Source organism: Nelumbo nucifera, chromosome 6 (genome assembly GCF_055504915.1).
Source record: "Nelumbo nucifera cultivar China Antique chromosome 6, China Antique-T2T, whole genome shotgun sequence".
NCBI lineage: Eukaryota > Viridiplantae > Streptophyta > Magnoliopsida > Proteales > Nelumbonaceae > Nelumbo > Nelumbo nucifera.
The window spans coordinates 38,876,335-38,948,423 of record NC_142654.1 but is presented as its reverse complement, the minus strand read 5'-3'; the positions used below and the strand labels follow the sequence as shown (position 1 = coordinate 38,948,423).

At 34.1% G+C, this 72,089-nt stretch overlaps 2 protein-coding genes and 1 long non-coding RNA gene across 7 annotated transcripts; 2 read left to right on the top strand and 1 right to left on the bottom strand.

The window, feature by feature from the left end:
* The first annotated feature begins 41,369 nt into the window (after positions 1–41,369).
* Positions 41,370–43,584, top strand: LOC104586386 (large ribosomal subunit protein eL36x-like). The gene is made up of 5 exons (XM_010243602.2): positions 41,370–41,475; positions 41,579–41,627; positions 42,386–42,496; positions 42,900–43,099; positions 43,292–43,584. Exons 3-5 carry the CDS (start codon positions 42,395–42,397, stop codon positions 43,320–43,322), a joined length of 333 nt encoding a protein of 110 aa, XP_010241904.1. The 5' UTR covers positions 41,370–41,475; positions 41,579–41,627; positions 42,386–42,394; the 3' UTR covers positions 43,323–43,584.
* Positions 43,585–46,951: 3,367 nt separating this feature from the next.
* LOC148790784 (uncharacterized) lies at positions 46,952–47,507 on the top strand. The gene is made up of 3 exons (XR_016077283.1): positions 46,952–47,084; positions 47,199–47,257; positions 47,368–47,507. It is a non-coding gene; the product is annotated as an uncharacterized LOC148790784 (long non-coding RNA).
* Positions 47,508–50,459: 2,952 nt separating this feature from the next.
* On the bottom strand, positions 50,460–69,759 carry LOC104586387 (uncharacterized). 5 transcript variants are annotated; one of them, XM_010243604.3, is made up of 11 exons: positions 69,131–69,750; positions 64,399–64,485; positions 63,133–63,291; positions 62,222–62,943; positions 60,115–60,203; positions 59,850–59,953; positions 59,658–59,757; positions 59,163–59,238; positions 58,950–59,064; positions 58,328–58,859; positions 50,460–51,222 (listed from the first exon to the last, which is right to left on the bottom strand). In XM_010243604.3, exons 1-11 carry the CDS (start codon positions 69,405–69,407, stop codon positions 50,730–50,732), a joined length of 2,754 nt encoding a protein of 917 aa, XP_010241906.1. In that variant the 5' UTR covers positions 69,408–69,750; the 3' UTR covers positions 50,460–50,729. The 5 variants fall into 5 exon arrangements, with proteins under 5 accessions (XP_010241906.1, XP_010241909.1, XP_010241905.1 ...); XM_010243607.3 differs by having other exon boundaries at positions 62,222–62,310; XM_010243603.3 differs by having other exon boundaries at positions 62,222–63,291; positions 69,131–69,759.
* Between the last annotated feature and the right edge of the window lie 2,330 nt (positions 69,760–72,089).

Below are 72,089 nucleotides of genomic sequence, written 5' to 3'. Positions count from 1 at the left end.
AAATTTTGCAAGAAACAAGTTTGAATCGTTATTTTTTTTAAGATTTTTCAAATTTTGAAAAAATATGGTAAAAAATAGGTAATTTTTTTCAATTTTTTATAATATCTTATGATTTCTTTTTTCTTGAATGTATAAATATATGTTAATCTACATTTCTTACATCCAAAATCACATTTTTTTTGTGTTATTTGTATATTTATGGAAATTTTATGAGATATTTGGGAAAATATAAATTAACAAAAAATTTGAAAATATAATTTTTTCTCTGTGTATAAAGACTAAATATGTTTTAGATCTATAGATTTATCTATCATATCCATAGAGCAATTGAAATTTCTTCTTTAATATTTTTTTTGATTTTTTATATTTTTAGAATAAAAATAAATAATAATTAATTATATTTTATCGTTTGATCACACCAATTGAAATTTCTTCTTTAATATTTTTTTTATATGTATAGAATTAAAAAATAAATAATGAACTAATTATATTTTATCATTTGATCACAATGATTGAATATATTATGATTCTATGGATCATCTATCATATATTCCACAAGGCAATTGAAATTTCTTCTTTAATAAGTATTTTTTGAATATATTATGTAATGTTTATTTATTTTTTTATATTTTTGAAAATAAATAATAAATAATTATTAAGTATATTTTCACTTAGAAGTTGTGTTAATGCATATTTTATGGTTGGATAAAAGAGTTGGTTTTTTCCCATCCCATTAAATATTAAAACTTAAGAATTATAATTTATAAATTATACTTAAGCATAGGATTTTTAATAAAATTATAATTAACTACAATATATTTCTTCATAAAACCATTAAAATATATTAATTTAATGTATATACACCTCATTTAGGTCTTATATTTAGTGTTGTTATGTATTTTTATGATTTATTAAAGTATTTATAGTGTTTCAAAGCGTATCTATGCGTATCTTAGTTTTTCTCCGATACACATGCATATCCAAGGCGTATCTCGATACATCTCTTAAAATTGCCTTTCCGATACTTTAAACCTTGGTAGTGGGGCTTGGATCTTCCAATTGAAAGCTATTCCCATATCCATACCCACTGGGCATTGCAGCTGTATATTGGGAATATCTCTCTTGTCATTCATAGGGAGATGTAGGTGGTTTGTGGATGGGGACATGGGAACAATTTGTGGGTAGCAGATGTTAAGTGATAGGAGTGGTTATAATTAACTTTCTAGAAAGCCAATCAGGCTTGGTTTTGGGTATGATAATACATAGTATGTCTATGCTTTATAAAGTTAAATCTAAATACCATATATTATATATGATTAATACTTACTACTCTTATATTTGTGTACATGTACAAATAAATATTAATCATACTTGATCTATGGTATTTGAATTTAACTTTTGTGACCTGCAATAAAATCGAAAAAAGAAATTAGCTGATTTTGATAATTGTATGATGGACTGGAACCAATCATTGTATCCAATGCGAATAAAAATTGAGAGGAGAGAGAGACATTTAGTGGTTGTGAGCCATATGCACTTTATGATTGGTATGGAGTGCATTGATTGTTTTCATAACCCAGTCACACAGCTATCAAGTGCACCTAGTCTGCTCTCATATATTATATATTATATGATATGAAATATTAATACATATACCATATTTTGTATTCAAAGACACAGGCCATGATCACGATTCAGTCTCGTTGAAAATTCAACAAATTCTTGCATCTCTTCCATCTAACATTTTGCTAAGGAGGTAATGTGCCATAACTAACATTGTGCTAAAGGCTGAAAACTATATTTCAACATCATCCTATCACTATGGCAGAATCTCGTTCTATTAATTGGCCAGTTAATTGTGGCTCACTTGGTAAGGTTTGATTTGGGATCAAATCTATTGCTATGATTGAGGTTTATGGGTATAGGGGACGAGTTAAGTCTTGTCGTTATGCAGCTTTGTGAACAAAGAAAAAAAGAAAATTGACCGCCGTATAGTTGATAAATTCTATGGTCATCAGTTGTGATGATGGAGACTTGGGATCAAATTCTACTTTTTTTTTTTTTTTTGTACATGGGGTAATTGGCATGGGAGACATCCCATCGTATAATCCCATTTATTTATTTATTTATTTTCATGTGCATGCACTTCAGGGCCAAATTATTCATATGCATATGAGACCACAATTGTGAAGATATACTTGTCGCTGAAAATAGAGATAAAGAATAAGTCATTACGGATTATTTGATAATGGCTGAAGTGACTGAACTGAATGACTTATAACTTTGTCTTTTAGTGGATTATATAAATAAATAATAAATAAATTAAAACGTATTTTAGGTTATAGTAAGTAATCAAACCAACTTCAGATTCAATGGTTGAGGAGTTCAAAATCCTCTTAAAAACTTATTCACTAAAAAACAAACAAAAATTTCATTCCCTTCATCAGTTAGCAAACGGCATTAAAAAATAATAAAAATCATCCCGGTTGGCTTCTCTATTACAAAATGAGAAGAAAATGAAAAGAGGACCCAACCGCTGCATATGAGAGAGTATGAGACTGAGGAGCGACCGAGCGAGACATCCAACGTTGGAAACGGGATTCCCTTTTTGTCATGTCGGGTAAATGATTAGTGTAGGCGTAGGGATTCCCTTTTTGTCTGTTGTCGTTTCATTGAAATGACAAAATGAACCCTTAGCTTCAGTTCATTTTGCGAGAGTGCCCTGCATGCAAGCTTGCAGAAGGAGGATTGGAAGGTGGTGGTTGGTTGGAACGGTAGGTTAACGGACACCGAACCTAACCTAACCGTCGTCAACCCTTTGGTAGCAAATGGCAAGTGGGGGAAGCCGGGAGGAAAGTGAGCAACAAAAGGAGACATGCATTCTACATTTCAGTTTATTCAACGCGGTTTGCAAAAATTGTTTACCTTTGATGACGAGTTTCTATTTCAAAGCTACTTGTGAGTTTTCCCTTCGAGGTCCATTGGTCAATAAAGATTCAAACATTTAGAGATTATTGATGCTGTCCGATTTGATAAAATAGAATATTAAATGAATGAAGCCAAGGTGAAAAGACGAAGGCATATATTGAATGAATATATATAGAGAGGATCAGAAGTCCAAGGAGTTGTTTTCCGAATAGGCACTATGATGCTCAGCTTATTACTCTTCAAATAATTTGTGGAACAAAACACTTTTTCTTTACTCCTTTTGTAAAATTTAAGGCCATTGAAAGGTGGAATAGTGTTTCTATAAATACATGACTCGTCCCACATCAATTAGCTAGGTCCGGCTTTCATATTACCCTTTACTTACATATAACATTTATCTATCTATTTATCTATCTACACACACACACATATATATATATATATATATACTACCATTAAAAGTGTGAATTAGGGTTATAATCGGATTGGATTCTGATCGGATTCAGCAAAATCCTACTCCAACTCTATTACTGAAAACTTACATTTGAATCCAATCCAAAATCTGAGCGGATTTGAAGACTTCGGATTTGAATTTGAATTCTAATGAACTCTTAGATTCAGATTAAATTCGATTCCACTTTAATTTTTTAAAATACCAAAAAATTAAAAATTTAATTACTTTTCAACTTTTATATATAATAAATTAATATAAAATGACATACTAAATTTATAATATATGTAAATTCATATATAATATAATATACAAACTATATTTGTACAATTATATCAAATTTAATATTATAATATAATTGGATTCAAATTTCAATCAAATCAAATGGGGTCAAATCCAAATCCGATTTGATAAATACATCATCCAAACATGAGATAATCGGATTGGATGTCGAATCAGACCTTAGATTTTTGGGTATCATTGATATGCCTAGTGTGAATAAGAGTGTGAAACTTTTTGTTTGACTAAAATACCCTAATTTTTTAAATTGGTTCCTCTCTGATTGTAAGGATAGAAACGTGATTTGAATAACCATTTTTCTCCTCATTCAAGTCTCTTTCATTAGTCTTGTATTTAAGTATTAACTCCCATTAACATTCATTGAATCCTATTATTAACTAGAATACCCCTATTTTTGAATTTGGTCATTCTATAATTGTAAGGCACAAAATGTAATTTAAACTAGTACATTTATCCTCATTCAATACACTATCATCAAAGTCTTATAGTTAGAGTACCAACTTCATTCTCTCATTAAAGCCTATATTAGTTAACCATATTAGATGAAAATAAGTGTGACAAAGAATAATTGTTTTTATTGATGAAATATATAAAATATAAATTTAAAACCAACTAAAAAAATGGAGTTATTTTCTTGTCTAGTTGCAAGTAAAAAATTAAACCTTTTGGGTTAAATGTGTTGACCTTTGATGTCATAATTAAATAATAATAATAATAATAATAATAATAATAATAATAATAATAATAATTAGAAAATATGAGAACACACAAAAATACAAAATATACAAAAAAAAAGAAATGTAGAAAACATTTTGGGAACAACTCTAATAATGTATATTCATCATATTAAAAAAGTGTGACAAATAAGAATAATTTTTATAGACATAGAAATATTAAAAAATTGTAGAAAACTTTGGAAACACATTATTTAATATCATCATCATCATAGAAAATTGCCGCATGCATAGCACATGTGCAATTACTAGTACTCTTTAAATGAGACAATAATCTTCAAATGAGCTCATTTCATATGATTTACTTTCTAATGAATAAATAAATAAATATTATTTCCATACTGATACATCTTTGAAGGGGACTTTTTTTTATTTGTTCACGAGGCTACACAAAAAGGGTAGCCAATCCCCCATATCCAACCCCCAACCTTGGTGGTAGTGGGATTTAATCCCATATCTACACAAAGGGGGTAGTCTCTCTCTCTCTCTCAATCTTTCTCAATCTTTTTCATTCTTCTCCCTCACTCTCCCTCTCGGTCAATGTCTCATTTTCCCTCAATTTCTATCGTTCTCCAGTTGGTTTAAATTTCATAGCCAAGAGTTTCTTGTGAATCTTTATCAAATTGGTGTAATAATTTTTTAACCATACTTAGTTGGCTTTATGTTCTTTTATACAGTCTGATTAATACCATATAAGTGTATAAGAAAATAAAACAAAAGAGAGAGGGAGCGGGCGAGAAACTGAAGGAAAACAATAGAAATTGAGGAAGAAGGAAAGACCGACCAAGAAAGAGAATGAGAGAAATTAAGGGAGAACAATAGGTAGAGAGAGAGAGAGAGAATGAGAAAAATTTATATAGAGAATGTAAATGCAGAAACCAAAAACCATTTTTATTTATTTTCAAATCACATAGTCATTGAGTAGATAATGACTGTGAATGAAATGGTGAGAGAGAGAGAGACTAAAAACCTTTTTTTTTTTATTTTCCAATCACCCAACATTAAATGGTAATTTCAATATAAGTTTTTTGTTGTGTGCAATGTGGATTAAGAGTCCCATATTGGCAACGGCCACATAAGCCTCCGATGACATGGTGGGCATTTTTATAATTTGAAATGTGGAGCTTGTTGTCAGAGTTATGTTGGTTTATGGACCAACTTGTTGCCTAATTTTAAATGTATAGCCAGTTCTGACTATAATTTTTACTAATTTAAAACTAATCCAAAAGCAATGCTATTTTCTTATCTAGATGGTGGGTCAATGATCCAACTTTTCCAAGAAACCCATGATGTCACAATTGAATAACAAATATTTAAATTCATTTTTCATCATATTGTTACTTTTGTTAATTTTCAATTTCTATCTTAACTTATGATATATCTAAAATTCAATTAATTAATATAAAGAAAATTTTCTCACACGGAACGCATGTACTTAAAGGGATTATTCTCACATACTATCCCAAGCATGCAAGCCATATAGCTTGCTAATGTAAAATCTGTTACTATAGATTCAATAGGGATCAATTAAAGATATCGGCCAAATCATTCAAGACTTTTCCTTGCCAACACACTATTAACAAACAAATGGTTCAAATCTTCAATATTAGCTCGATTACAGCAAATGCATTTGGACACCATATATATGAACACCAATCAGCTGTTTGATGTTACTATCAAGGAGGAGTTTGTTTTTCAATGCTCTCCACACCCCAAACGCAATTTTGGGAGGAATATGGTTATTCCATAGCCATCTGAACCCCACAACCTGGTGCTTTTTTGTTCTAATCTCCTCCCAAACAATGTTTACTTTAATGCTCCCATCATAACTACTCGTCCAAACCGAGTCCAAATCTCCTGACCACACAAACAACTCAGCCCACATCTATCCACATAATATTGCAGCCACACATGGATCGAGAACATCTCATCCTCCTACATAGCATTATGCAGGGGGAGATGTTCTCAATTCACAGAGGTAGTGTATTGTGGGTAGACGTGGACAGAGTTTGTGTGGGCAGGAGATCTGGAGTCGTCCAAACCACCTTATCAAGAGAATTAAAAATGCACAAAGGGAGGTTTTGGATATGCATACATACCTTATTAGGCAGGAGATCACGAATAGAAGAAAGGTCCCAATGAACTTGCATGTTGATCAAGGATGTCTTTCACCAAGAGAGATGGATTAGGGATCTCAGCTTCCCAACACCTGTCTTTGAGTAGCCCCAACTCGCTCCAAGAGTCATACCAGAAAGAGACATTACCAATATAACTTATAACCCATCTATACTTTGCTAATAATATTTTGAGCAAAGCTAAGTTTTTCCTCCAAGTATAGGACCCAGCTGGCGTGGTTTGAATCATCGGTACGTTGCTGCCCATAGGTTGTGTTTGGTTTGAAGGAAAAAGTAGAGAAAGGAAAAGAAAGGTGGGGAAATCTTTACAAACCTTGTATAGGTTTCTCCACCTTTCCCTTCCTTTTCCTATCCTTTCCTTTAAACCAAACATAGTTTTAATAAAATTTTCCTGGAAAATATTTTGTCCAAAGGGTGCTCCCAAAGCATGCATTCCGTAGACCTTTTGATCTAAAACATGCATCAACATCCTCTAGCTTTCTCAAATTCAGCCAGCCCTCCTTCCAAGAGACTTATAGATGTTTTATATTCCCATCACAATCAGCCCAAAGAAACTGCACAAACAAATGCTCAACCTTTATTATAACCACTTTAGGAGTGCTAACAGTAGCTAGAACATGAATCATCATACTGGATAACACATGGTGAACCAGCGTAGTTTCCCACCAAAAGTGAGAAGCTTCCCTTTCCATCCTGCAACGCTTCAAGAAATCTTGTTCACAATCTCCTCAAAGAAAATACATTTAGGTGGCGTTCTTTTTTCAGATTTTGAAAGGGGGGAAAGTTGGTAATGGGATTTTGGTTCCCATTGACCAAGAACCCCATATTCTTTTTTCAGATTTATGTGGGGACCATGGAAAGTTTATTTTCTTGGGTATCACTTACCCGAGACAAAAATGTCCTTTTTAATAATAGATTTTTATTACTAAAATGATCATTGCTTTATTTACATGAAAAGTAAAAGATCATGGGTAAATGCAACTACCCAGGTAATAAGTATTTCCCAAAAAAAAACTTACCTAGGTAATGACATTTATCCAGGTAAATAACTTACCGAAAAGTGAATGGGGCTACATCTACCTTTTACAATTGGAATAAAGCAGCTCTTGGTTTTATTAACTAGCTGACCTGAGACTTTCATACATTACAATGATTTTTTGTTTCCCCTAGAAAATATGATAACATCATCTGCATATATAGAGAGTGGGAAACTGGAGAGACACCACCTAGAAGCAAATATGGATCTCTTCTACCCTGATCCATAAGATCTGCTTAGGACCTCTTCAACCAGTAGAATTTCCATTAATAATTATGGAGAACCAACAATTTGATATCATCTTCCTAGTCAGCTCCACCCATCTTTCCAAGAAACAAAATTTAAGAAGAACCTGAAATAGGAAATTCCATTCAAGCCTATTGTAGGCTTTGGCCATATCCAATTTCAATAAAACATTACCATCCACTTGTTAATTTCTTGAGTCATCTCTTGTACAAGAGAGATAAAGTCAAAAGCCCCCTTGCTCCTCTGAAATCAGTTTAGGCATTAGAGCACTCAATCTACTATTAGTAATGATTTTCGCTAGAATTTTGTAAATGTAGTTGCCAACGCTTATAGGCTAGAATTCACCAAAAGACCGGGGATTCTCAACTTTAGCTATCAAAGTAACAATAGAACAAGTATATCCTCTTGGGATGTCACAACCAATGAAAATGTACTGAATAGCATCACAAATATCTTTAACTATCATATCCCAGCAGAAGGTAAAGAATTTACGAGAAAAACTATCAGGTCCAGGAGTAGCTTCTTGATTTAAACAAAAACTGCATTTCTGATTCTCCTCTGTGATAAGACATGGAATTATTAAAAGCGTACTATCATTAGCAAGTGTAACCTCTGTGGTTATTAGAGTAAAACTTATTCAAGGACCTCACTTAACAATTTAAGTTTTTAGATTCAATGGTTCTTTGAGATAGTATTAGAGCCACTTTGACCAAATGGTTTAGAGTTTGATTCCCGCCACTCCATTATAATTAATTAAGTTTCAACACAAGGTATGGATGGGCCTGTGATGTCAATGTTTCAAGCCCAATGGACTTTTGTGTAAGAGGGCTTATTAGAGAATAAAATTTATTCAAAGACCTCACTTAACAATTCAAGCTTTTAGGTTGAATGGTTCTTTGAAAGTGGTCAAGAAAGAAGAGAAAAAAACAACCATTTGATTCTTGCTTTATATCTCCAAAATATTCCCTCCATTTTTAATTTGTGATGGAGGTCAGCTTTAGCTTCCCACAGTTTAGCAGTTCCTTCATTAGAAAACGAAATTTCTAAATCATTCTCTAGTTGTAACACATTATCTTCGGCATTCCGAACTAATTGGTGTACATCTCCAAAACTCTCCCAGTTCCAAGTTTTTAGATCTCTACGAAGCTTTCTCAACTTAATTAGTATAGGTTTGGCCGGATCTCCTTGAATATCACAAGTCCAAATTTGGTTAGCAACATCCTTAAATTTTTCATGAAGCATCCACGTTTCTTCGAATTTGAAGGGTTTCGGACCTACTCATTCCTCCCCAAATTTCAACAATAACAGGGAACGATCAGAATAAAGATGATTAAGATGTTTGATGTGAGTCATAGACCACATATTCAAGCAATCAACATTCACAAAACATCTTTCAAGTCGGGCCCAAGAACAGTTTCAACCATCACGCCCATTACACCATGTAAAACGACTCCTCTCAAAATCATATTCCACTAGATGAAGGGAATCCACAAATTCTTGAAAACCATTCATGGATCCCACATCAAGGGATCTACCAATTCTCTCAGAGGGTCTTAATACTGTGCTGAAATCCCCAATTAGCAACCATGGGCCAAAAACCGAAAACCAGTCTTCAAAGTTGCAACGTTTATGAAGTGGGGAAATTTATGATGCAGAAAAGATATGGTATGGAAAAAGTTTTGACCAATCAAAACCCACCCATGAATTTTGATAAATAACACCATATTCACTATCATGTTTATGATTCTGATTTATTGGTCAGTTGTTTTCCAGATATCATATATTTTCCATATCATAGTCAAACCCGAATGAAATTTGCACTCTACACTTTCTTTGAAATGTCTATCATATCAGGCTGAGGACTTCAAGCCCTCAACCAATGCACTCTCTCCTTACAAAAGAGTCATTCATCAAATAGTTTCTAAAGGTATCTTGAAAAAGAAAGGTTGTTTTGATCATGTGTCAAATATGGAGCTACTTCTCATATTTTGTTTACTCACAGGAATCCAAGTAAACCTCCCTGCTTATATTCTCCTATGTCACATGCAAGACTGTGCCAATGTAAATGTTTCTTAACTGCCATTTATTAGAATGGCCTTAACCAAAATCTTCTAGGCATTAGAAATTAATTTGGAAAATGAGGAAAGAGTCCCTATGAAAAATGGCAATACTCAAGACTTTAGGACTTTCTCACTTATGGGGTTGAGGAAATGAAACTAATGCATCGCTTAACCCAAAAATTATTGCCGTAGTACAGAAAATGAAGGTTGAAAGTGAGATCTCATCCCAAAGCCCAAAGTGCATTTGTTCCTCCTGGTGTAGTCCTAGCCACCATTATGCGTTAACTTGGAGACATTTAAAAAGGAATAGGGCAAGTTGCAAAAAATGGGTAGAGTCAATTGATATAAAAGTGGAAATTTTGGAGGAAAGGGTTCATGGCATCTGTATGAGGCAGGACCTTCTTATGAAGCAAACAGAAATACCATAGAGAAGATACTTAAACAAGCTCTTATAACGGGGAATGAGATTGCAAAAGCAAGAATGGAAATGAAAAGAGTCAATGATCAATTCATTGAGTTATATGACAAATTCAGAGATTGTGGTGAATAGTTTTAGGTTTTCCCCATTGATCTAATTGGAGATTGAATGAGATTCGAGCTCAGGTTTATAGGCACCAACATGGATAACGATTTCTTCATTTCCTTTGTTTTCTTATCTCTAAGTTTCATGGGCATGTATTCTTTAAAAACATCTAGATTGTCATATTTTCTTCTCTGTGATTTTGTTTAACTCTATTAAATGGATGCAACCCTTGATGGTGCTATTTCTCTTTGTATTGAACCTATGCTATATTTATTGTTGCTTCTAGATCTTTACAAGGTCTAATTGCACCAGTTTATGCATGACGACTTTCATCATGAGATTTGATTGGCTAGCTAGCTTTCTTGATGACTTGTGTTATATGTTCATGAATGATAGAATTTGCTCCTAATAAGAACGACTGTGGCTCTCTCAATGTATACATTGAATGCTTTGATTTAACTTAAATACTAGCGGGGATCTGTGCTTTGTTAAGCTTAAGTGAAACAATCGAAACATATGAGTAGGCAATTTTTTATATTTACTTTTAAATAATTAATAATTATTTATGTTTTATATACTATTTTTAATAATATTTTACAATACAATAATAACAATAATTAATTCCAACTAAACTAATAGTCTAATCTCTAATAAATAACAATATTTTAATATCCATTAATTATTGAAAATACAATAAATACTAAAAATATATTAAATTAATCATTAAATTATAAAAAAAGACTGTAAATATAAAAAATCTATATCTATATATTAAAACGGAATGATTCAATGTGGCAACTATCTTTTTTCTCAAATTTTCTCCTTTTTTTTATTCAAAAAAATGACAAAGAGCACTTAATGATATTGACATTTGGCTTTCCCATACTTAATTATTGCAATTTCCCATCAACCCAAAACCTAAACCTACCTTACTGTATAAATATAAGTTTAAAAATAACTGCAACATTGAACATAATTGTATTTGCACTCTTACCAAAACCCAACCCAGTCCAGACCAGGTAGGGTTGAAGTAAGTACTTAGTATAACAGTCCCTTAAACTACCCAACCTATCCATAAAAAGATGCCAGTGCATTTTTTACAATGAGATGTTGGAGGAATTTATATGGGTGCATCCCATATGCACCCCACTAAAGGCACATCTAGAGGTGTAACGTGGGTGGCCCATGCAAAGTGCAGGTCGGGCTGGCCCGTGGGCTAAGCCTTGGGCCAAGTCGGGCAGTGCATCAGATCAAAGCTATTTATTTTTAAAAAATTGACAAAAAATTTAAAATCTTAATTTTATATGAATTTTGTGTATAAAATTGCTTATATTATATATATGCAATAATTAAATAAATTAGTATATACAATTAAAAAATATTTATTTTATTAATATATTATATACTATATATTATTATATAACTATATATAAAATATATATATAATATATATGGGCCGTGTCAGCCCGCAGGCAGCACAGCCCGCTCGGTCGTGCCGTGTCATGCAGCCCCATGGACCTAAAACCCCAGGCCCAGCACGACCCGCATGGTCATGCTAGGCCTGCATGGCCCACTGACTGTTGTGTCAAGCCGTGTCGAGTCGGTCCAAGTTTGTGTCAGGCCGTGCCGGGCCACAGGCAGCACGACCCGATTTACACTTCTAGGTACATCCCCATGTATTTGCAACATCTTCCCTAAAAAATATGGGAGATGTTCCAAATGCACGGGCGGATCGATGTGCTTATAGAGCATGTGTGGAGAGTGCTCTACAGGGGAGCCCATCTGAAGTTTTAGTGGAGACATTTTGATTTTTGTTTGGATTTCAAAAATTTCTCAACCCATTGCAATATTGATTTCTTCATTTCATTTTGCTACTTACACATTCAAAAAAAATAAAAATCATTTTGATGCTTCTCAACATTTGTTTTTTCTTGAGAAAGCATTGTTCAAAACCATCTCAAGTGTATATGGCATTATAGTTACAAGAAAGGAGAACCCAACTTAAACTTTATTTGTGTTGTTGATATTGTTTTCATAATCAAAACACATATAAAGTTAGTTGTGTAAGTGATTGGAATCAAAAAATGCAAATGAAAATTATAAAAAAGCATGTAAAAATGAAAAGAATTAAATTGTATCACAGTAGAACCTATTTTACTCATCGAGTAAAGAAGATTGAAAACGTTGGTCAGGGACTCAAGGCCACCACCTAAGATTATATGCCATCTAAGATTAAAACTATGTGACAAACATGATTGGTTTATTAATTGTGTAAAAGTAATTTAACATTTACAAATAATTATTTTAATGATTATTTAATAATTACTAATCCTATAATCATTAATCATTATTAAATATTGCTACTAATAAATATTATAATTTATAATCTATTTAAAAGATAGTAACATTTAATAATGTTGATTTTACTAATAAAATAAAATAAATAATTGTTAATCTTAAATTTAATTTCCACTCATTTAAAATAATGTTTTAAAAATCGATTCAGAGGTTGAACTGTTTTTGCCTTTAGGTAGTGGGCCATTGGTTTGACCGTATGTATGTATGTATGTATGTATGTATGTATGTATGTATGTATGTATGTATGTATGTATGTATGTATGTATGTATGTATGTATGTATGTATGTATGTATGTATGTATGTATGTATGTATGTATGTATGTATGTATGTATGTATGTATGTATGTATGTATGTATGTATGTATGTATGTATGTATGTATGTATGTATGTATGTATGTATGTATGTGTGTATGTGTGTATGTATGTATGTATGTATGTATGTATGTATGTATGTATGTATGTATGTATGTATGTATGTATGACCATGTATTATATGAATAAAAATAATATATATTATATTCCACATAAATTATATGTTATATGTATTAATTTATGTTTAAATTATATATTTTTTTATTTCATGTTTTAATTTTTCTTTATAAAAAATGTCAAAATTTGGGATTTGAGGCCCAAAAGGTGGTTTTTTGGCAAAAATAGAAAAGCAAGGCACCTTTGGCCCCTGGAACGCAAAGGTCTTGAAAAGTTACTCTAAATCAATATAAAGATCACCCTAACCAAACAATTGAATGCAAAGTTATGGCCTCTAGAAGTTTGCATATACATTTCATGTGCAAACCGCGACTCAATGACTAGGCTGAATGGATCAACAGTCCAACTACCTAGATTGAACAGTTTTTTACCAAACCCTAGGTTTTAGGAAAACTGAACCCAAAATCATGGCCAGGTGGTGGTTTGAACAATTTGACCATCCAATAGTGGCAGGTTAAAAACACGTGTAGGTATATAGTGCTCGCTTAGTCCCTCAGAGCATAGAAAACACTAGATTGATGCCACATGGACACTTGCGATCAACCCGCAACTCATCTTTCCTCTGCGTTGAACTTACAGTACATCATAGGTCTGCAATGAACCTGCAGTTCACCACACGCTTGCGATGAACCTACGCTTAGCGCAAGCCCAAAACAAACTCAAGTTGAACTTGCGATGAGGTTTTACATGCATTTGGCCCGCGATGAACCCTGGATCGCTATGGGATCTCAGTTCGTTAAGAACCGGGCTCGGATATTAGCTGCACGTGTAATTTTAAAGTGATGAACGTGACAAGGTGCCACGTAAGTCTAATAAGACGTTGTCCGCTAAGCAGTGACGTCACTAGCGCCACATCAGTTAAGTAAGGCGCAAAAGGTAGTAGCACACGTGGGTTATGAGGATCTTCGAGTGAAAGGAAAGTCAATCCTCGAAGAGATCCCCATAGGAACAAGTGGCAAAACCCTAGCAATGCTCCTTAATGACCGACAATGAAACATTTGGGTTAAAAAGGTATGTGCTGTTGTGCATCACACAAGTCCCGACTAATTAAATTTCATAAGTGTTAAATAGCAATAGTTTAATCTCCAATAATTATTGAAAATTTACAATTAAATACCAAAATGAAAATTTATATATACATAATCATTTAAAATATATTTATCACAAAAGTACAAAAATATTAATTGATATAAATGAAATAAGGTTTATCTTATTAGTATAATAATAATTCTAATTATTATTATAATTTTTAATATCTATTAAAAAATACTTTTTTGAAAGTTATTACATATTTTTGTTATTTGGAAGATTCAATACCTCTAAATCATGTAATCTATATTTCATTATTTCAATAATATTTAAATTTTTAAATTAATTATAATTTATATTCTTATTATTAAATTTTATTAAATCTATTATAGTTATTTTTCCCTTTTTAATAATTTTTTATTTAAATAATATTTAAAATACAATTTAATTATTAATTTTTTTATATTTAAAGAATTTAAAATATTATTTAGTTATTTAAATAGTTTTATTATTTAATTTTCAAAATATTAATTATTTATTAAATTTAATAATCTACAAAATTATAATTTATACTACTATTACAAGATTTTGTTTTTTTTTTGAAAAATATAAAATTATTATTAGTCTGAATGTTATGAAATCTATTATAATTATTTTTAGTTATTTAAATTTTAATTATTTTAAATTTATTACATAATATTAATATTTTTTATATAATTATTTAGCAACTTTAGTATTTTTGTTATTTAAAATATTTAGTTGATGAAATATTTAAATACTATTTTTTAGCTTTCTATATTTTTATTATTTAAATGGAATTTAAATAATTATGTTATTTAAAGTTTTAAAATATTATTTAGTTATTAAATTGAATAATCCATAAAGTTATAATTTATATTGCTATTACATAATTCCGTTATGAATTTTGTAAAAATATAAAATGATTATTAATCTAAATATTATTAAACATATTATAATTACTTTTGTGTTTTAATAAATATTTTTGATTTATTACACAATTTCATTATAATATTTAAATAATTGTTAAATTTTTTAATTCAAACTTTATTTAGATTGATATAGATGATGAAGTTGGGGAGAGGATAAATAGGAATTAGAGATAATTTAGGAGAGAATAAAGGTTGTAATGTTTTGGAGATACGGTTTCTTAAAACAATTTCTTTCTTTTTTTTTGGAAAAGTAGAAGAGAGAATAAAGGGGAGTTGGAGTGGGACTCTAGTAAAGGGAATGATGGTGCCACATGGCTTGACAACAAAAAAGTAATTCCCTCTTTATTTATCTTTTGGTTGTTTGTAAAACTAACATGGAATAAAATAAAATCAAAAAGGAGAAAAAAGGAGAAAAGAGATAGACTTTCTTGTATTTTGACGATTATTTACATCATTAATTATATGGCACATTTGGGTATTAGTTTAGAGACATGGAGAGTGAAATAAGGCCAAATCTCATGAATTGCCCACTATGGATTATGCTTATTAATTACCTTAACCTTTTCTTAATGATGTCAAAAGGGGGATAAAAGGTGAAACAAAATATGGTTTGGCAAAAAGGGGAGAAAAAGAAGGAATGGTGGAGCAAAACAATGGCCAAATCACTAAGAGAAAAGGTGGAGCAAAATGACAAATTCATGAAGAAATATTTAAAAGGAAATGAAAAAGTGAAACAGAATATTAAATTGGAATATTTGAAAAATATGGAATTATAAAGGTATATATGGAGCAAATTTGAAGTAAATCACTCCTACTAAGCTTTGATGAGTGATAAAAGAGAAAAAGCATTTATCTTATGAATAGGATATGGATTAATTATGATGTTTTTTATGACTTAATGTAAAAAATGATGCAAATGGTTTATGATAATTGAATTGATTGAATAAATATATTTTATGTTTAAATGGTTAAATGTGTTAGGACTTGAAATGATGATGAATTATTATTTTTTAAAGAAATAAATATCAACATTTTAGGAGAGCTATTTTCTATTTGATTGGATTTAAGTTGTTATCATATTACATTTAATAGATTTTGCTCCAATGGTTTGTCATAATCAAAATGTGAGAATGTTGGAATGTGTTTTGTGATATCAAACCCACTGAAGCTATGAATGCTTTATCCCCTTGATTTAAGTCATATAGTTACTTTTCATAGGTTAAATAACCTTTGCAAGAAAAGGAAACTTGGACTTTGCTTAAAACGATCAATTTGAAAGATTCAAAGTGGAGCAAGTCAATCTTGCTTAGATCGAGAAAATTTTAGGGGCGTTCTTTTTTCGGATTTTGAGAGGGGGAAAGTTGGTCAATGGGATTTTTGTTAGAGAGTGTATGCCCTTAGCTCTAATCACCATGATGTACATTATGACATTTATTGTAAATGAATAAATTACATATTTGATTCATGTTATTATGGTATGTTTCTGTGTAATACCCTTAAACTGGACACATATGAGACTCGTGTTAGTTTAGAATCTTCACAGTCGGATAGTTCTGGGGAGATTTATCACGCCAAGGTTGACACTAATGTACCGCCAAGTTTGTTGGGGTGGCTTGTCTCAGCCGCCAGGGTGAGACATGGGGTACATGCAGTGTGGATTTTCTTGAAACCCTGAACCGGACCAAAATTCCAGTATTGCTTTGGACCTTGGAGATAGATGGGCAAAACTAGAATGTTACACCTGACCCCTAGACTCGATTATGATACTGCACTAGGTGTCAGATTGGGTTGTCTTTGATGTGCCAAGTAGTGAGATTCTTGGAGGGGGTCAAAACCTAGAAATGTTGGGACAGTCCGAGAATTCATCTAAGTAGGTGATCAAAGTGACAGAATCAGCCCCTTTGTCAGATAAAGTGAATGATTGGAAAAATGCACTCTCTCTGATGGAAACTTAAACTGCTGGCAGTGGATTTCAAATGTGTTTGAAATTTAGTTTTGCAAAATATATTTATATAGAGATATACTTATATATACTATGGTTTCAAAATGTCTGCAAAAGGTTTTAATTCACAGGATTCATGTGAGTAGAGAGTGCAGCATTGTACCTTGCAACCAAGGGAGATGTCATCTATTGTCGGGCAATGTTTGACCATTAAGGGTTGAGATGTCAAGTGTAAGACCATTGAGGGTTATACTTGATGGGCTAATCTTGCATCTGCCCATAGCCCTTGGGCCTTCATAAGATGGCTGGACCCAAGGACCATTTAGGTTGGGCCCATTAAGAACCCATGGTGATGGACTCAGGGGTTCACTATATTCAGCAGTGAATTCAGCCAGGCCGTGTAACAAAGGCTAGGCTGAACCCATGTGGCTGATGTGTAGATCAATGTTAGGGTCACACGCCATACAAAGAGAGTCAAACTAACCAGCATTAAAAGGAAGTAAGCCCGAAAGCTTAATGGGCCTAAAATCCCATTTCGAATTGGGTTAATTGGATTAATTAAATAGGGGCAGATCTGGGTTTGGATCAATAGATAAGGGTAAGAGGATAACTCTTGTCCACTTAAAAAGTCCAGATCCAAATAAAGATTTGGATCAGGAAACTCCTAATTTGATTAGGAATAAGTTGATTTTGAACTACAGATAAGATAAGGGATTATCCTTATCACTTAAAGAGTACAGATCCAAATAAAGATTTGGATCAGGAAACTCCTAATCAGATTAAGAGGTTGTCTCTTTAAGGTTATAAATAGAGAGTAGGGCGGACCTGAAAAATACACACAAAACAGAGAGAAAACAACTCAGTTAGACTGATCTTGCCTTCAGTTATTTTTCTTCCTACTCTTGCCGCCCTACCCTATTCGATCATCAATTCTTGGATCTGATCAAGATTTGATCTTGATATTGCTTTTTGCTAGAAGAAACAATTTTGAAGTTGTGTTCACTACCCCATTCGATTCTTGCTAAAGAATCACAAGTTCTTGGTAAAGAACTACTTGTTGATCCTGTCTCATCCTAAACTGTGTCATATTCAGTGGAGGGAGGATTTGGTACACTCTTTGGGCGTGAACACCTACGTTGGGAGGAGTTTTTTGCGTGGACTCCGTATTAGGTATATTCCTCCATAATCTTGGTTTCAGATTTGGTCCGGTTTGGTTACAAGAGTTAACCTTGAAAATGCAGTTTTCTAAATTGGGAATAGGATTCTCGGATGGGAGTAAAGAAATTTTTTAAATTTTGCCCAACCTTCCTACGGGGTTCAGCCATCCATATGATGGATCTCCCATCCCTTCAATTTTGGTTCCCATTAACCAAGAATCTCATGTTCTTTTTTCATATTTATGTGGGGACCAGGGAAAGTTTATCTTCCTAGGTATCACTTACCTGGTAAATAACCTTCCCACCTAAGGGGAAATTTGCCAAAACTTGAATGGGACAAAAGTGTCCTTTTTAATAATGGATTTTTGTGGCTAAAATGGCTATTGCCTTTTTTACATGAGACATAAAAGAACATGGGTAAATGCACTTACTCAGTAGGAAACACTTACCCAGATAATTGCATTTATCCGGGTAAGTAACTTACCAAAAAGTGAACGAGGCCTTAAGGTGAAAAAGTTGAGCTTCTAGGAAAAAATGCAATCTTCTCTTATGGATGAAATTTGCTTTCTAAAAGCATTAGATGAAATCCTAGATAGACTCACATGAACATTGAGAGCTTTATAATAGTTTGGATAAGCTTCAATATGATCTAGCATAGTTTTAAATCATTTTAAAAGCTTTTATTTGGAGAAACCTTTGAAAATACAAAAGAAAAACCTCAAAGTATGCACTATAAGGCAATCTAGACATCAAGGGACATCCCTAGCATTTCTATCTTAGAAAATGGTGGATTACAAATCCAAGAGACCTCCCCTCCATCGTGAGAAGCAGAGGTGTAAAGTAGGTCGTGTTGTGCCAACATGACACGGTTTTCTGGGCTGCCTATGCTTTAGCATGTCATACTATGTTGTTGGCACACAAGCCTGGGCTGGTCATGTCTATTTGGTCTAGAACCCTTCAAAGTTTAGGCTTGGCATGGCTCATAACACGAGCCTAGGTGAGCTTGTGTCTAATCGGGGCAGAGTTGGGCCAAGTCTTTATTTGTTTTTTTTTTTCATTTCTTACTAAGTAAAATGATAAGAATTTTGGGAAAATAAAAATTTGACAAAAAAAACACATAACAAAATATAAAGTAAACAAGACAAGAAATTCAAAAGAAAATTTTATAAATTTTATTTCATTTAAATTTAATGAATACAAAGTAAAAAATAAATTAAAAATACAATGGAATTGGAATAAAACACAAAGATAATATAATAAAATTGAAAATAAAAGTTTACAATGGTATTGACTATTAAAAAATCACAAATAAGTTTTAAATAAAATTGAAAAACAAAATTTATAATTATTTTAAAAATGATATATAATTATAGAGCATACAAAAAATATTGACTTCATTATTTTCTCCAACTTCAACTCTTCAAATTCCACCTCCTCCATATCCTTAATCCTAATTTAGATCATTTGCTTATAGTGAAACATCAGGTGAAGTATCATGCCCTCCCAAATCTTGTAGTTTGTCTTCAACATCTAGTCAATCGTTCAAACATATACACATCTCCAAGTTTTCATCATTCATGTACCTTCTATTGTCGTCTAAAACCCTAGTACCTACACTAAAACAAGACTGATGAAATTGTGGATATCGAAGGGGTTAGTAGATCACATGCCATATGGCGACAAGTTTAGTAAATGAACTTAATGATGAAGTGGCAACTAATTTTTGCCTTTTATTTATTAAGGATCAGACTCTATCGTCTCAACTACTAGAACTAGAAGTTTCGGTAATGGAGGCTGTAAAAGTTCTCCTATATCCTAATAATATTGTACATTTCAAATAACAAATTGTTAACTTTATTTTTTTTCCAATTTCAATTTTCATATTTTTATAATAAGATTCAAGTAAAACATCTAAACCGTCTTTTCCAATCCTAGGACCTAATATTGTAGCTAAGCAATATATAGGAGAAATATTTCCCCAATATTTTTTAAACTTAACTTCATTACATTAATAATATTTCAAAAATTTAAATTATTTCTATGTTTTAAAAAGCATCCACTAATTATAAATGATTGATTAAATAAAGTACAAAATGTTGGGTAATAAACACTTGAAAATGCATTAGTTATATCATAAAAAAACCTTTATTCAAACTGTAATTTCCTATTCATCATCGATTATAAAATCATGGGGAATTTTCTCATTCTAAAAATTAGCAAGAATGTCTTTGTATGAAATACAACTTTCTAACATAGAAGGTGGAATTCCACCTATGTGAACACATCCAATACAAAATTTCAATATTTTAAACCATAATTTTGACATAAATATTTAAGTTCTTATTTTATTGTACCATAACTTCTAATATACATAATACAGTTTCTAATTTTAGAAATATAAAATGAAATAATATTTGAAGCATCCTCAACACATAAATTTAAGATGTGACAAGCACATCTAATACGAAAGAATTTACCATTGAGACATGGTTTTAATTGATATTTTAAAATATTAATTGTTGAATCATTACTATTGATATTATCAAAACTAATAAAAAAAAACTTTATTTTCAATTCTATAGTTATGTAAAGTATTTAATATACTTGCAACGATTGTTGGGTTACTATGTGGCTGTTCAAATCTTCTAAAACTAAAATTCTTCTTTATAAAAGTCAATGCTTATCAATAAAATGTCCCACAACACAAATATAACTTATATTATACTTGGAAGTCCAAATATCTGATGCAAGTGCAATATTAGAATTAAAAGTTAACAAAGTAATAATTTAATTTTGTTTATATGAATAAAAAATTTTAAAGTATCTACTCTAATTGTATTTCTAGAAACTTTTTTAAATTGGGGATTTATTGATTGTAAAAATCTTCATAGGTTAAGGTCTTTAGCTATAAAAATGGTTGCTCAATATGTACAATATATTTAGTTAATTCATATCTCCTTTTTTCTTGAGAATATTGAAAATTACCAAAAAATCTATGCTTAATTTGTGATTGATTTTGATTATCATTATTTTTAAATGAATGACCATATGTCTACCTAAATGGCCAATACCACCCTTGTTGCTATAAACCTATAACTAAAATCACTCTTACATCTAATGCAAACAACTCTTTTTCCCTTCCCCTCAAGAGTTTTGTAATAAACATTTCCCAAACTAAGACTTTTTCTTTCTCCTAGTAGCAATACTAGGGGTGGCTCCAATAGTAACATTATCCATAAAACCACTGGCACCCATATCAGTGTTGTTGTACTGTGACTGTACATCCTTGAAGCCGACCATATTAGGAAAAGGGATTTTGAGAGGAACTAACCATTTTTAAAAGTTTATGGTATTAAAATCTTAAAAATGTAAATTAATTGAAACTTACATAGTTCACTGGTCAAGAATCCCAATTTAACTTCAACTAATAAAGTTTTTATGCCTCCCGAGATACTTGAACAAGCCTTTCTTCTAGGGGTGTTTACATGTTGGGTTGGGTCAGTTTAAGCCATTTTTTTCAATCGACCTGACCTAGTTGAATTACTAAACCACCAAACTGAAACCGATCGACCATGAAGCAAAATCAACCTAAACGTGAAGGGTCGATTTGGGTCAATTTATCAATTTAGTCAGTTAGTTTATCAATACAACTTGGTTAGGCACTAGAGATGCAAGAGAGTGCAGAGGAGGAAGAGAAGGGTGAACATGAACAAGCGGTAAAACAAGCACAAGTAGGTGACTATGATAAAAAGGTGTGAACAAGATTAGGGACCATTAAACATGTGTCAAAATCAAGGAGTAGTGATATAATTTGGTCCAACACCACTGATGATGGATGGAATCTCACTGATGAATGTAATGACTCTAATAAGTCAATATATGGGGATGTGTTCTTTGATATCTTGAACCCAAAAGAATGACAAGATTAGAATCACTAAATCACACCATCCAATGGCATTAGTGCGACCCTTCCCTTGTCTAAACATCTATCCATTTGATTACAAGACTGCAAAAAAGATATTGAGATAGCATATCTATTAATGATAGATAAGAGAAGCCTTAAGAGTTGCATATTGCATATGCATACTTATAACTTGAGGCAGACTAGGCGGTAAAGACTAGAGACTGGAGAATAAGTAGAAAAGTAGAACTATAGAAGGACAAAGATGAAGATTCAAAGAGCTAAAGAGAAATCAAGATTCACTTCTATTCGGTGAAAAGCATGCCTTAGAGAGTAGAACCTCTCTTTTGACTCTTTCCAAAAATGCAAATCTCCAACATGTCTACAGTCCAAGACTCTATTTAAAGCAAATTTCTAAGTTTGACAAGTTTAAAGGTGTAGGGATCTTGCTTGCAATGCTTGCTGATCCTAAAAGGGTTTTTGAAATTGACTCAAATTAGACTTTCCCCCCAGGCCCCCATATCCCATGTATCCAATTTGGTATAAGTTTCCAACTCAAAAAAAAAAAAAACAATCCCAAATACAAAACCAACTCCTATTCAGTTAGTGTTATTTTGTGCTAAAACTAACTATAAACTAGGATAGAGATTATCAAATTAGGGAAAGACTATGGACTAATTACTTAAATGCCTAAACATACATGTTCGATTTCGGATCTCACACATCAAAACTGAAACCAAACCAAATTATCGATTTATTTACTTACATAAACCAAAACCAATCGATGGTATTGAAAAATCGACTAAATTGGGTTTGGTCAGACCGATTTGGTTGTTTTGGTTGATTTGACATTAAATATGAACAATCATAAATTCTTCTTTTTAAAACTTGAATAAAGTTTAAAATTATGGACTAAGGAGTAAGAGATTACAAGACTAAGAGAATATTTGAGAGTATAAAAAAATATGAGGGTTAGTGTGATAAGAATGAAAGAGGGTAAAGGTATTTATAAGACTTAAAATTAATTTAATTAACAAAAATACCCTTGAAATTACCCATTTTATGGTTATTGGAAGGGGTATTTTGGTCTTCCATAAAGTTAATTATCACTTTAACAAAATAATTCCAAATTAGTTATTATATAATTGTCTAAAGAATTATTATCATTTTTCCTACACCAAGCAAAATACACAAATACCCCTAAACAAGCTATGTGGCCCAAGAACTATATTCTTGGCGGGCCAACGTGGCCCATAGTGGGCCAACTTTGAGCAATGTTATCGAGCCATGACAACATGACCCATTTTGTCGTGTTGTGCCATGTTACCCTATAAGCCTCAACCTAAGCCCAATACGTCCAAGGGTATAGGTCGGGTTATACTATGGCGCAGTTGTTATAGTGATCGTGTTGTGCTATCTTACAAGTGGCATGACCCACTTTATAACTCTAGTAAGAAAAACACCCAAGCATCCCAACTAAAGTGTCTAACAATTAAAGAATTAAATAATCTCTTAATAATTATGTGGAACCTTCTATATGTCTAACAATTCCTTTGTAAAGATCATTTTCAATTTTTTTTCATGAATATTGAACCTTGGACTTAAAAAGTAAAAAATAACTAACAATTTTCATGAAAAGTTGGAAAAATAAAGATTCTTTTGCCTTAAAATATGTATAAAGGTTATTTAAAAAAATAAAAATTGAGTTTTCACAATAAAAGAATAGTTGAAAAAGTGGAGCCTACACTTGAAAGCGTAGTTCCTCAAAACAAAATAAAATGATTAACAAAAATATTTAAAGCAATTTAAAACTAATTTTAAGCATCACTTATGAATACTCTGTGTTTGTCTTTAAAATACATTGATATATTGTGGTAAAATGAAGTATATACTAGACTCATACAACTTTACACAATTAGGGAAACAAGCCCTTTTATATTAGTGCAAATAAAAAAAGATAACAAGCAAATTGCAAACAATGATATATATATATATAAACAATATAACAAAAATCATGCAAGGAATAACAAATACTGGTATTTACGTGAAAAACCCCTCAATATGAAGGTAAAAACTATGGAATCAAAGTCCAAAAATTGCACTATCTACCAAATAGTATGCCACAATTTCTATCTATTTACAACTAGATGAATACATTAAGGCCATTTTCACTTTTCAATAAGTTACCTGGGTAAATGCAGTTACCTAAGTACGCTTTTCTTAGGAAATACTTACTTGGGTAAGTGCATTTACCCATGTTCTTTTGTGTCTCATTTAATAAGGCAATGACCATTTTAGGTGGAAAAGTATTGGCCCATTCAAGTATTGACAATTTTCCCATTAGGTGGAAAAATTATTTACCCACCTAGGAGATGGGTATCACTACTCAAGAAAATAAATTTTTTCTGATCTTTACGTAAATCTAAAAAAAGAATATAAGATTTTTTGTCAATGGGAAAAAAGAGCGCCCCATAAGAAAAAAATTCATGGTTTTCAACAAGAAAAAACATAATCTAAATAGATAAAAGATCTTACTATTATGAAAACAAAAAAAAAAGAGTTAATAGATGTTGTAGGATTCCTTCTTTCTCTTTTATAACATTGCAAATCTTTTTGTCCCTTCTCAAAAACCTTTTTCTACCAAAGCTTTACAAATCAAGTGAAAAGATTAAGAGCTGAACCCAATTCGTTGCTTATCCAATAACGTATTAATTTATAAGGTAAACCAAAACATAAAAGAATTATTGTTTTTTTCTTTTTGTCCTTTTGCACTTTCCTTATATTTGTCTTTATTATGTATTGGTCACACCTTACAAGGAGGACAACCCAACATCTACATCCTAAAAGTAATTTTACTTGTTTTAAATTGACTAAAATTTCAATAAAACTTAGAATAATAATAATGATAACAAGAAACATGTAACAAAAAAATACTATACAACATCAATTTTTAACGTGGAAAACATTTTTGTAAAGAGAAAAAATCATAGAGCACCAAATACTCTCTATAACAACAATAATGAGATTATAAATATGTTTTTTTCTAATAGTAACTAGATGATACCAATATTAAGAAAAAAAAACCTTTTGTATTAAACTCAAATATCTTAAAATATGGTGCTTTACAATAATACAATAAAAAAAATCTCTTTATCTTAAAAGAAAACAAATACTCTTAAGGGCGTTTTCTTTTGGATTTTGAGAGAGAGGAAATTCTCATTAACCAATAAATTCATATTCTTTTTTAGATTTATTTAGAAATTAGGGAAAGTTTATTTTCTTGGGTATCATTTACCTAAATCAGTGATACTCATCTCTTTACCTTAAAGGAAAACAAATATCCTTACGAAACGTTTTTCTTTTTGAATTTTGAGATAGGGGGAATTCTCATTAACCAAGAAACCCATATTCTTTTTTAGATTTATGTAAAGATTAGGGAAAGTTTATTTTTTTGGGTATCACTTACCCGAATAAGTGATACTCATCTCTTTACCTTAAATGAAAACAAATATCCTTAGGAAGCGTTTTTCTTTCTGAATTTTGAGATGGGGGAAATTCCCATTAACCAAGAAACCCATATTCTTTTTTAGATTTATGTGGAGATTAGGGAGAGTTTATTTTCTTGGGTATCATTTACCCGAATAAGTGATACTTATCTCTTTACGTTAAAGAAAACAAATACTCTTATGAGGTATTTTTCTTTTTGAATTTTGAAATGAGAAAATTCCCATTAACTAAAAAACTCATGTTCTTTTTTAGATTTATGTGGAGACTAAGAAAAGTTTATTTTCTTAGGTATCACTTAAATGATACCCATCTCCTAGGTGAGTAATAACTTTCCTACTTGTGAAAAAATCACTAACACTTGAATGTAACAAAAATGTCCCTTTTAATAATGGATTATGGCTAAAACAATTATTGTCTTATTTTCTTAGGAAATAAAAGAACATGGGTAAATGCAATTACCCGGGTAAGTATTTCTTAGGAAATAATTACCTGAATAAGAGTATTTATATTAGTAAGTAAATTATTAAAAAGTGAACAGTACCTTAAAAATAACTTATTATAAGTGAATGGTACCACAAACCTTATCGTAGATATGACCATTATAGTAATTTTCTTTTTTGTTAAAATATTCCAACAAAACCATAGCTTTTAAAAACCCAAGAGTCCAACGTATAAGAATTTAAAGATGAGATATTAAGAGAATGTGCTCTTTTTCTTAAACCTTCTTTTTCTTTTTATACTTTTGTTTATTATGTAACTTTAAGTGAGTGGAACACACCTCATATGGAAGGAACTCAACAAATAATAAAAAATAACTTTACTTATTCTTTAGAGATTAGAAAAGTGAAGTTTGTTGTCTTATTTAAAAAAAAAAGTAAAAAAGTTATCTAAAAAGACAAAATAAATTTTTCTAATTAAACAAATGTTAAAAAAGTAAAGCTTTTTTGCTTTACTTGAAAAAGTATAAATATTATCTTAAAATATAAAAAAGTAAACTTTTCCAATAAAACAAATGTTAAAAAGTTCAAGTTTTTTGTCTTAATTATATAAGTTGAAAAATTATTTTGAAAGGAGAAAAGAAGATTTTCTACATATATGAAATATTTGTCTTATTACCTTTTCTACCAAAATAAATGTTTATCTAAAAAGGCAAAAGAGTTCCCAGATAAAGAAATGTAAACTTAGCCTCCAAATCAAAGAAATAAACACTAACATTGAAATATCAGTTTGAAAATTATTTTAAACAAAAATAATATATGAATTAGAAAAACCTCAATGAAACATTTTATCTTTAAGGAAAATTTATTCCTTCATTCAATCAACTTAGGGCGCGTTCGGTATCGCTAAATGTTGATTTTAAATGGTCACCATACGCGTTTAGTGATTTTGTGACTTTTCGATTACTCTTATCGTTGAACATGACAGAGCGTTAAATGCAAAGTACGATCTGGACGGTCAACAAATTTATTCACTGACCGTTGGATGATTTTACCCTTTTTCAACGTTAAAAGTATATGACCATTGGTACTTAATGGATAATATTATTAATTAATGAATAATTAATAATAACTACTTAAGAATAATATTATTAATTAATGAATGAATAATTATGTCTTAATAAACAATATTATTAATAACGCATAATAATAATAATATTAATATCAATTCATTAATGACTAATTAATACTTAATATTATTAACATTTAATAATCAATAATAATATTATATAGTATTATACAGTTTTTCATAATATTAATAATCAGTAATGCGTAAATTAATAATAATTAAAATTAATTGATAATAAAATTATTATGAATAATTTTAATAAATAATTCATAATATTTGTTATTAATAATAGTAAATTAATAAACAATAAATAATAATTAGAATAATTAATTAAGTAAAAACAATGATGCAAATAATTACTTAACAATGAATTAATAGAATAATTAGTAATGAAATAGTAATTATTAATAATATTAATTATTAATTAATAATTATTAGTATTTTAATCACTATTAATTAATCATAAATAATTATTATCACTAATTATTACTAATTAATAGTTAATTATTACTAATTCATTAATTATTAGTAATAATTAATAGTGATTATTATTATTATTAATTATTAATTATTGATTATTAATTATTAATAATTATTACTAATTCGTTAATTGTTGCACTTTCATCAATACCAAAATACTTCTTAATGTAATTATTGCACTTTCAGATGTCAAATTTCAAAGGAAACGAATAGGCCCCTAGTTTCATTTTCTTTAGCTAAATAATTTAGTTATAATTGGTATGTGCTTTTTGTCAATCAATTATTAAGAAGCTTTTAAAGGAAAATAATAAAAAGATTATTTTTGTGTGTGTAGCGTCTTAAGTATTGAAAGAAATTATGTTGCATGGGTTTTATTCATTAAAAGCTTTAACAACTCCTAACATCTACTTTCTCATTTAATGTTGTAACAACTAGTTTTGCATTTAATACTCCAACAACTAGTCTTTTCATTTAATGTTTTAACAACTAGTTTATTCTTTATATAAAACCTTATAGTCTCAAGCCAAAGGCATAAAGACTTCCCTTTATTTTAAGAAGCGTAGGCCATTTTTTAAGAGTTAAGAGAATCCTCTCTTTAGGTGAGTGAGTAACCAACCTTGTTACTTCATATTGTAAGTCTCATTTTAATACAATTCCATCAAAACTCCTTATTTTCTCTAATTTTCTAAGCAAATTTCTTTTTACACTTTTTTCTTCATATTTAAGATGCATCAATTGGTATCAAAGTAGGATGAGTTAGAGCTTGTAATTCCTTTGTACTACTTGCTTTCTTCGTTTACAAATAGTGATATAGTTCCAAAAAATAAGTCAATTGATGTATCAAATTTTATAGTGAAAACTTCATCAAATTGGGTCATGTTATATATCGTTGAAAAGCTCTTTGACTCTACTTTCTAACACAATAAACGGTTCATCGATCAAAGTTTTATATAGAAAGTTATAGTGATGCAATTTTGGTTGACAAAGTTGATTGCATATTTAAACCTTTCAAGGAAGTGAGACACCGTGCCAAAAAGGTCGGTCCAAGAATCAATACAAGGCTCTAACAAAAAATGCGTACTTATAGGAAGAAGTCAATGAATTAAAGCAATCTTACAATACCATTCAACACATGATGGAAGAGGTGTTACGTAAACTCCCCGAGCAAGTCTCTACAAGCAATTCTACCAGTCCAACCGTATTTATGGAGGAAATCTTTAAAGAACTGAACACATATGATAAAGATGATCATTCTGACACATCAAGTTCTACTAGAAGAGCATCACTAAGATCAACACATTCGCGATAAACTTGGGATATGGATCAACTTATATGTCTTTTAGAAGGAATTGACAGGAGCATTCGTATTGATGTTTCTAATTTCGATGGTAAGCTCGATCTTGAATTTTTTTATGATTGAATTGAATTCTTAAAAACTTTCTTTGAGTGCAAAGAATTATCAAAAAAGAGGAAGGTCAAATTTATTGCTACAGAACTCAAAGATCATGCCTTAGTTTGGTGGCAACAATATCAACTAAGTCATGAACGAAGAGGAATTCAATGAGTTAATACTTGGACCGAAATGAAAATCAAATTAGACGAAAAGTTCCTCCCTCTTGATTATTCTCAAACTCTCTATCAAAAGTTTCATTATCTCCGCCAAAGTAGTGATCAAAGTGTTTCTGATTATACCAAAGAATTTTATAAATATTTAAGTCGGGTGAATCTACAAGAAACTAATGACCAATTAGTTGTAAAGTATTTAAGTGGTTTCAAATTATCCATTCAAAATGAAATAACTTTGCACTACTTAGGTAGCCTTGAAGAAGCTTATTAAATAGCTTTAAAGGCGGAAGATAAATTAAAAATGGCTTCCCTTAAGCAAGTTGAGAAAATCACTTTTTGGGTTTCTAAAGAAAGAAAAATAATGACCCGAATATTTGATTGACCCAATCAATAAAATGGGAAGGGCTTGAAGGAACATGAAAAGAGTTGTAATGAAGCCCGAACAAGTGAGTGTTTCCGATGTGGAAAGAAAGGGCATATGGCTTATGAATGTCCCTTTAGGAAGTTTGATAATTGACTAAACTTAATCGATGAGAATGATAAAGAAATTATCCCTACTAAAGAAGATGAAAATGAAGTTAGTGAGGAATTATGTGACCTAGATAGTGGTGTCGAGAGTCTTGTGATTAGATGAGTTTTGACAGCCCCTAAAAGTAAGGAAGATGACCAATGGTTGTGTAATAAGATCTTCCATACTTTTTGCATTGGTTATGGTAAGAAGTGCTTAGTTCATTCAAGGAGTTGTGAAAATATGGAGGCAAGGGAAATGATTGAGAGACTAAATTTAAAATTTGAGAAACACCCTAGACCATATAAAATTTCATAGTTTAAGAAAGGGGTGAAGTTCCAATTAATGAACGGTGCTTGATAAAATTGCAGGAGGTAAATTCAAAATTTCAAGAACCTCTCATCCTTGAACATTTTACTTGTCTTTTTCTTCTTCCCATTTTTTAATGCATGGGAAGACTCCTTGTCCCACATTGCTTGGGAAAGGAGTTGAGTTGGAGTATATCTATAGATTTGCTCTCTCTATGGGTAGGAACTCATAGGAGGAAAGCACTATAGATATTCTCATGCATGTAAGGGGGTTGGGGGTGGTTTTTACACGTGCACACTAGTACCTGCGCAAAAATCCATATTTAATGGTACCCACCCACACCCGTACTTAGATATGTTGGATGGGGAAAAAGTATTTTCAAGGATTGGCCTTAGAAGTGGGTACTAATAAATCGGTATTCAATCTGGGCATGAATGGAAAACTGCTTTTAAAACATGAGATGGTCTTTATGAATAGTTAATCATGCCTTTCGGATTGTCTAATGCCCCTAGTACTTTCATGAGGTTAATAAATCAAAATTTAAGACCTTTTATTGGAAATTTTGTGGTTATAAGCATATTAACCATGTGAAACAAGTATTGTAGGTTTTGCGCAATGAGAAACTATGCATTAATCTTAAAAAGTGTTCTTTCATGACTAATAACGTAGTATTTTTAGGCTATGTTGTCTCATCTCAATGTATTAAGGTTGATGGCGAAAAGGTCAAAGCTATTGTTGAATGGCTAACCCCAAAATCAATAACATAAGTGAGAAGTTTCCATGGCTTAGGTACTTTTTATAGGCAGTTTATCAAGAATTTTAATACAGTCATTGCCCCTGTAACTTATTGCATGAAGCCTAAAACTTTTGTTTGGACAATTGAAGTTGAAGATAGCTTTAATCTAATCAAGAAAAAGCTCATCGAGGCACCCGTTCTAGCCTTACCTAATTTTGAAGAAGTATTTGAAGTAGAATGTGATGCATCTCATGTAGGGATTAGGGCTATCTTACGTCAAAAGGGACACCCAATAGCTTTCTTTAGCGAAAAGATAAATGAATCCAAGAGGCGTTATTCCACTTATGACCTTGAATTTTATGCTATAGTGTAGAATTTAAAGTTTTGGCGCCATTACCTCATTCACAGAGAGTTTGTACTATACTTGGTCATAAAGCTACAAAAAGCCTTGAACGGGGAAGAGGATAAGAGAGATGATGTAGGAAGAAAATGGAATCGAGTTATGGTTAAGATATACGTCAAAGTTGTGTGAAAATGCTGGGATATTGCCGCCGTTGCGAGCTCTGTGTTCTCGGAGAAGATGATGAACAAGGCTAGTCCTAGGTATGAGAAGGAGAAAAAAAGGGGAAGAAGAGAAAGAGAGAGAGAGAGAGAGGAGCTCGGAAGAGGATAGGTTTGTCACCACCTCTACTGTTCAGTGATGAAGAGAGGAAGACGACTACAATGCTTCTTGGGATTAGAAGAAGAACGAAGGGGAAATTGCAAAGTTAGGTTTAAATTTATATAGAAGAGCTAGTGGCTTTTTTGTAATTTTTGGGAAGCTTAGGGGTATTTTGGTAATTTTGGATAATTTATGTTGAATTGGGTCTAAGGAGGGTTAAACCGAGATTTTAGGTGGAAGGCTAAGATTTTGGGGAAAAACGAAGGGTTAAGACGGGTCTAACCATGGGGAGGGGTTGAGCAAATGTAGGCTAGTAAGATTAATCGAAATGAAATCTTTTTAGATGAAAGGGTAAATAAGGGCATTTTTGGATGATATTTCATAGGGTGGGGTTTTCAGACATTCTGAATTGATTGGTAGGGTTGGATTGGACCAACTGGGCTTGGATCGAGTAGATCCAGGAAAGCACCAGTTCAGTCAATAAGGGGTTTTGAAACAAAATCTAGGTGTAATGAAAGGGTAAATAAAGGTGTTTTGAGCTGAAATTTTGCAAGTGGGTATTTGGAGGTGTCCGAGATCTAATGGTGATGTCTGATTAGTCTTGGAGGGTCAAAATCATAGGAATTTAGGTCAATAGGATATTCTAGAATGGAATCTTGATTTGATGAAAGGGCAAATAAGGGAATCTGGGGTTGAAACTTTAAGGGCAGGTGTTTTTATCCATCCAGAGTCTAATGGTGTGGTTTGATCAGTTCAGATGTTTTTGAATCAAGGGATCTGGGTTGTAAGTGTTTAGGCTAATGAGAGGGGCCAAAATAGAATCTTCGCTTGATGGGAGGGTAAACAAAGGAATTTTGAGTTCAGAAATGCTGGTTAAGTAATTTGGGAGGTATTGGATCTGATGGTTGTGTCTAATCTAATGGTTGAGGTGTAGATGGGGGTTAATCGGGGCCATCGGTTCGGTATCGAATAGTTTTAACAGTGAATTTGAAGGCTTTGGGGTTAAAAATTGGACTTTTTGGGTATTTGGATGTTTTGAAGAGATCAAAATGGTCTAATAGGCAACAAACCAAGCAAAAATTAAGTGATGACACTTGGTGTTAGTAGAACTTGCTTTAATGGCAAAACTAATGATTTTGCTACTTTTAGGGTTACATTATCCGAGGAACAATAAGTATAGGGATTGATTGTTTGATCCTCCCCTTGTTAATCACCCCCTTGAATGACCTGAATTATCTAGAGTGGTTTAAGGGCACAAAAATCTTGGTTAAAGTAAGAGGAAGGTTGGATATATTAATGTGAAGGTGAAAGAAGCTAAAAGTGGAACTACTGAACACAATAGGTGGGATCAAGAGAATTGTAAGGTGATTCCTTAGCTCCTTGTAGCTATGGAACCTAAAGTGAGGAAATTTTCATGTGGGAAGATACTACTAATAAGATATGGAAGCAAGCAAAACTTATTTTGAGCAAAGACATTATGCCAAAATTTATCAATTATAGGAAGAGTCCTCAACCTATAAGCAAGGGGGTCATAGTTAATTTGTCAACCTATTATTCATCCCTAACATTGATGGAAAGAATTGAACTATTACCAAGTCATTGACTAGAAGTATGATGATGGTGGTAAGGAATATAAGAAGTAGTTGATTTCTCAACAGCGAGTTTTTGCCTTCCTATTAGGCCTAAACCCTGTGTACAAACCTCTTAAGCTCTATTCATTTTTGGGATTTTGGAGGGGAGGGGGAATTTGGTTAATGAGATCATGGTTCTCATTGACCAACGTACCCATGTTCTGATTTTAAAAACATGTGGAACCCACAACAAAATTAATTTTCCTAGGTATCACTTACCTGGGTAAGTGACGCCCTTCTCATATAGGTAAGTTGAGTTTACCAAGTAAAGGATAAACGATAGAAAATAAAATGGTTAAAAATTCATCTACGATATATATTTACTCAGGTAAATTAAACAAAAAAAAAAGAACACGGGTAAGTGCACTAACTTAGGAAAGTAGGTTCTTGAAAAAACAATCAAGGCCTTAGAATTTAAATTGTGAGGAGTAATGAGCTACCTTTAGTCCAAGTCTATGCTTTGGTTTAGTTTGAATAAAATAGGCATAATGTTATGATTACAACTGAGGGGGAGCACTAGATTGCTTTAATTGAAAAATGTTGTAACAATGTGATGAAGAAGGATGATAACAAGAGGTATGAGTATAAGGATAAGATGTGGTGTACACATTGTTGTCACCATAGACATACATGAGACCTATTGGGACCTTATAAGAAAGCCAAAGTGGGCACAAAAACCCCAAGATCAAAATAAGTTGTAAAGATAGAAGAAATACAATGCAACTAATGTAACGGCTTAGTAGTCCCAGGCTAATAGTGTGTCTACTAGCACTACTCAAGAGCATCATGCTGGTTTTGACCCCAAGGAGGATATTATTAATTCCTTTTGTGACTAACTGAAATTGTATGATAGGGCCATTCATCAAATGGATAGTTCAACTGGCCCTCTATTTCATTTGTATTTACATCAGATAATACTTCATTGGTTTTCCACTATCTACACTCGCTCTTGATTCCCCTAGATTACCAACTTAGGGGTCTCTAACCACATGACTAGTAAGTCCAAGTTTTTTCTATCCTATAGCCTTTTATCTAGGAGGGATAAAGTGAGACTTACAAATGTGTCTTTCTTTTTTATCACAGGTTAGTGATCAATATCCCTTTCCCATGGCCTTGTTCTTACTAATGTGTTGTATGTTCCACAAATTCCACTCAATTTGCTTTCTATCAATAGTATCACTAATTATTTAAATTATAGTGTAGCCTTCTTTCTTAACTCTTTTGTTTTTCAAGATCTAACCTCTAAAAGGATCTATGTTCTTAAGAATAAAGTTGGTTTTTCAACATCAATGTCAAAGTCAAGTAAGAGTCAAGTATTTTTTATGGTTTAACCATCTAAATCATGTGTCCTTTGAGTTATTGAAGTATTTGTTTTTTTTGTATTTGTTTCTTTTTTTTTTTATTTCAGTCGTGTCTAGTGTCCAATTTTTAGTTTTAAACTTGTCACTTGAGCAAGCAATATAGAACACCTTTTTCCTTCAAGTAATAAAAAAAAATCAAATCTTCCTTTTTTACATTATGCGTTCTAATGTTTGGGAGCCTACTACTTTACCAACTAAGGGTTGCTATAGATACTTTATTAGTTCCATTGATGACTACTCTCTCTATACTTAGATATTTCTTATGCACTCTAGAGATGATGTTCCAAAAATTATTAAGGATTTCCATCTAATGGTATTTACTCAATTCTATGTTAAAGTTAGATATTTCAGTTAGATAATGCAAAAGAATACTTCCATGGTGACCTCAATGAAATTTTGCTTCTACAATTTTCTACATTGTAGTTCATGTGCTAAAATACCACACATAATGGTGTTGCCAAAAAAAGAAGAATAGACATCTCCTTAAAGTGGCTTGTGGCCTAATGTTACACATGAATGTACCTAAACATTTTTTTTTATGGATATTGTACTTGTTGCTACCTATGTGATAAATCGTATGCCCTCTAAAGTGTTAAATTACAAGGCCCCCTATCAGCTATTATTTCTGTAGTCCCCATATTCTTTATTCCTATGCGAGTCTTTGGTTGTTGAGCTTTTGTTCATAACTTATCCCTCTTTCATGGCAAATTGGATCATTGGTCTATTTCCTGTATTTTTCTTGGGTACCCTTCATTTGAAAAAGGTTTTGACCAGGTCACCCATAAGTATGTTGTCCCTATGGATATATCGTGTTTTGAGTCTGAGCCCTTCCATCCCACTTCTTAGGAGGAGAGATGTGTGGAGGAAAAATTAGTTTGGCAAATTTACCTTCTATTCCAAATCTTACTCCCTTTTGTGTCTTCCTATGTAAGAGCCATGGAGATAAAAAAAATGTTCTAAGGATGTGGAACTCCCAAATGTATGATTCAACCACCAACTTCTATGCTAAAGGTAGTAAAAACAAGGTGTATAGGTTGAAGAAGTCCTAGTATGGGTTAAAACAGTTTCTTGGAACATGGTTTAGCAAGTTCAATAGATTGTTTTCAAACAATGCCAGTTTGATTACACTCTCTTTGTTAAAGGGTGTTAGAGAAAGGTTATAATGTTGACAATTTATATAGATGGTATTGTCATCATAGGTAATTGAGATTTTGAGGTACATAAATTAAAGGAATTCTTGGCCACTCAATTTAAAGTAAAATTTTTAGGAACCCTATAGTATTTTCTTGGGATTGAAATTGCTTGCTCACAAAAGAGTGTATTTGTTTCTCAAAGGAAATATGCCTTAAGTCTCTTACAAGACATAGGCAAACTTGGTGTAAAACCAATTGATACACTTATTGATGTTAACCATAGATTGGGTGATTGTAATGGAGAACCCTTGAAGGATGTAAAACAATTTTAGAGGTTAGAAGGAAGATTATTGTACTTGTCTAAGACATGTCCTGATATTGCATATGTTATTGGGGTTTTGAGTTTTCATGCACTTCCCTAAAGTATTACATATGGAATATGCTAAAAGGGTACTTAAGTACTTGAAGAAAGTATCCAATAACTCATTTATTGTTCAAGAAGCACAACCACTTAAAGGTTGAAGTATATTCATATGTGGACTAAGTAGGTGCTGTAAATGATAGAAATTCTACATGTGGGTATTGTACATTTGTAGGTAAAAACTTGATAAATAGGAGAAACAAGAAGAAAAGTGTATTAACAAGGTCTAGTGTTGAAGCTGAATATAAAGCTATTAGCATATGAGGTGACAGAAGTGCTTTGGATAAAAAACTTGTTAGGGGAGTTGGGGTTTAATGTTAATGACCTTATGTCCCTCTGTTGCAATAATAAAGTAGCCATAAGCATTGTAACTAATGTTGGCTTTCATGATAGGACAAAGCACAAAGGAACAACTTGTTGATGTTCTCATGAAGTGGATATAATGCTCACGATACAACGATTTATGTGACAACTTGGGCATGGTTGACATATACAATCCATCTTAAGGGGAGTGTTGTTAGTATTTGTCAGCCTACTATATTGCTAGCTTGTTTTTTTCGTTGTTATTTTTAAGTTGGGCCACCATGGGCACTCTTTTAATTTTTTATTTTTTTTTCAATCCCTACATTATAAATAGAACAAGGGGCGTTTCTAGATGATCTTTTATTGTCCCTTCAATCTTTCCTCTTCTCCTTTATTATTTCCCTCTTCTTCTCTTATTTTTATGCTTCTTACAGTGATTCTTAGTGAAAACAAAGTTTAAACAAAATACTAACCTTTCAATTGACCAAACTTATGTATCAAAGAGGTAATGCACAAGTTATGCACATAGGTTGAACAATAATAACTTTGAAATTAATCAAAATGATATCATTGAAAAATGGTAATGCAAAATGTGCCTTTGAAGAATAAGTTATATAAACATCAAACTAAAATACAAGGGATCGATCAAAATGCATAGCAAACATTTACTATTAATAACAAATAAGAACTATTACTAGCAATGTATTTTGTAGCTTGAAGTATCAATGCATATCAAATATAAACTGTTAATAGATGGAGTAGCACATAGAGAACACACTTGTCAATAGACATAAATCAAACTTTAAGTGTAAACAAGTAAAACCCTAGCCATAATCAAACACAATAAAAGAAGAGGATTGTCAAATTACAAGTTGTTGTAGAGGATTGTACCTTTAATGTTAACCATTAGGCAACCAATCATAGCTATGTTAAAGGACTAACAAGAAAAGGAAAACAACGAGTTAGTAAATGGAATCTTTTCATATTTGTAATATTGTTCGAATGGGGGTTTTCATTCAATTGGGGCAGTAAGAACAACTTAAAAGTGTTGAATGAGAAAGGGAAAATCAAAACCATATGGTTAATTTCTTGATGAATTCACATGTGAGGACCTTGTACACATATCTAATAGACATGAGGGTCTGAAAGCATAAAAGAACTTTACATGAAGGTTCCTAAAAATAATTTATGTTGGTCCCTTGTGGTCTTTTTAACCCTTGGGTATTTTTGTCTACTACTCCACTCATTTCCAAAAGAAAATAGCCTATTCTTTTGGTCTTTTTGTCTTCACATAGGACACAAAGAAAACCACAATTAATAACTCTTAAAGCAAAGGTAATAGAAAATAAGAGAGAAACAACAATTTTGATGGAAAGTTCTTAGGCTATGTTTGGTGATTAAGTGATTTGATAAATAAGCACTTGTTGTTGTAAGTGCTTATTTTAACAACCAGTTTATATTGTTTGGTGATCTATTTTCCAAATCACTTATTGCGTATTTTAATCACTTATTGGGGTGGGGATGTTTGGTGAACTACTTTCCCACAAATGTTTATTTTAGCATAAATGACAAATTTAGCCCCCATTTTACCCACACATATAAATAATGGTTTTCAATATTATATTATACATTTAAAGAAAGTTTGCCACATCACCATGCCGTGACACATGGGAATCCATGCACACATTGAGTGCCACATGGACAATGTGCAATAAAAATTTTAAAAATATAGTATTACAAAAAAATTGTATTAATAAAAAACAATCAACATTCAGATTAAGGAAAAAAAGAAATTTGGAAAAACATCACAAAAGAACAATTACCAACTATTCATAACTTGGAATAAAAACACAAATTTGCAATAATGTTTAGCACAAACTAATTAACACAAAATAGAACCATCCATTATTTGGATTATGCAAAATAATCAACATAAAATAATTAACACAACCACATACACTTCAAAAAATCACAATATTATCATTTTTATCTTTGAAAATCGAAAAAAATGTTTTGAGCAAAATATTGCACAAAAAATAATAAGTCAAAAATGAAGGAGAAGGATGACTGACCTGATGTTGCCGACGATTGTGTGAGAATGGCGTGAAATCCTCCATCCCCCAAAAAACCAAATATGGTAAACAACAATGCCAAAAGGGTTCCGGGTGTTAAATACCTAAAAAAACAAAAATATTCATGAAAACATGAAAAAATGGTTTCAAAAGTGAAACTGGCCTGATTGCCGGTGAGTTTTTAAGTTCTTCAATGGTCGTCAATAGCTGCCAATAGAGGTGTCACCACTGGTGTACTTGGGTCTATTTGAATGAGGTAGAAGAGGGTTTTTCTAATGTGTGGAGATATTTTGGGGATTTAAAAAAAATAATCAGGGACTGAACTGTCCCAACAATTTTGAACATGCACTTATTAGTAAATGCTTAAAAAGACACTCTCAAATTGTTTTTTCAATAAGCACTTATTTTTTAAATAATCACCTTTTCCTTACTTTTTTACCAACCAGGGATAAGTGCTTATTTTCCACTTGTGTGGTCCCAATACTTGTTTTAAGTACTTATAGAAAGAAGTACTTAATAAAAGTGAAATTAAACAGGGCCTTAATTCTCTTATTGTTTTATATCAAACCATATGAAGTTAATGGAACATGAGGAATTTTAGGAATATCCTACTTAATATTTCATAGATTATTCAATATGAAAGGCCTTTTGTTGCAGCTCAAGGGATGACATTTAAAGCAAATAGCTCAAAAAGTGAAGCCATGTACCTTAAAAAATTGGCTTTAGATTCATAAATGCATCAAAGGTTATCAAGGTAGAAGTGGCAATTAAAATCATTAATCAAGAACATTTCTAAAATCTCTCACATTTTCTTATGTTCATATTATCCGTGTTATACATATACAAACATACAATAATGTAAGGGCACGTGCCATGCAAGTTTGCCAGGGTAAAGATATAAATCGACATTATATAATAAAATTTAACTTTTATGGCATTCACAAAAATCAAGGCAAGTATCTATTTTATATATTATAGATATGGATAGATAGATATATTAGCCAAAACCCTCTACCTAGGTCTAGCGTATAGGACCAAACCCTATATGCCCTAAAGTCATTATTCCATACTCTTTTTATTTATATGTTTGTTTGTTTTATGGGGCTACATAACAAGAGGTAGTCCACCCCCACCCATAACTAGGGTTGTAGCTTGGATAGCCCTAACTTGAGCTTGACTTGACCCAGCCCAAGTTTTTTTCATGGGTTTGATATGAGTTTTTGGGTTTTGGGCTAGGCCTAAATCCAAAAAGTTCAAGATTGACCTAACACATGGGTTGGGCTTGGGTTGAGAAGCTTGGGGTTTGACCTTGAGTTGGGCCAAGTTCGAACCCAAAGGTTGAACCTTTAGGGTTGGAGTTGGCTTGACCTCAACCTGACCCAATTCACTCAAGTTGCCCACCTACACTTGAAAAAAAAAAGAAGAAAGAAAAAAAAGGAAATGGTGACAATAGGATTTAACTCCTACCTAAATCATTGTTACAAGCAATCCAAAAATTTGACAACTGATCTGAGGAATGAAATCAAGGTGGCCTCAAGGTGAGGAACATTTTCCCCATTTTTGACCCCAACTTTGAAACAAATTCCCATCCTCAACCTTGATCCCTGTTGGGGATAAAAAAGTAACCATCCATCCTCGAGCCCAATGGAGACGGGTTCTCTATCGGGGACCCACTTTTCTAAAAATCTTAAATTAAAAGTTTTTTAGAAAATATATTTACTTAAAATAAGGGTAAATTTTTAAAATATAAAATATTTTAAATATATTTTGATATATAATATATACAATAACATATAATATATATTTAATATATATAATCGGGGTTGGGTGGAATTCACTCCCCATCTTCATCCCTATTCCCCATCAAACATCACTATCAATCCCCACTCCTAGTGAGGCAATCTCCATCCACGCATTGTTTTAAAAGACATAAGTTGAGGTGCATAGATTTTGCCTCAAGGCTTAAGCCTCACAATTTTATTGTGAGGCTTAAGCCTTTGCTATAATGAGGTGCAAGCCTCAAGCCTCAAGGCGTGAGAATAAGTGAGATATATCTTGAGGCACAAAAAAGCATAAACTTCAAGTATTAATGATTATTTAGCAATTTACTGCAAAAATATATTTTATGCATTTGTATAGTTCAAAATCAAAATACATGGAAGAAGCATTTCAATAATAATTATGAGCCAAATAAATAAAAAGATTAAAAATGAAAAAGCAATAGGGGAAATCATATTCTATTAGGTTCTCTTAGTGTTTTAGGAGACTTCAATGCAAAAAGGGTCAATCAAGTTCTTATTTTCTCTTGGATACATCAATTGGTTTTTCTTATTATTCTAAATCTAACATCCCAAGTTCGTTATTTTTCTCATTTATTTTCTTAATTGTGCATAGATCAAATTAATTAAGTTACTCTTCTCTTCTAAACTATTGAACGAACATAAATCTAATATCCAATTATATATATGGATGATATTTCCTTTCTTATAAATTGGCCATTTAAATTATTTAAGAACTTCACATTTTGAGATGAAATATAAAATATTTATAATTGCTAGTTGATCAATTATTATTTTATCTAATGCTTAACCATTGAAACTTATTGCTTATAAAATTTTATTCTATAGATATTTATACCTTCTATATCATTCTAATTTGTATATTACATGCTACTTTTATCAAATTAAAAATTTTAATTAATTTTGTTGTTAAATTTTGAGTTTAAATCATTAGCCTCAACTATGCTTTAGCTTTTTAAAACCTTGCACCCATAAGCGACAAGCGGGCGCCACTGGGCCGGTCTAAGGGCTGGCACTGGCCCAACCCGTCAAAAATATGGGCTGGCCGGCCACCGGTCGATGGGACCATCGTCAATTCGTCACGCCCCTTCAAAACGATGGAGCTGTTTATGTAACGCATATAAATATAGCACAAACCCAAAGCCCTAGCTTCTTCTGCGGCCTCTTCTTTTCCTTCACAGGTTAGTAGCCGTTCCAAAACCCTAATCCCCTTTAATCCTCCATAGTAGACATACAATAGAAAAAGAGATTTGTGCATAATTGATTGGGTTCCTCGTTTTGCAGTTTCATATTGGGGATTTCCTGAACGATCTTCACCGGATCAGGTCGGGAGGTAAGATTTCACTGCAGCCGTTTCGATTCCCCCTTCTAGTTTTTGTTGATCTTTCTGCTTCTTTATTTTTCCTGGAATCTTAATGGAAGCTTACGGATTCAGATAGTTTATTTATAGTATTGAAGAATAACACATATAAGTTCACTCAATCTGCGTCGAATATAGGGGTTTGGAATGGTTGCTTATGTACATATAACCTTGATAAGCTTCTTTGTGAGACGATACATGTTCTCTGTAACAGTGGGTTATTTCTATCGAGTCCGAAAGCAATTATTTTCTCCTTCGTCTGAAATGATACTGTCTTTTTTAGTTTTTAACATCTTCACTTTGTACGGAGAATGGTATCCCTTAATTCTCCGTTTGCTTTGGTACATGCTATTGTTTTTTATTCAGCGTCTTACTATATATTCAGGTTGTTCAGCTGGAGTTTTAACGGACCCTTGACTTGGCTTCAGATCTTCGTTTGCTTTACCATATATTTTCGTTGGGCTTTCGTTTCAGTTCAGTAATAGTTGTTATTTGACGTTGATACACTAATTGTATGAGTGGCATAATTCCTTGTTAGACATTCTACTTCTAACATGACCTGAGTGGTCTCCGATAAAAGATCTCTATTAAATCTCGTCCACCGGAGTGAATTGTTTTAAATATAATGAATCTATTGAACCCTTAGTTTAAGTTTAACCATCTTCCATTTTTCGGGCTTTAGATATATGCTTAAATTGTGCATTCACTGATTATACATCACAATCTGGCAGGAGCAGGCGATGGCTCCGCAGCAGCCAAAGAGCGGCCTCTTTGTGGGGTTGAACAAAGGTCATATTGTAACAAAGAAAGAATTGGCTCCACGCCCATCTAACAGAAAAGGAGTAAGTTACATCTTACTTCTATCATGCATCTTATAATCTCCACTTTTTATTGTTTGCAAGTTACCATTCAGCTGCTGCTACTGCAGTTGTGTATGTTCTAGTTCCTCGTTAGATCCAACTAGCTTGTTGTTGGACTGCTGAGGATGGGGTGCATGTTCATAGAAGATTCAACTGTTAAAAGTAAATTGGATGGTTAAATGTTCTGAACCTCTAAGGATCAGTCTAATCGCAATTCATTTTCTTTGTTCCTGGATGCTAATCTTATTTGGGTGATTGGGTCTAATGATTGCAATCACACTCATACTTGATGTCAAAATTAAAAAGAATTAGACTGACAGCTTCTGGCTTTTGACTTTAGAGCACTGATATATGACATGCTTTTTGAATTGGTTCTATCACCCAGAAAACAAGCAAGAGGGTACACTTTGTGAGAAACCTGATCAGAGAAGTTGCTGGGTTTGCACCTTATGAGAAGAGAATTACTGAACTTCTCAAAGTTGGGAAGGACAAGCGTGCCTTAAAGGTGGCAAAGAAGAAGCTTGGTACCCACAAGAGGGCAAAGAAGAAGCGTGAGGAAATGTCAAGTGTCCTGCGCAAGATGAGGTAATTTTCATCTATATAATGTTGAACTTTTTTCTACTCTAATTTATGTTTAAAAACATTGATGTAATTTGGAACCTCACTTTCATTTTCTCCTCTTAATAGTTACCGTATAACATAGTCCTCTGAATTTTCAGAGTTTTTATATGAACTTGCAAGTTCTTATCGCCTGTTTCTGTGGACTATATCTTGCAGGTCTGCTGGTGTTGACCACAAGAAGAAGTGAGAGCATGCATCAGGCTGCACAAATGACTTGAACAAGTAGAGTTCTACCGTTTTCTGTTTTGATTTCAATGAAAGTTCAGTAGTTAAGAGGTTTAGTTTTTGTCTAGGATCTGAAGTGGAGAATTAAATTTTGTGCTTAACTTGTTTTAGTCTATATTGAGATCCGATTATGTCCTTTAGATGGCAAAGGAAAATTAATAGATTCTATCTTTACATATCTTTTGTGATAGATACTTCTAATGCACCAAGTGTTCTTACTGCTATGAGTGTGTGTGCACAAGAGTTTGCATGTGCTGTTACTGGACTGATTAGTGTTTTATGATGACCTAATCCATCACAGGATTTCATGTAATTTGCATATTATCAATCCTTTGAGCGCAATGATGAATCCTTTAAGGAATTCACAATGATTTGGGGTTTGCCCTAATGTGATTTTCTGGAAATGCAAAGGATTTCTGAGCACTATCAACCCTTTTTGATTCTTTCCCTGTGGGCTGCGTTTGTTGCAATGTAAGCCAAGTGGAAAACAAGGTTAGGTTTGGTCCATAAGAGGGCCAAAAATGTAACTGAAATTTTAGAGATCGCAGATATGCTTTGATATTCTCTTTTAAAGGGTCCGTCTGAATGTTTCAGATGGACGATGGAAATCGTTGAGACTAGATATTTTTGCTATTATTTCCATTTCCTTGAGCTGTTGGTTGCAATGTGAGTTTATTTACCCTGATTCAAAATCATAGTGCTGCAAATGATTTTGACGCAAATTATGATTTATTTTTATTTCAAAATTTACCTTATTTTGTTTGATTGCAGTAAAAATCAAGTAAAATAAAACCTGAAACATTATCAAATAAAACCCAAAATAAAATTAAGTCAAAATTTGCATTTTTCAATTGCACTCACATTTGTATTAGTGCAAATAAAATTGCACTGCAACCAAGCACAGCCTTTGCTTAAAAGATTTTTTCTCCATTTGATTTGCTTAGGCTCAGTTTGGAAGGAGTACAAATACAAATATGTAGAGTTCAAAATCTTGTATTCCGATATGTATTTGTATTGTACATGTATTTGTACTTTTTCCAAACTGAGCCTTAGTGGTAAATGATGCAGTACAGATATACATACAACAGAGTACTGAATACAAGATTTTGCACTTGCATGTTTGTATTTGTATTCCTTCCAAACTTGAACCCAGTGTTTGCAAGTAACACATGGGAAGCTTCTTTGCCGTTGTAGAATACCGCTTCAAGCCCTCAATCAAGAATTAGGTGGAATGGACGAGATCACATAAGGTTTTAACGGATCCTTAGCGTATGGTTTAATTTTTTGGTGTATGCTTAGCGTTATTTAGATTGGGTTTGCTGCATGAGTAGCTTCCAAGCTGGTCGTTACTTGCAAAATCAGGAGTTCGTTGTATTGATGCCTGTTCTGCAACTGTGGCTAAATCACGAGTAAAATGGCCAGCAACCGCCCATTTGCTACGACTGTGTCGTAGCCCTCCGCTGAAACAAGTTTTGATGGCCCCACGTTGATTTAGATGAAATGACTTATTGGTGTGACCAAGGCTATGATTGTAGCTAAAGTGAATGGTCAATAGGTACCAAGCCGCATCCTCTACAGAGTTCTGTTTCGGTCAGTGCAAAACCCATTCGAACAGCCTTTCCGATCTTGCATTGAGAATATTCCGTCAATAGGTACGTGTGCGTTTTATTTCATAAGGTATTCCGTTGCCAAAGGCTATTGGAATAGTGTGAGCATATGGGTTTGCACTGATCAAAGTCAAACTCTTTTGCATTATTGGAATAGTGAGCATGGGTTTGCACCGATCAAAGTCAAAATCTCATTTGCATTGTGGTTGCAGAAAAAATTCTGTAAACCACCAATTAAAGAAAGCTTCGTCATTCAGACATTCTATGGAATGGACGATGGACTCCTAACAATCAACGACCGTTTCTACCCAAAATAAAATGTTTTATTAATTTATAAAATTTTGAAACCTCCCCTAGTTAGTCAAATCCTTTTTGCATTATGCTTTACCAAAAAAGTATATTATCTTTCATACATTATTGAAGCGCATCACTCTTTGCTCTCTTTTCTTTTTCTCACTCTCCCTGCCTCCTTCGATCAATTGTCCACCAGTGATTTGAACTCTTTTCTCCTCTCTCTCTCTCTCTCTCTCCATTTTATTTTGCTTCTTCTCTCTTTCTTGATTCTGCAATCTATTTTTTTTCTCTAAGAAAGCTGCTGCAACCACCGGTGCCACTCCTTTCTTTCTCTTGCCCTCCCTTCCTCCTCCGATCCACTATCCACCTCTCTTGTGGTGTCTTGTAGCCAGATCAAGTCTCTAGGAAGCAATATGAGAACATTTTTCTTTTTTGCTGAAACAGTATTTTGAATATTTATTCTTTTCATTGTTGAAACGGTACTTTGAATGGTTATGTGCGATCCAAAAGAAGTACAAATGACATCAAGTAGAAGGTGATTAAATCTACTTGTTTGAGATAATTTAATATTGAAAATTGATATCAAACCGATACTATTTAGTATTGAAAATTGATACAATTTTGAACTAAAAGATCACTTGTTGAATGTTTATTTCCTCTTTATAGTAGTGCATTGTCATTTCAATGGTATAAACCACATTCATTCCTCCTACGTTGTGATCTAAAGATTTAGATTTTATTAGGTGCATATATAGGTTCTCATATCTGAAGTGCATTCAAAGACAAATTGAGGAAATCAACTTACATTTAAAACTAATCTACAAGTAATATAATTAAATAATAATTCTGTCTTTAATCAATTAAATGATGACATGCATATTGTATAATCTGTTTGTATTATATACCCACCATCTGAGGTGCAGTACGTAAAAATGATTCAAGCTCTTATAATAATTTCAAATTGTTTTTAATATATGGTGAAGATGAAGAATATATATCCACCAGTGGTTGTGGTAGCGTCGGTGGTTGCTGCAGTTTCCTTTGAAAAAACAGTGGATTGTGGAATCAGGGGAAAGGGAAGAAGAAACAATATAAAATATAGGGGGAGAGAGAGGGGAGTGGAGAGTTTGTGCACGCCACGGTTGCCAGTGGACAGTGGATTGAAGGAGGCAGGGAGGGTGAGAGAAAGAAAGAAGGGAGCAGCATCAGTGGCTGCAACATCTTTCTTTCAAAAAAAACAGGTTGTGGAATCAGGGGAAGAGGGAAGAAGAAATAAAATAAAATGGGGAGAGAGAGAGTTCAGATCACCAATGAATAATTGATCAGAGGAGGTAGGGAGAATCAAGGTTCAAAGTATCGATATGTATCAAAGTCTTCCCAATATATCCCTACAGGAGATGTTTCGGGTCGACAAGTGATTCAGGGGGTATATCAGCTTTAAATCAGTTCTTCTGAACCAGATTCAAAAAAATAAAAGAACAACAAAAAAGAGTACCGGCCGATCAATACATTGAACCTTGGGGAGAGTGTGAGAAAGAAAGAAGAGAGTGAAGAGCGGAGAGATTAAAGATAATATTATTTTTTATGCAAATTTTCTAAACTATACTTATGGTTTAGAAAATTGACAAACTATACCCTAGTGTTTCATTATTGTCTTAAATTATACTACTATTTTTGACAACTGACTAGTCTACCCTTAGCAGCGAACCTCAGGCCTTTCTCTCTCTCTCTCCCCTTCTGCAACTCGTCTCCATAGCCTTCGACGTCACGTTTGTCATCGTCTGTTTATTGAGAGAGCAAGTATAAGGTTGGACTGATTTCAGGTGAGTTTTTTCTCTTCTTCTGAATCTCGGCTAGCAATGAACAGCCTTCAAAGAGAGATGGAAACTCAGCCTTTAATCTTGGCTAACCGTCTTGAAAAAACCTCTGAAACTCAGCAGGTTTTGGTTCTTCAAGCACCTCTATTATCCGATAAGTTCCAGCATTTTCGATTTGGGTAACACTTCTTTTATTTTCTTCTTCTTCTTTTCCCTTCTCTACGCTCTGTTGTTTACTGAGTTGTTATTTTATTTTATTTTTTGTTTCTTGATCTGCAAATGGTGACAGTGGAGAAGATCATTGTTGGAGTGATTATTGACTGCGGGGAAGTGGAAAAGGGAAGAGGGAGAACGAAGAGGGGAAGGTGGGCAGTGGAAGTTGCAGCGGCGACGACGATTTTGGTAAATCCAAATATAGAGCTGAAGGGGAAGGTGGGCAGTGATTAATGACTGCCGGAAGTTGTAGTGGCGGCGGTGATTTTGGCACCGAAAAATAGAGGGAAAAGAGAGCTTTGAACAAAGGGAAAAGTTGCGGTGCCAGAAGTTGTTATTCGAACTAAACAAGAACTCTTATTTCTCAGTCTGTCTGTCTCTCTCTACTTTGTTATTCGAGAGCTTTGTTATTCGATTGCTTCCAAGGGAGAACCCAAATTTTCCCTCTCCCACCAGCTTTTTCCCTCTTTGAGGGTGGAACCTGATCGTAGATTGAGAGATGATTTGGGACAATTTCTTTGCGACTGCAATGAAACTCATATTTTTTGAATAAAGTTTGGAGAAAAAAAGAAAAAAGAAAGAGAGAGAAGATTGGGCAAATCTTAGTGCCCGCTGAGATTTGGAAAAAATTGTAGATTGGAGCTCAAATCGTAGACCGGAGAGAGATATTGGGAAAAATCTCAGATTGTTGTCAATTTTAATGGAAGAGCAAAACCACCACTCATACCAATCTAGAAGCAGAGGTTAGAACACAGTTCTCCACTCCACAGGTTTAGATCACCGACGACATCAGAAAGTTGATGCAAATTTTGAATGGAATTTGAAGAAAAAAAAAAGAAAAGAGAGAGAAGATTGGGCAAACCTCAGTGCCCGCTGTGATTTGGGACAAATTGCAGAATGGAGCTCAAATCACATACCAAAGAGAGATACTGGGAAAAATCTCAGATTGTAGTCAATTTTAATGGAAGACGGAGTAAAAGAGACTGTGTAAGACAAGCGTCAACATTGAAAATATAAAGAAGAATGATAATGATGGGCAAAATAATGTTTTTATCTTTTTATTAATGGATAATTGAACAACATTAAGAATAGTTTAAAAAATTTGTCCTATTTTTTTTGATAAAGCATGATATCAAAAGGATTTGAGTGACTGGTAGGTGTTTCAAAATTTTACAAATTAATAAAATATTATATTTTAGGCAAAAACTGACGTTAAAATTGTTAGAAGTCCACCGTCCTGTTACATGGAATGGCGCAGCTTTCTTTCATCGGCGGTTGCAGAGTTTTATTCGCAACCACGATGCAGACAATGCGTGATATTTTAAACGAAACGATAAAAGATTTAACCCACTTTCAGAATAAAAAACTCATCATAGGGAACTAAAAAAATCTCTCGTCACATTTTTTAGAGTAGCATAGCTTTGATCTTCCGAGCATCTCGAGATGCGGTGGTACCGCCTCTCTACTTAATTCTCTTCTCACAGTCGGAGTGACAGTTTGACACTACACATGACATGGATAGAAAGGGAATTATCTTTGTGCTGTAATTGAACCCAAAATTCTAAATAAACTGTAAATTTAATTTGAAATTCTAGAGCTGCTTCCTACCGATGACATTTTTATTTTCACCGGCGGGTTTTGACCGACTTAGACCAGACGGTGCAGAAAGCCTATAAACATGTGATCTGAGCCAAGGACGATCGTATGAATGGGCTTTGGGCCTGTGAATTTGGATAATGCTAAATTTTATGAGATCTGGCAGCGTTGGATTGGATTTTAAAATCCCTGGGGATTTTGCAAAACAAAATAAAGCGAAAGCTTAAAGCCTTAGAACCCAGTTAAGATTGCACTCCAACCAAACTCAGCCCAAGGATTTGCTTTGATTTGTTGCTCATCACTCCATCAGCCAATGCATGAATGGAGATTGCCGAACAGCACTTCCCTCCCAGGTGAGTTCGTCATCATGGCAATTTTTTCCATCCCCGACGGAGACTCAATTTCCCCAATCTGATGAGGTCGGGGATGGGGATTGTTTTGGCAGGGCGGGGATAGGGTCGAGGATAGGGATTGAGGTTCCCGCCCTGACTCCGATAATGTATATATTATTTATATTATATATATTATTATATTATTTATATTAAATATATATTATTATATTATTTATATTATATATATATATCAAAATATATTTAATTTTTTTTTATAATTTAACATTTTTATTTATTTTTCAAATAAATACTGTTATTTAAAAAAAATTCGGGGATTCATATCCCCACGGGGAACCCATCCCCATTAGGGATCGGGGATGGAGTACAAATTTTATTCCTAGTGGGGATCAGAAACAGGGATGGGGGTTAATTTTATAATCGGGGTTGGGGACGAGGAATATGATCCCTGCCCCAAACCCACCCTGTTGCCATTCCTATTCATTCGTTTGGGTGGCCTTAGGTTCAATTTGAAAAAAGTAAATATATATAAATATGTATAATGTAAATACATACAAAATAATACAAAATATTAGATTTTGTACTCTAAATATAACATATTTGTATTTATACATCTTTCAAATTGAGCCATAGCATTTACCTGCTTGGTGATGGGAGATTGGGAGGCATGGTTTTTAAAACTGACCCGATGATTGAACCAGTCAGGGGTCCGGTTATCAGGTTGAACGGTCCAACCATTTGAATTAAATGCTCGGCTTGTTATCAAAACCGTTTGAACGGTTAATTACCTGATTCAGCAGTTCACTGACCAAAATCAACGGTTTTGGAGGAATATAGAACCGGTCCCTGAGAAACGGTTTTTCTGATTCGACCGTCTGGTCTGGTCCGGTCCCTGAGTACCCGCACTCGAGTTTCCACATTACCGTCAGCTTGGTAATTGCAACCTGTGCACTACATGTGACTAGTTTGCACCAGTAAGGCACGTATGATTATGACATGACAGGAAATGAAGGGATTATAAGTAGAAATTCCGCCCAGGGTCAGAATTTATAAGCTCAAAGTACATTTGGGTAGGTGCCAGCTCAATGATGAATGCATAGAGTGGGTTTTTGACATTTTGAATGTTTATAAGTAGAAATCAGAAATCTGCATTGGGCCTGTCCATACTTCTCAGTTCTTTATTTCCTTGCAAATGGAGAAGAAAATTACTGGAAAAATAATATCACAGAGAGAATATGCCATCCGGCAACTATGATAATATTTATTGGTGATTCACTTCTCTATGATGATGAACAGCACTTATTTCATCTATTTCGTCAAGTGCAATTTTTTCTTTTCACCCAGGAAATTGTTAAATGCAAAATCCCTGGTTCCGCAGGATTAAACAAAAAGAAAGGAAAAAAAAAGTGAAAAATTCATTTCTATTTTTTTAATAATCGATGCTCCCCTACAAACAAAATAATTGGGAACATAGAAGAGAGCTTTCATAGTTTCATGTCTTGAACCTCTGGGTGAGCTTCTCCACTCCTTCCCTGCAATCCTCTGCTATCCTCCTTGTCCCTTCCTTGAGAGTAATACCAAATTGAGTAGTGCTTTGCTGTAACTCTTGTACTGATTCAGACGCCTTTGATACAACAGCACTTTGAAGTTCTCTGACTTGCCTGGCAGAATCTGTGCTCCACTCCTTCAAAACAGAAATCAATGAGACTATCTTCTCGATTATCTTCTCTACTACAAGTTTGGATTTCCCTCCAATTTCACCTGCCAATGCTTTGAGCTTGCCTACCAAGACCTCAGCTCGATTGACAGTTCCGCTCACTACAGATTGCTTTCCTGCATTGAGCCATGTGACCCCAGCAGAGGCATCATCTTGGAGATCGCTGTCAACAACAACTTTTATGCCTTGCCTCTCCCACCGTTCTCTAGCTTCTTCCAGAGTTTTTGCTTGCTCTCTTGCTCTTTTAGCTTCATCCTCTGCCCAAGCCCTGGATGGCCAATAACAAAAAAACAAAAATAAATACATAAAATAAGTATAAACCTATCCTATTGGAAATGTCAAACTGCATTTTTTATGAAGTGTGCAGTATTGTATTGAAGAGAGTGTGTCAAAAGGTCGTACAGTGGGGATGTACAATCAATTCTGTATGTCAATAGAAAAAATTCTCTCCATAAAAGTAAAGGCCAATTTCTGATAGTGGCCAAATGGTTCCCATGGTTTCCGCCATGATGCACTCTCCTAATCAGTAAACTGTCAGCCAACATGGCAACTAACATGTATAATCAGCTCCAATTCCCCACATGACTGTCCTTATGGCATGGTAGGTACAACATTCATTCCATAAAGACACTACCGACTGCATGTTGTCCATTTTGAGTATTGTCAATCAGAAACTGCCACTGATCTACAAGGAGACTAACAGCAGAAATGACTCAAGGTCTTATGAACTATCCACCAAACATTTTTTATCATTAACAAGGTAAGGATTTTATAAGTGTACAACACTTTCTCAACAAGGACTCCAGTATAGAATCAAGGGCTGAACAACAAATACTTTATAAGTTCAATTGCACTACACGCTCCATTTATTTGCACTAGTACAGATGCATAGGAGTGCAAACGACAAGAGTGCAAAATTCTGGTTTGCTTCAGGTTTTATTTTACTTCATCCTCACTGCAAACAAACAAAATAAAGCAAAACCTGAAGTAGCCCAGAATTTACATCAAACTTATTTGCACTCCCATGCTTCTGCACCAGTGCAAATGAAATTGCACTGCAAGCAAACAAGGCCTTAATATCTCACCCCTTGGCCCTGGTTTGGTGTACCCAACTCTGCAGTACTTTTGTGCACCATCCCCACACAAAACATATCTTTTCAATTATTTTCCAATAAAATATGATCGTTATATGATAATCTGATGCTGCACCCAAAAATAAAATGATTATCACATCATTCTTGATTTTCTGCTGGATGGATGAAGGCAACTATTTTCCTGGAGTATCTTCTGGAACTTAAAAGAGAGTAAATAAAATATGAAACGAATTTTCCTACAATTTTAAGGTAAGCTGCTACAGTGCCCATGCATCAAATTCAAAACAATTCAAAGTCCTCTTGGATCATAGCTAAAAATTGTACAAGGCAACTTGAACAATCTCCCGATATTGTTTTTTTAAAGGGTTTTGAATGATAATCCATTAAAGGCATATTGACAGGATAGTTAGATCACTAGATCAGTCTGACATCAAGAACTAGCTCACACTGATTAGACATCCCAGATAGAGGGGTTTGTGCTGTCTATAAAAGGTGGGTGCTAAGGTTCCTAAGATATATACCACTAAACATTGATGCATGGATGCATTTCACACAAATGTTGATATTGAACTTATATTACTTTGCCTTATACATACCAATATCAACATGAACAGATATTCAAAATACAAAATGGCAATTTTTACATAACAAACTTTTTTATGGATAATTTTTGCAGAATGAACTTTGCATAAATTGGACTAAGTTTTAGTCCTTTTTTTCTTGATCAACTTTAAACAACACCGGAAACTATTTTAATAGCCCAAATCATCTTTGCTCTATGTATCATTATTTTTATTATGATTCGGCCTGCCCTTGAGTTCTGTTAGACTGATAACAGTCAAGAAGAAAGAGGAAGAAAGAAGAAAGAGAGAGAGGAAGGAGAAGAAAAGAAGAGAAGAAAGGGAGAGAAAGTTCGGGTTCGAACGAGAGAAAAGATTACCTCTCCCATTCGGCTAGATGTGTTTTATATTACTAACATAGTGGAAAAGACACATTTGCCCCTACTTAAGTAAGGGACACTAGTTCTAACATAATCTTACACATCAGCAACTTCAACATAAGCAGAAAGACAGAAATACCCCTGCATACTTGACACTAACACCCCCCCTCAAGCTAGTGAGTATATATCATATAATCCCAGCTTGTTACATATGTAGTCCACTCTCCCCTGACTCAACCCTTTAGTAAATAAATCTACCCACTGGTTCCTTGTGTTAACATAAGCAGTGTCTATTACTCCACTCAACACTTTCTCTCTCACAAAGTGACAGTCAACCTCTATGTGCTTGGTTCTCTCATGAAACACCGGATTAGAAGAAATATGAACTGCAGCCTGATTGTCACAGTAGAGCTTCATTGGAGTGTTAACAGTGTATCCCATCTCCTGTAAAAGGTTCCTTAGCCACATTAATTCACAAGTAGTATGTGCCATAGCTGTATATTCTGCCTCTACACTGCTTCTTGCCACAACTGTCTGCTTCTTACTTTTCCATGTCACCAGATTGCCCCCAAAAAAGGTGCAATAGCCTGTGGTAGATCTCCTATCAGACACAGAACAAGCCCAATCAGCATCAGTATATCCTTCTATTTTAAGTTTTCCACCACTTTTGTATATCAAACCACGACCAGGAGCCCCCTTTAAATACCTCACAATTCTTAGAACCGCATCCCAATGTGGAACCAGAGGTTTCTGCATGAACTGACTTACCACACTAACCGCAAATGAAATATCTGGCCGAGTAATGGTTAGTTAGTTCAGTTTACCTACAAGTCGCCAGTATCTGCCAGGGTCTTCAAACATTTCACCCATATCACTGCTCAGCTTAGTGTTGGTTTCCATAGGTGTTTCAGCTGGTTTATTACCTAACAAACATGTTTCAAATCAAGAACATATTTCCTCTAACACAAGTTAATACCATGCTTAGACCTTGCTACTTCTATCCCCAAGAAATATTTCAATTTACCAAGATCCTTTGTTTGAAAATGTTCCTGCAGAAAAGCCTTTAACTTATCAATGCCCATTCTATCATTCCCGATAATAACAATATCATCGACATACACCACCAATAGGATCTTCCCTGCCTGAAGTCATGACTTAAGACTGAATGGTCAACTTGGCATTGTTTCATACCAAATTTCTTTGCCACCTCATTGAACCTACCAAACCATGCTCGAGGAGACTGTTTAAGCCCATAAATGGCCTTCTTTAGTCTACATACCTTACCATCCTCTCCCTGAGCAACAAACCCGGTGGTTGCTCCATATAGACCTCCTCGAGCAAATCACCATGCAAGAAAGCATTCTTGATATCAAGCTGATAGAAGGGCCAATCATACATAGCAGCAAGTGAGATCATAACACGAACCAAACCAATCTTAGCAACCGGGGAGGTCTCTGTGTAGTCAATACCATAGGTTTGGGAGTACCCTTTTGCAACCAGTCTAGCTTTCAGCCGCTCTACACTACCATCAGGTAAGTACCTAACAGTATAAACCCACTTACAACCGACAACCTGCTTCCCAGGAGGAAGAGTGGTGAGGTCCCAAGTATGATTATGAGTGAGAGTTGAGAGTTCTTCCATTGCACGATGCCATCCTAGAGAGCAAGGGCTTCCTGGACATCCTTAGGGACAACAACAGAGGATATAAACTGACGATGGGAGGCAGAAAAGTGAGTGAGAGAAACATAATTAGAAATAGGATGAAGGGTACAAGTGCGTTTACCTTTCCACAAGGCAATAGGAAGATCAAGATCAAATACTGGGGGTGGGGCTGGTGTAGGGACAACTGCCGAATCTGTCGACGTTGATGGAGTTGGAGGAGGAGCCGGTACATGTGGGCGATGTGTATACACTTAACGGATAGGTGGCCGTTCAACAGGTGGTGGCACTAGAGGCAAGGGCTTGGTCACAGTTGGAATAAGAGGAACAAAATCCACGACTGGAAGAGGAAGAGGAGGTGATGAGGAGGAAGAAACATCACTAGACCCCAAGAAAAACAGAGTAGATTCAAAGAAGGTAATATAAGCACAAACAAAGGAACGTCAAGAGCTAGGATGATAACACTTATACCCTTTCTGAGTCTGGGAATAACCAAGGAAGATGCACTTAATAGATCGTGCATCTAACTTGTCCCTCCTAGGACCCAGATTATGGACGAAGCAGACACACCCAAAATTCCAAGGAGAAAGAGGAAACGGAGACAAGGTAGGAAACAAAGTAGTGAATGGAGAATGACCATCAAGGATAGGCATGGGCATCCAATTAATCAAAATGCAAGAAGTAAGCACCGCATCACTCCAAAAGGGTTTGGGAACATTCATGTGATGCATGAGAGATCGAGTTGTTTCCAAAAGATGACGATTCTTTCTCTCAGCCACTCCATTTTGTTGTGGGGTGTAGGTACAAAAAGTCTAATGTATAATGACATGTTGGTCCAAGTATTCTTGAAATGATGAAGAGAAATATTCACAGCCATTATCGGAATGAAAAATTTTAATGTGAACACCAAATTGGTTGCGGATCTCAGCATAAAATTTTTGGGAAATGGTAAACAATTCACTCATTTCTTTCCTTAAATAGAGCCACGTCATCCTTGAATAATCATCAACAAAAATGACAATATTTATATCAATTGTATGACATCACTTTATAAGGACCCCAAACATTTGAATGAACCAAAGAAAAAAGACTCGACATACGATTATCAACCCTAGGACCAAAGGGAGCACGGTGATGTTTCCCCAACTGACATGACTCAATCCAAAACAGAAAGATGACTCAACGAAGGAACCAAAGACTTTAAAACTTTCAGCGAAGGATGACCAAATCAATAGTGCCACTAGAGAGGAGAGAGAGATGACTGGAGAGCTATTGATGTGCTTCCACCACCGTCAAGATAATACAATCCACTAGCTTCATGCCCTCCACCAATCCTCATCCCCGTATTGAGATCCTGAAAAACACACGAAAAGGGGTAAAAAGTAATAGAGCAATTAAGTGACTTGGTCAACTTACTAACTGACATAAGGTTAAACGGAAATTTAGAGACATACAAAACTGAGGATAAGGGTAAAGGGTCCATGTTAACATTACCAACACCACAAATAGAGGATGTGGAACCATTAGCAAGGGTAACAGATTGTGATGTTGGGCAATGAGAGAGGGAAGAAAACACACTTGGAGTTCTAGTTATGTGATCGGAAGCTCCAGAATCAATAATTTGGGGTTTGGGTGTGGATGTTAGACAAGCAATACCCAAGTGTGCAAGAGTGGTTGTGTTTTGCTGAGATGTGGCTTGGACAAACCTCTCATACTCATCACGGAGGATTCATCATCTCCTTCCTGGGAACAACTATGGACGTAGGAAGCATCTGATTAGTTGAACGACTCTCTCGTCTAAAGCTGCTGTCACTAGTCATGGCATGATTGGCCCAAGTTTAGTGTGGACCATGCAAGTCATAGCAATAACTAATGGTATGTCCATCTATACCACAGTGAGTGCACCTCTTCGGACCCGAATTACGACCTTTGCCCCGGGCTCCCCCTGAATCTCTACCTCCAATACGACCACCACCACGGTAATATGTAGGTCCACCACCACCACTCTGGCCATATACCGGTCCGCTGCTACCACTACGGCCAGGCGGAGCTCCCCGAGCTCCACCTCTAACACCACGACCCCTCGATACTACAAAGGTTGATCTATCGGAAACACTAGAGTTCTCGGTAGATCCAATGGAAATCTTCCTAAGTCGAGTAAACACCTCTTCTAAGAAAGGGAGAGCTGATCCTCCTAGTATTTGAGCCCGCACTGGTTCATACTCAGATTTCAGCTCCACTAAAAAACGAGTCACATCAAGTTGTTCTCTCTGTTGTTGCTGAATTTTGACATCAGAAGTGAGGGGGTGATAAACATTCAACTCATTACAGATGTTTCTCATATTAGCATAGTACTCCTCGAGACTCTGATTACCCTGTTGCAGATTAAAGTATTCCTGATACAACTGATATACTCTATTTGTATTGTCTTGACCCGAATGCAACTTCTTAGCATGGTTCCACAGATCTTTGGTAGTGTCAAGAAATATGAAATTTACACTAATCTTGGGTTCCATACTGTTCCATAACCACGTGATAATCTGTGCATCATCTTGTTCCCAATCATCATACTCATGAGAATCAATGGAGGGTTTTTCTTCCCTTATGTGTGTTTCACCTTCTTCTTTGCCTTGAGAAAAACTTCTACAGATTTAGCCCAAGGTACATAATTTTCTCCATTCAGTTTAGTGGGTCATTTGAATATTCAGGTAGTCAGTAGGGACCATCATATTAGACTTGCCATCACTGTTGTCTCCCATTGCTGAACTCTGTTATTGCTGAATTCGACACACTGCACACCAAACCACCCTACACACTGATAACACTGGTTTCAACACTTGTTATTGATAGAAATTGCACTCTTCACACCACAAACTCTACCCCACGATTACCTGAAATCTCACCACACTGTATGAGGACCACTCCCCCTTCGAATCACACTGAAAACAGCATAAACCCTAGCACACTACAGTCTGAAATACCACTTTACGATCTGAAACATACTAATCATTTGATTCACAAAAAAAAAGTGCACAGAAATCTCTTACCTAATCACCTGAAAATCAAACTACACAAGACACCCACTGCACCACACGAATTAGCCCTCTTCTCTTCATCAATTAGGGAAGGGATTCTTAGAAATCACAGCAACCAACCATGAGCAGCACAACTGGAAGCATAGAAACCTCCAAGGGAAGAGGGCGACCACTCCTTTTCAGCCCTTTCCCTTATCTCCAACTGATAGCGAAGAAACCAAGAGAAAATCCTAGACTGGGTGCGCAAGAAACAAAATTCTGGGCAGATCCGATTTGCTTAGTTTGGCTCTGATACCATATTATGATTCGGCCTGCCCTTGAGTTCTGTTAGACTGATATCAATCAAGAAGAAAGAGGAAGAAAGAAGAAAGAAAGAGAGGAAGGAGAAGAAAGGGAGAGAGTTCTGGTTCAAATGAGAGAAAAGATTACCTCTCCCATTCGGCCAGATGTGTTTTATATTACTAACATAGTGGAAAAGACACATGTGCCCCTACTTAAGTAAGGGACACTAGTTCTAACATAATCTTACACATCAGCAACTTCAACATAAGCATAAAGACAGAAATACCCCTACATACTTGACACTAACAATTTTATATATCTGGATGTTGCGGGAAGAAAAGCAAATAAAAACTGCTTCCTTACCTGGCCATGGACAAAGCTTTCCTCTCAACTTCCAGCTCGTATTGCAGACGGGCAATGGCCTGGTTTTCGCTTTCTGTTTCTTTTCTGAGTTTGTTAATCCTTTCCCTTTCAAATGATATCTCCAACTGGTTACTCATAAGGCTCTGCAATTGCTCCTCCACTTCATGCCTCAACCTTGAAAGCACTTCCATTTCTGATTCAATAGCAGCCCGTCCCTTCACCAGGGCATCATTTTCTTGCTCTCTTTCAGCTCTTAATCTTTCCAGCTCCAACCTTGCCTCTTCAGCCAGTTTCTCAACAGCATCTATCTTTTCCCTTTCCATGGCAAGCTCCTTTTCAAAGTTTGCATTGACATCCTTTTCAACCTGAGCTACTAAAGCATTGTGAGCAGCAACAGCAGTTTCAGCCATTGACTCTGCTTCAATACGTGCAAGCTCCTCACTAACAATATCAGCAGCATCACCAGTTGCAAGAGCAATAGCAGCTTGGGCTTTTGTGACTGGTTTGTCTGGCTGAAACAGTCTTGTATAACCTACCACAAAAGCACAGAATATGAACAACTATCAAATTGAAGATAAAACTTACTTCAACTAAGGCAATTACAAAGAAAATAGCAGCATACCTAAGGCAAGTGTTATGATTCCCTGTTCTCCATTGGCCAAGTCGGCTAGAATTGCAGGCCATGCATCTGGATTTATCTTATCAATGTCAATAAATCCAGACTGTTGATACAGAACCTGGCAGTGAGAATGCACATTTAATAAATAAGAATCTATTAAATTCTTTTTGCCACAATTAGTGGTCAAAAAAGAAGATAATCTACAAGCTTAAAAACCTTTCTATCAACTTCAGGTAGCAGCCTTTTTTCTAGGGCCATCTTCCAACTCACAAGATCCTGACGTGACAGGGGACTGCAGTACAAAAGTTGATCAACAAACGTAAATTCAAAATAAAAAGGAGAAAATGCCTAAACAAAAGGCAAACGACATACAAAGATCGGAGCTTGTTTCAGGAAAATGAAAAACAAAAAGGAATAAAAAAAACTACATGATATACCAAAATTGTCAACAAAATCTTTGAAAAAGTGTGATAAAATGATTTTTTTTTGGTATCAGAAACTAATTGTTTTACATGGAAAATTTAGAAAGCAAAAGAAATTGTTGTCCATCCTTTTTTCCATCATAAGAACTAAAAAGTAAAAACTAAAGATGTTCTCTAATAAGCAAAAGGTGCAATCAAAAAGGAAAGATAATCTAATGAAGGTGCAACCAGAAAGGAAAAATAATATCTAATTAACTTGATTGTTAGATGATAGTGCCTGAGTAATCACCTCTCAGGGGAGAACAAAAATGGTTTCTGTTCTTCATTTGGAGAAGAAAACATGTCTTGTCTTGAAAGCTTGCTTGATATAAGCCCAGCTTCCGCCAAGCCTGCGATATGTAATGGGTTCAGAAAGCATGATGCAACCCCAAAAATATTAAAGTGACAGCAAAACCTTAAGTGTAATATCCCATTTTCTCACCTTGAATTAATGCAAAATCAGGATCCTCAGGTGTAATATCATCAAATGCAAGTTCAGTGACATTCTCTATGTACATAGCAGGATATACTTTTGAAACTGTGTTCCTACAGAGTGTTGAAAGGAGTTGATGATCAAAGGGCCATACAATGTTTTGAACTGCTTAGCACATTTTACAATTTGCTCCAAACGAACCAAACCCAAAACTGTTGTTAAGTATGGCCAACCTAATCTATCAACAAGTTAAAGGAATGAGGTAGATGTATACCTTGAAAGAGCACAGCTTGCTGAGACCAACCAACGAGCATATTCACGACGTGTACATAGATCACCAGGTTGAACATCGGACTCAATGACCTGGAAGGATGGAAAGATGATATTAAGTCTTGGTTATTGCTAGAGTTCTGTCTGAATGGGCCTTAGGCTTTACAAGTTCAGTTGTCTACATGAATCCTCAGATAGGGTGCATGTGAACAGCTTTGGTTGATAATTTACTATTCAAATTTGTGACACATATAAAGGTGGAGTAAACTTTAGTACCTACTTTACCTAATGCATACTGTAGAGATGATGGGTCAAATGGGTCATAGTTTCTTATTGTTTACTTATTTCTGTGATTAGCGGGCCTTAATTATGAGCCTGTTTTATTTCTTTTATTATTGTTTTTAGTGCTGGCTGCCCTACTAAGGGTATTCATGTAATTGTATTCCTTTTACAATCAAAGAATAAAATACAATAGAGGGGGGGGACTGGAGAGAGGTTCGACAGACTCTCTTCCTTTCTTCCATCTTCTTCAATCTTCCTCTTCTTTTCTACTTTTCTTCATATTATTACAGGTAGGATTTACATCTCATACTAACCAAATCCCTGTGGCTACTTCCTCACAAGATATAAAAACAAAGAGCTGTGCATTCTATTATTTGGTTGATCATTTTGTTGAATGATATTTGTCTTTTTACTTACAATGATGCCTAATAAGTTGAAATTCTCCGAAGAAGAAAGAATTATCTCATCACCCAGTTTCGAAGTATCTAAATTCAGGAATCTACCGCTTATAAAAATAAAAGTTCAGGGATATACCAAAAAGGATAAAGAAAACCAAATATTTTCACTGGTTAAATTTTCCTTCTATCGCACACATCATGGAATAACCTTTACACTCTTTATACTTATGCTTTTGCTTCTTAAAAAAATTTAATATATTATTTGTTCACTTTGCTACTTTTGCTCATCTAGCCTTCCTGAATTTAAATTCTCTCATGCTTTTGACATAATTCTTATATGAATAAATAACAGTTCCTTAATTCTAACATTCCTTCCATAGTAAAGTGTCTTACATATTTTATTGGACAACATAATGGTGTCAATAAACACTGAAAAGAAGATGTCAGAAAGTGTATACGGTTTCCTAAATCCTTTGCACCACCATGCATGTATTTTTTTAATGGGGATGGGAGCAGTGCTTTAACAAAACAAATACTAATTAAAGAAATATTTGAAAAAAAAATCCTTTACATGAGAATGGACAATGAGATCCTGAGAAGGTACAGTAACACCATGCAAAAACAAATGGCCATGTTAGAGAGACAATGTTACAAGGAAGAAAGAATTGTTTTGAGTCAAATGAAACAAAGTTCTTGAAAAATAAAAATAAAAGCAAGACAACCTCCCCCTCTCTCTTAATGTTTTAAAAACTGAACTGGAGCTGGACCCAGTTTTCTTTCCAGATGACACGTCACAGGTTCAACCATCCAAGTTGAACAGGTCAGACCATTATAAGTAAATAAAATCTAAACCTTCAGATTGGAATTTTTTTATAAGTACCTTCAGATTGGAATATTAGGTCATATGTTTACTTATATGTTTAATATAAGAGAGAGAGGGGGATGGTTGGAGAAGGGAAAGAGGGGCTAACCTAATTTCTCTTCCCTCTCAATTTCTTCCCTACGAGTCCTCTCAATCCCCTCCACCTTCCTTGTCTCTTGAGTTGCTCTCTCATACCACACCCACTCTCACTTAAATCCCTCATTTTTTTAAACCTTTTATTAACATATTATAATATATTTTTAAGAATCTTTTGAATGGTTGAGTTACTTTGTCTAAAACATGACCCATTAAAGGTTAGGAATAATTCACCAGTTTGGCTGTCTGGGAATAATTGTTTTTTAACGAGTCAATGGACCATTTTAATTTACCTACCTACCTTCTTGTCTCCTGCCCCCATGTTCTATTTTCATTTTTCCAGCTGTTAAGGAGAAAGAAAGGCCCGCCATATGAAGATTTTGAGAAAGATAACTGAGAATTTGAACATATTAAACACAACCAAATCAGCAGAAACTCAAATAAATTGGTCATTGCTGAGAGCATAACAATACCTTCAAAACTTGCAATGCTGCCAGTGCTTGTCCCTGAACTTGATCAACAACTGCAGGAATTAAAACCTTTCCAGGAGGGACCTGTAGAGCTGCAGAAACTAAAGATGGAGCAGGTATCCCAGCAGAGGAGAAGGATCTCCCAGGAATTGGTGACTCATATAATGTTCTGCTTCCATTTGTATCAGGTTCACTTGCATATTGATCAGAAGAAACTGAGGGGACTGTTGATCCAGATGATCTGTTTTCATTTAGACAAACTTCTATAGGTGAACTAATGAATTCACTACTGGCCTCCAGCATTTTGCTGGGGTTGAGATTTTCCTCATTTGTAAGAAGGTTTGCAGACTCTATGACATTTTTGGACTCAGGCTGGGGATCTAAGATCACATATGATTCTGAATTAACCGAATTATCCAAAGCTAAGGATTCAATGGGAATCTGGTTAGTTGAACCAGAAAAATCAAAAGGAACCTCGGAATTTTCTATTTCACTTGAGGAGATTCCATCCTGGTTGGAATTAACATTTGTTGCATCAATACACGACACAGATGGATTAACAAGGTTGGCAGCAACTGTTTGCACTTGAAGTTCTATATTTGACTCGGTTGGATCAGCAGCTGGGTCATCTCCTGTCCCTTTGAAGTTAGGAGCATCAGAAGAACCATCATCAACCACACCAGATCTAGACACTTTATCTGAGCTTGGAACAGGGATGGTGGGTACTGAAACATCATCAAAACCTGGACTAAATTGCAAATCTTGACTGGAAGCATCATTAATGGCATCAATACCACTGGAAGCAGATTCAGCATTTTCCATTAATGTCGCCCCCATACTAATATTATTGTCAGGTTTGCTTTCAGCAGTGGCTTCAATAATTTCTGAAGATGAAGAAGAATCCTTATTTATACCTGTCTCTCTTTCTGGATTGCAATCTTTCTGTTGGATTTCTTCATCTGGAACCATGGTGTTCTCTGCATTTTTTCCCAGTTCAACTTTCTCATTCTGATCACTAGAAGCCAGTTGCTCTTGCTGCTCCACTTTCAAGGGCTCCATCTGTTGTTTTATTGCTGTGAATAGTGAAGTATTCAGACATATAAGTAAACAGTTTTCAGGAAGAACATGAACGCTAATGAAGATTCACACAAAACTAAGATAAAAAATATTTTGTGGGTAATTAACATTTGTAAACCATAAAACCATACCAAGCAATTATAGCTAACAGTCACAAAAAGTGACTTGAAGGGAATGCCTTGAACCAAGAAATGCTATATAAACACTTATGGAACATATAAGCATCTCCTTTTATTTTACCCAAGGAATGTTTGATAGGAAAAAAAAAATGGATTTCCAAATGTATGGTTGTCCATTTACATTTTAGAAGCAAATGGAGAAGCTATAATTCACAACATATGCTAAATGTTCATTTAGATGGAACAAGCAAGCAAAAGGGGGCAGGGACAGGGCAGCAATATGTTAAAGTGCTTATCATAGTTGTCAAGGCGACGCCTGGGCGGGCACCTAGGCAACAAGGCGCCCTTGGAGGGAAGACTTCAAAATAGACATTACTAAACAAAAACATTCATTTTTTGTGTTTATAAACTAATTTATTTTTATTATTTTCTTATTTGTTGGGGTTTAATCAACACAAACATTGCTAACTGCTGTATTGAACCCTCAAAGACTTCCAAAATCTGAACCAATAAGTAAGGGAAGAACTTAAAATTTTGTCTAATCAACACATTTCTTATTCCACCTTTTCTTTTTCTTTTCCTATAACAAAAATAGGGGTTCAGCCCTATATTTTTTGAATTTTCTTTTCTTTCTTCTTTTTCTTTTCATAAATATGTTGATTTTCTAGACTTAAACATGAAGTTTATAATTTTCTTATGAAAATCATGGATATTTATTAAGGAAAGATGGTTATGGAACCTAGGGAACTACCCTAGGATATGAGGTTTTTACTTAAAAAAGTCCATCGCCTAAGTGCCCTCCTAGGCGACTAGGCAACAAGGCGCCCCCCGTCGTCTAGCCTTGAAAACTATGGTGCTTATTAAGATTCCATGGAGTGCCAGAATTAGATGCAGACGCTTCATTCATCTAGAAAAGTCCATGTAATATAGTTTTTAAAGCCAATGATCATAGATATACCTATGTGACATAAAATAGTTTCATACCAGAAGTATTCCTCCTGCTTAGAGATAGAGATGCAAAGGTGACTCCTGCTGCAAGAACAATTCCTGCCACTCCTGCTCCAACAATCCCTGAAAGTAAGCTACTACACAAGTGTCATTAGTCGACCAACAATCTTGCTCCAAAGGCATCAAAGCATGGACAAATAAAAGATACCGAGTGTTTTCTTCTTCTTTTTATTATTATTTTTTTGAAAGGCAAACTAAAGTAGTTGCATTAGTATCTAAAGTATAAGGTCCTGTACAATGACTAATGAGAAGTTGTAAAGATATTGAGCGTTTTCATATTTATAGGAAAGAGGAAACTTTGCACTTTAGGCTCCGTTTGGGAAGAGTGCAAATACAAATATGTAGAGTGCATTCTGGTCCATGCAAATACAAAGTTTGTTTAGTTTTGCATTGATAAATTTATTTTCTTGCCAAATGATTTTTAGTTGTAATGGGTGCAGACACGGATTCCTGGATTGGAATCTGCCCTTTTTTTTATTGACCAACTTTGAGTACAAAGTTTGCATCCATTTTTTTGGATGCAAACACGCGTTGAAATTTGTGAAAGCTGTCGCATTCAGTAACATGAATTCATTCTTACCAAACACCAGCAACACTGAACCAGAGTGCATATATGCACGGAACCAGCATTTGCACTCCTCCCAAACAGAGACTTTATGTTTTTAATTGCATTAATGCATAAACTACAAAATTTCCTTAGGTCCTTGGATATAATTAATTTATATCTTACTTAGGCTTAATTGATAGATATTGAACTAGAAATGATGAAGATCTCTTTTTTGTGTGAGTAGGAAAGATGGAAGGAATGATAAACAGAAACTACTTGTTAACATATACAACTAGAAAATAAATACAATCATTAAATCCATTCTAAAGAAAGAGGAGTATTGATGGATCATGTAAGGATGTATCAGACTATCAGCAATCCTATTTGACAAAGAAGGGTAATAATGGATTTTCTTTCTTTCTAATCAAGATATAGACCTTGTTGAAGGGTGTATCAGTTCATACCTTGTTGCAATCCTAACAAAAAGTAACTTAAACGTCAGCTACTTTTTTCTTCATATACTATCAAATACATACATCATGCAATTTTTTAAATTAATAAATAGAGCCTCCAAAATATATAGAATAAGATTATCAAACAAGAAAGTAAATAAAATCTCTTAACATCAACACTTTGGTTTTTGACTAAGATCAGCAACATCAACTCTGCAGATAGGGCAAGAAGGATATGCAAGTTGCATTTTAGATGAAGGAAAAAAAAAAAAAAAAAACTGCAATAAAAAATATACATGTAGTGTGTGTGTGTGTGTGTGGAGAGAGAGAGAGAGAGAGAGAGATAAAGGATCCATGACAATGTAACTCATATCTTCTCCAAACCTCCCTTATTTGAAGTAGAGTATATCCATAACCTTAGTGTCCTTGTTTTGCATAATGCAAATATATGATTACCATCTGAATGAAATGAAGTTCAAATCCAGAACTTTGAGTTTATTCTCAAGTCCTTTGGTATGGTCACAAGCTGCTAGGCATGCATGCAATGTGCAAATAAAACAGAAAGGGAAAAATAAGAGCATGCTTCCATTCACTAAGAAATTGCATGTTAAGTTTAGTTCCACTTCTTAGCACCTTTTTCTTACTATCCTAGATTATTTCCTCTGAAATTTGTACAGTCTATCTTACATTTAAGCAAGGGGCTCTTAGCAAAAAAGGCAAATTTTTGGCTGAGCACTTCCTTGGGACAATATGGGAAGGAGCTGTTAAAATCTTTAGCATTAGATATGCCTCAACCAAACGTATACCTAATAAATATGGTAGATTTAATTTCTTTTGGTTTCTCCTCCAAGCACTTCAAAGCAACCGATCTAAAGGGCATATTAAGATACTTAGAATGAGCTTTGACATTGTATTTGTATAATCATGAATCATTCTAAGCAAGTCGTTTGGATTCCTCATGCCCAATGTATTGATCAGGGATTAAGGTATCGATACGATGCTCCCAATACGGAGCGTATCGTATCCGTATCCATATCCATGATCATGGATACAGGATACACTATGACTAGATACATATTCTACGAGTCGTGCGTATCGGTATGATATGCCTCCGTATCAGGCCGTATAGCATCGTATCGGTGGATACAGTCTGATACACATCGGTATGGAGGTGTATCCATGTCTAGTTTGACAAAATTGTACATTGAGTACTTTTGGATTGTTTTTCATCTTTAATACAAGTTAAAAAATTGTATTATGAAAACTAAAATAAATAATTTAAGATTTAATTTTCCCAAAAATTTTAATAAAAACTAAAAATTATAAAAATAATATATTTCATCTACCTTAGATGATTTATATATTTTATTTTACACATAATTATATGTTAAAAATGAAAACATAGTTATTATTTGAAAAAATAGAGTCATTATATAAAAATACTAAATAAATAAATTTTCCCAACAAAATTAATGGAAAACAGAAAATTATAATTATAAAAACTGAAATGAATAATTTAAGATTTAATTTTCCCAAAAAAATTAATAAAAACTGAAAATTAAATATAATTTATTTTATCTACCTTAAATGATTTATTTGTTTTATTTTACAATTATGTGTAAAATAAAAACATTAAATGTTAAAAATGAAAGCATATTTATTATTTAAAAAGTGGTTGTTATTTAAATAAAATACTAAATTAATAAATGTTTCCAAAAATTGAAAATTATAATTATAAAATTGAAAGAGTGATAATCATTGTACAATGTTTGAATGTTCTAGAGTTCCGGTATTGTTTATTGTAATATTTCTCTTCATATAACCTATTGAAGTATGCATTTCTCATGTGTTTATATCTTATTCATAGATAATTCAGCTTTTGGTTTAGTATGATGAATGTATTTATGTGATTTGTATGCATTTCACTAGTGTATCCAAGCGTTTCTATATCTTTCGTTCGTATCCATGCGTTTCCAAAGCGTATCCGTATCCGAGTTATCCGATACGATACCCGATACCGATACTTTGATCATTGGTATTGATAAGTTCAATTCTAATAGTACTTCAAAGCAATTGGTCTAAAAGATATATTTAGCAATTAGAACTGGCAACTATTGATGATAAATTTGCATGGTCAAGATAAGCAATTTCTTTTTTCCATCTTAACCAAGATATTCATATTTTCATCTCCAATTGTTGCTCCATTTGGAAATCCTCATTTCCCATAGAGAAAATAGACCAGGAAGTGTTGTGTGCTTCATTTAGAAATACTGGCTACGCTAATTCCAATTGGCTAAGAATTATGCCTTCCTTGCATTAGACTTTTTAGTAAGAAAAATCTAATGAAAGGAGAATTTTCTATGAACTCTCTTTTAGGACTTTAGAGTTTGGTCTTAATTAGGTTTGTCCTTCACATCGCCAAGTCCAACTAAGAATATATGGGTACTAGTTGATCAAATTAAATGGACCATAGCTTGGTGTAATGGTGAAATCTCGGACTGACTAGTTTGAGAATGCAGATTCCAGTCTGACAGCAGCCACTTTGTGCTAAAAAATGCCAAAGGTTAGTTTGGTATCCAATCTTTTTTTTTTCGATAGATGAAGAAAAATCTACTAAGATCAAATCAAAGGATAATACAAAGAGTCTTCCCTAGAAAAGGTGCAAGATGCAGCCTGAACATAATCAGATTATAACTGAGCCCAGAACAAATGCTGCCTATACACCCCTTGCTTAGCTAAGAAGTCAGCTATTCCATTAGCTGACCTCCTTTAGCTTTGACACTGAATCCTTACAGTCATATTGGACATTGGCCATTTAAATCTTTTAACAGCTTCCCTGTAGATCCAAATAACAGTGTCTTGGTTTTTTATCCAGCCAACTACCAGCTTAGAGTCTCCTCCTATTATCAATATGTCCACATTCATCTCTCTAGCAAGCTGTACTCCCTGCAGGGCCACTTGAAATTCAACAGTGCAGAAGGGCATATTATTGCTTTATATTCAAGCCCTGCTCCAATCAACCCCTCCCAAGACCCCAGGTAGCTGGGACCAACATTGGGTAATGACCTTTTTAAGTGTCCAATTAAGGAGTTAAGCTTTTGTTAGACGGTGGCCCTTATGAGCTTTTAATTACTTTCTGCTTGCTTTGAAAATAGAAGTGAGGTTGTATCTCTTTACACGTGTACGCTGTGCAGGAAAGGAGTGTTGGTAATTTACCAACTCATCCATTATTTAGTAGAATGAGCATATGAAATTGCAATAACTTGCTGAAATTTCCCGTTTGCCTTCTATAGTTTGATTAATCAATGGAATTGGCAAGTTGTCTGGGGAAAGATTCATTCCTCGCGTTATAATTGAATACCAGGAAAGAAGGGAAAAAAAAGGAAATACAAGGATTTTTCAGAAACAAAATATCAAATTTTCAAATCATCATTCAGAAGAAAAAAGTTAAGATAGATTGTAAGATTCTCATTGCCCAATATTATAACGAAAGGTTCCATGGAGTAAGATATAAAAGCTTCAACATCTACCATATTGGCTGCTATAACCTAGAATCACCAAGAATTAGGGGGATGCTATATTTATATATCCAGTTTTTTTACCAAAAAGGGAAAAAAGGAATCCAGTCTGCTTTCTTTATTTCCTTTGCCCCATTTATTTCGTCTATTTACTGAAAAATTGATATTGCAACCACCAGATGTTATCTTACCTCCAAACCCACGCTTCCCCTGCTCGCTACTAGAATCTGAACCAAGCCATCCGGAAAACGTTTCAGCCGAAGAGTTTGAATTCATCCACGAATTGTTGGGAAGACTCCGCTCTTTTCCATCTCTGTCCGCCACATTACCAGTGTCGGCAGATGAACGAATTGGACGATATACAGTACGGGAATGCGTCCGCACAAATAACGCACGGGATTTCCCGCATCTAGAACCAAATCGAAGCTGAAAGGAATTCGGGGACGAAGGAATTGTCAGAGATGCCATCTTCGCTCAAGAAAGCTCTCCTTCGTTCTAGATAGGCAAAATACGAAACGATCTCCAGATGCGCACAAGGAAGGAGATAGAATAATTATAAAAAACTTAAAACCAAAAGAAGCTCAATTACAGAATTGCAGGCAGGACAAGGTTTTAGGGGTTTATTTCCCTAATTGTGCAGAAGGAATATGAGATTCTCTTTTTCCACGGAGGGATAATAAGGAAGGAATCGAAGGAATTGGTCGCTTCTTTTGGGGTTTCTCTTCTGGTTATCGGTTATCCAGTCTCTCATTCCACTATTAGACTTATCAGTCCATTCACACTGATCACTTTATCTTCTACTCCCGGCAACAAGAAACCCAGAATGCGCAGTGCCCTTACTGACACCTGATCGTTACTAAATTATCACATGGTCCTCCCCTTTGTGAAAAATGACATTTAAGATCCTACAACTTAAATGACAATATTACCCTTATCTTTGTGAAAAATGACATTCAAACTCTTCTGGTATCGAATCTTTCGGATATCAGTCGACAAACGACAATATTGCTTTTGTTTGTTCGCTGAATCGCTGGGCTTTCAATTGTCACACGTGACACACATGGAAGGGCAGGAAATTTTTAGAACTACAACTGTTATATGATACCATAAAATTTTGTCACCAATCATATAGTATCAAATTCACATGTATTTTGATTCGTCAAACAAATCATGTTTTTTGGGCAGCATACATTTTGATTATGATTGTGTATACCTTTCTCTTGTCCATGTGCCATGGCCCAGGGCCCCATGAATACCTTACCTCCATCTGCCATTTGATGAAAAACAGTTGGTTTGATTTTATCCATCCCACGGGCAGATCAAAGTCAATGAAAAGTGAAGACGAAAATTACGTTTGTCTTTTTCGGCGCTGTTGTCACTGTATTGAGTTCAAATTTGCCGTTCGAAAACGTTCCACCACATCCCGATCGTATATTGAGAACATCATGTTCTTAATGCTCGCGCATTCTGTGCATGTGAATCGTTTTGGGGGCCATTCTGTGGGGTGGGGGGAAGATGTGAAGTGTATACCCCAAAACCTAACGACTAGGGATTTAATTTAATTTTGTTAGGTGACGTGACGTTAGATGATGTGTCCAACCTGATGAGTGATGAGTCCAACCTCCATCTTGACATTTTTTGATAGGCAAACTCGCGAGCCAACCCTGATGAGTCCAACCGCAACATATAAGAGGTTCTTACCAACCTTTCTCATACCGGCCCAAAGTCCATAAAAATCTATTATTATTATTAAAAGAAAACATGCCACCTTACATTCTCCTTTTTCCCTTTACCCAATCAAGAATCTTCTTGTTTTTCAAAATATTATTTCTTACATCGATAACTTACTACTTTGGCAATCTATTGTCCAGGCTTACGCCTTGAGGTACACAGATTAGACTCAAGGTTTAAGCCTTTGTTCGAATGAGGTGTAAATTTTTAAGCCTTTGTTCGAATAAACCTTTAAGCCTTTCTCTCAATGAGGTGTAAACCTCAAGCATCAAGGTATGAGGCGTAAACCTCAAATATCAATGATTAATTATTGATTTAATGCAAAAAATGTATTTTTATAATTTAAAACTTATAAAAAATACTTCAATAATTATGGACCAAATAAAAAGTAAAAATGAAAAATTAGTAAGACAAATCAAATTCTATTAGTTTTTCTTAATGTTTTAAGATAGTTCAATAATAGTTTCTTTTGAATAAATCAAGTGAGATTTTTCTTCTTATTCTAAATGTAATGTCCCAAGTGTGTTATTTTTCTCATTTCTTATCCTAATTGATTTCTTCTTCTAAATTAATTTTTTACATAAAATATAAAATGTTTATAATTGTTAGTTGATTAATCTTTATTTTATTTAATGCTTAAATGTCAAAACTTATTACTTATAAACTTTTAGTTTATAGATATGTGTTAGCTAATCAAGTGCTAATTTAGTATATTATAAGTTATTTTCATCAACTTACAAACTTATAATTAATTTTTTTTCTTAAACCTTGAGGCTTATGCCTCATCTTTTTGGGCCATTACACCTCAACAATGCCTTTAGCTTTTTAAAACCTTGTTATTTTCCCTTTCATTCCTTGATTCCCACCCATTTATACTCCTTATGCATAGACACTCCTAAATTGTTTCCAACTACCCTCTATCTCAATAGTCAATACAATTCTTCTTCCCACACCTACCCAGCCTCAATACAATTATACATTTAATTAGAGCATCTCCCCAATTTGCATGTTACCATTAATGTGGAGATGTTTCCAATGTACTATTATTGTGTCATGTGGGTAAGCGTGGGTAGGAGATCTGAATTGCTCTATTTTCTCCTCCACTCAAAAAATTGGGCTCATTCTAGCTTAGTAAGATTTGGTTTCCCAAACCAAACAATATCTATATTTACCCCCTTCCCAACACTCTCCTTATGCCATGTCAGCATCCATCTATTGCTTGGTTCACTCTCAAACTCTTTTTCTTACAAATGAACCAGATAGAGAGATAGATAGAGACATGTAGGCAAACATATCTTCCTAATACATTTTGATATCTTAAACCTTGGTGGAATTTTGGGTGCCCATTTGGGAGAAATTTTAGGTTTCAGCTTTTGCCTTTGAGGTAGCCCCAATTTAGGTAGTCTATAAGCTATTTTT

Excerpts from the sequence above, each read along its gene's own strand:
- LOC104586386 (XM_010243602.2), top strand. The coding sequence starts at position 42,395 with ATGGCTCCGCAGCAGCCAAAGAGCGGCCTCTTTGTGGGGTTGAACAAA. Across the intron at positions 42,497-42,899 it reads GCCCATCTAACAGAAAAGGA|AAAACAAGCAAGAGGGTACA; the intron begins GTAAGTTACATC and ends TCTATCACCCAG. Across the intron at positions 43,100-43,291 it reads AGTGTCCTGCGCAAGATGAG|GTCTGCTGGTGTTGACCACA; the intron begins GTAATTTTCATC and ends TATATCTTGCAG.
- LOC104586387 (XM_010243603.3), bottom strand. The coding sequence starts at position 69,407 with ATGGCATCTCTGACAATTCCTTCGTCCCCGAATTCCTTTCAGCTTCGA. Across the intron at positions 63,292-64,398 it reads AAGCAGGAGGAATACTTCTG|CAATAAAACAACAGATGGAG; the intron begins GTATGAAACTAT and ends CACTATTCACAG. Across the intron at positions 51,223-58,327 it reads AAAGCTTTGTCCATGGCCAG|GGCTTGGGCAGAGGATGAAG; the intron begins GTAAGGAAGCAG and ends TTGGCCATCCAG.